The 72,089-nt window shown below is 35.8% G+C and overlaps 1 protein-coding gene and 2 long non-coding RNA genes across 3 annotated transcripts; all 3 read left to right on the forward strand.

Annotated features, from left to right (window-relative positions):
- Positions 1–32,270: 32,270 nt before the first annotated feature.
- LOC113355335 lies at positions 32,271–35,101 on the forward strand. Its single transcript, XR_003362362.1, has 2 exons — positions 32,271–33,628; positions 34,870–35,101. It is a non-coding gene; the product is annotated as an uncharacterized LOC113355335 (long non-coding RNA).
- Positions 35,102–41,051: 5,950 nt separating this feature from the next.
- On the forward strand, positions 41,052–41,980 carry LOC113355336 (pathogenesis-related protein STH-2-like). The gene is made up of 2 exons (XM_026598169.1): positions 41,052–41,352; positions 41,435–41,980. The coding sequence occupies exons 1-2, from the start codon at positions 41,172–41,174 to the stop codon at positions 41,731–41,733; spliced, it is 480 nt and encodes a 159-aa protein (XP_026453954.1). The 5' UTR covers positions 41,052–41,171; the 3' UTR covers positions 41,734–41,980.
- A 15,244-nt stretch (positions 41,981–57,224) lies between these two features.
- Positions 57,225–57,849, forward strand: LOC113360940. The gene is made up of 2 exons (XR_003364875.1): positions 57,225–57,396; positions 57,607–57,849. It is a non-coding gene; the product is annotated as an uncharacterized LOC113360940 (long non-coding RNA).
- Positions 57,850–72,089: the final 14,240 nt, after the last annotated feature.

Raw genomic sequence — 72,089 nt, forward strand, 5'->3', positions numbered from 1 at the left:
GTTTCTACTAGTCCAAATAGACCATAAAATAGCCACAAAAAGACATTGATCATCCTCAAGGAGTTTAGATTGAGGTTCAATTAACCAGAAAAGAAGCCAATCCACAAAAGACTTATTTTGTAAAAATTGAGTGTTTATGTTGAAATCAGAGATGAACCAGACTCTGCTAGCAAAGGGACAAGTGACCAGAGCATGCATAATAGTTTCCTGAGGATCAGAACACCTAGGAAAATCCACACTATGCATAGGCATTCTAGTGTGAAGGATTGTTCTAGGGGTAAATCATTTCTAGCTTCTCTCCATAAAAAGACCTGAATTCTGTAAGGAACTATAACTTTCCAAATACGCTTCCAAAGGTTTTTACAAGGGAAAGGCCTAAGGCCTCTGAGACCCAAGTAGGAAGATTTAGAAGAAAACTCGAGCCCTCCTGTCAGGAGTGCAAAGATGGCTTAAGAGAATAGTGATAATCTTCTGGACAAAAGCATTATCAAAATGGGTGTTAAGTTTAGACTCATCCCAACTTCTAGAATGAGGATCATAAAATAAGACACTTTAATACTAGGATCAGGAGGGACTAGAGGGTTGGGTGTGGCAGAACCCAAAGTAGGTATCCATTTATCACTCCATGGGTCAATAAATTGACCATCCCCAACAATCCAAGAGATGAAAGGCTTTATTAGTTCCTTTATGGCATGAAGACACTTCCAAGTCCAAGAGCACTTACCAGTACACTTGGCATTCAAGAAATCAGTTCTAGGAAAGTATCTAGCCTTAAGAACAGTGGTCAGTAAATGTTAGAGTATTGCTCGGTCGAACTCGCATGCGTTGCTATCTCAAGCATGTTTGTAAATGTTAGTGATCAATACTATAAGTCTTGATTTCTAGTCTACTATAGCTAAGGTCTCGGACTAGGATAGAAAGTGTAGTTGAGCTCAAGAATTCCATGGAAATCATCATACAAGATGAAGGACTACTCAAGGAACCGGTGGATCTTCATCGACTAAAAGGTATGTGGATACTTGAACTTATCTATCACTCAAAAGTCTATTTATCTCCTATATTGAGACAAAAGTCATTTTTCTATATAGACTTAGATTATACACATTTGCTATTTCGAGCCGAGTTTATCTCGCCTATCTATTTCTCGAAATATGTGTTGGTAAGCTTTCGCTTTAACCAAGTTCATCTTTACCTAGTGACGAAAGTCATGACAAGTTTCAATCACTTTGAAAATTGCTTACTTTGACGAAAAATAGTTAATTTGTGAATAACAACTATAGAATATCAACGTCCTCTAAGAATGTTTCAAATGATTGAAATGAGAGTTTAGATTATATAACCATTGGAGGATATAAGCATTGTTGTGGAAACACATATATGTATAAATCCTTATTCCTTGAACCGAAGTTTGCGAACTTTGTTGATCAAGAGAACCGGAACAGTGGCGTGAGCCAAGTCCGCGAACTCAGTCCGCAAACTGGCGGAAGTTCTCGACCCGAGAAATTCTGCTGGAGTTTGTGCAACTTAAATCTGCGAACCCAGTCCGCGAACTTGAGTAGGTTATATCTAAAAACGATGTTTGTGAACTTATTCTTATATACACTAAGGAATGCAAATTTCTAACCGTGGCTATATAGTTCATGAACCGATTCGAGTGAATCTAATCGTTTTTGCTTCAATTGTGTCTCGTGTAGTTACATAAGATTTCCTTGCAATTGAACAACTCTCTAACTAGTTCTTTTGAGTCACTTGAACTAGTTATGGTGAAGAAGAAAATGGTTGATATGAAAGTGATCATATGGCTAACCATTTGGTTGACTATTGTTGAACCAACAAATGTACAGGTTTGGGTACGGTTACACAAGCCTAGAAACGTGCATTTCATTTGTGTGTAACAAGCTAGTTTTCGATCTAACGGTTGAAAGATATTAGCTTGAATCTAATCAGTTTTTCATCTAACGGTGAATATTGAATGCTTTGTTACCAAGCTAACATTGATTGCAAACCCTGATTTGAAAGACTATATAAGGGAGAACTCTAGCAACTGGGAAACCTAATCCCCAAAAATTCTGTGTGATACTAGTTGTGCTAAGCTAGAGTCGATTCTCCTTTAACCTTTGGTTTCTTCTTCTAAACCAGGTTAACGACTTAAAGACTTCATTGGGATTGTGAAGCCAGACCGATACTACTTTCTTGTAGTAGTGTGATCTGATCTTGTTGTTTCTATCGTACTAGTACAATTGTAATAATTGGCTTGAGATTAATATCTCCTATAGGCAAGATATAAAAGAAATCACGAACACTTCGTCTCATCGTTTGTGATTCCGCAATATCTTTTTTCGGTGCGTCGATTAAGATTATTGTGAGGTGATTGATAGAACTAGGTTGTTCTTCGGGAATATAAGTCTGATTTATCAATTGGTTCCTGTTCACCTTGATTTATCAAAATACGGAACAAAACTCGTAGGTATATTCGTGGGAGACGGATTTATCTATTACTGTAGACTTTTCTGTGTGATACAGATTTGTTTATTAAAGTCTTCGACTTTGGATCGTAATAACTCTTAGTTTTGGGTGAGATCATCTAAGGGAATCAAGTAAGTAGCATCCTGCTGGGATCATAGACGCAGGAGCATAACTGTACCTTAGATCAGTATGAGATTTATTGGGGTTCAACTACAGTCCAGACCGAAGTTAATTTGGAGTAGGCTAGTGTCTGTAGCGTCTTAATACAGTGTGTGTTCAATCTGGACTAGGTCCCGGGGTTTTTCTGTATTTGTGGTTTCCTCGTTGTGTCTGTGTTATTTCTTTTCCGCATTATATTTATTATATAATTGAAATATCACAGGTTGTGTGTTGTTCAATCAATTAGAATATCCGACCTTTTGGTTGTTGATTTAAATTGATTGACACTTGGATATTGGTCTTTGGTACCATCCAAGTTATCTCTCTAGTATTTGATAAAGACTCGCAGATTTCTTTTTGCTTGAGTATATATCAAATCGAGAGATTGAGATATAAACTTTTTGATATACTTTTTATCTAGATTGAGTCTGACTGTCTAGTTGATTCTCTAGAAAGTATATTGGAGTTTGTCCATACATATTGCTAAGCGAAATATTGGGTGTAGTTGTTGTACCCCCACTTTTTCAATTGGTATCAGAGCAGGCAAACACTCTAAACCTGATAAGTTTGTGTTTGTTCGTTCCTTAAAAATTGTCCCATGGGAAATTTCTTTGGAAAACTTGCTCTTGGCATCTGTAACGCACGCCAGAAATCCTCAAAGATTGCTCAAGGATTATTATCGTTAAAACCTCCGGGTTCACATGATTATCTCATTTCATCTAAAAAGGAAAATTTAGATGATGAGAACCAATATAAAGGAAAAAAAATAAAAAGAAGGAAAGATTGAGGAAACGTTCGTCACGCTCAAGGATATGGACCCTCACTAGATTAACTAATACTATCGTAATGGATCAATTGATAAAGATTTATTTAGAGCGTTCGAAGGCGTTTTTAAACTCTTAGAAAAAATTAATTCTGTTAAGTCTAAGAATCCTTCCGAAAAAGGTTCTGTACATGTTAAACCGTCGAATAATATTGTACAACATATGATTCAGAAGAATTTTCCTTCTAGCCAGATCAAACGAAGGACAGAAATCTCTGACTGCCCTGATTATCATCATTACGTTGATTATATCACGGGGACTGTTTACACATATCAACCAGAAATGTTGCATGAGAATTCCTCTGCACATTATTCCTCTTGGTAACAAGCCTGGCACTACCCCATTTGTATATATCTTGGAATAGGGCAAGAAATGTTTGAGTTGTGTACAATTTTGTTATTCTCTTATAGAATACCAAATAAAGCTTTCTACTACATCCATCGTCTCTCACAAAAGTGTGTTGTCACGGGATGCATAACCTTTGATGTGCAAACGGCTAATAAAATCCCACTTTCCTTATGTGGGTCGCTGTTCACAAACGTGTCCAAGCCCATTTTTGGTCTTATAAAGAAGAAGTTCGCGCACCCTCTTCTTCATCACCCGTCCGCGTACGGAAACCTCAAGGGTTTTGTGTGTTTCCTTCATTGAAGCCTTCTTGGAGAAATTGAAAGAAAGGGTGTTCAATATTCACTCCAAGTAAGTAAATTCCTCTTGTTCCTTTCAATTTCTTAGATCTCATGATGAATTCTAAGGGATCAAAAAGAAGCTCCAAAAGCTCAAATACCTCTAGCATGGATTCTCCTTATGACCAAAGTTCTCTTAGGATTAGGTTTGTGGATGATTCTTGTGCTAGAATTTTTGAAAAGATTTCATCTAAAGGTTTTATCCTAGAAAAGAAATTGGATCTCTCAAGTGGGCATGAAGAGGATTTAGCTTGCTTAAAAAAATTCAAGCTTGGAAATATCTTTGATGGTCATGGTCAAGGATTTGATTCTCTGATAAGAATTTTCTATGCCAACATTCATGATGTTGATCTTAATAAGATGGAATTCAAATACATGATAAATAGAAAAAGATTTCTTGTTGATAGAGAATTAATTTCAAAGATTACCAACATTCCGTTAGGAAACATGCGTCTTCCTAGACCAACTGATGAACGTCCATCATGTGATGAAATATCTATTGGGCTTTGTGGCAAGAAGGTAGCTTGGAATCAAGGAAAGTTTCCTAGTCATGATCTTAGTATTGCGTTGATGGCATTTGGAAAACTTGGTATCTCGAATCTTTGTCCCTCCACAATTGAGAATTCTTGGTGGAGTCATGAGTTTGCGGAATTGGTCTATTTCCTTGAATCGGGTGTTCAAAGTCTCGATATTTGCGGTTTTATCATCTTTCAAATGATTTCGATGACTTCACCCATCAAGATGTTAGGTTACCCTTGCTTGATTGGTCAAATTTGCTGTGATCGTGGTTTTGATCAAATTGTCAACTCTCTCGGGGTTCCCAAACCAGTTCGTCCCTGTACCTTCAGACGCATAAGGGAGAATGTGTGCAAAAGACAAATAAATGCTTCACTTAACGATTGTGACCCTACCACCTTGAGCCTTATTCAAAAAATTCACAAGGGCGTGTGTAAGGTCGATTCAAGGGTTAAATGCGTACAAGAACAATTGTCATTGGTTGCAACTAAGTTTCCCGAGCTCAAGGAAGAGTTGAAAACAATTCAAGCATCTTGGAGTATTTCCGATGAGGAAGACAATGAGTAAAAGATGATATTTTTTTCCTAGTAAATCTTTTATTTTCTTGTTTTTGTTAGAAGAATAACTAGAGTTTGGAATAGCCATTACTGTGATTACACATAGCTATGTCCAACGTTTTCATCTTCATTTTTTTAGATTTATTGGTTTAAATTCTAAATTTGTTTGGAAGATGATTTTTGCAGTACTAATATTTATGGGTTTATATATTGCAAAATTGTTATGGGATATGTGTGTTTGCGTCCGTGAACTATGACTGTCCCATACCTTGTCAAAATTAAAGTCTTTCGTATGTTGATATGCATGTATTCATAAAAGAATGAATAAGCTTTTGACAAATACAAAAGTTAATCCTATTATGTCAATTATTGATGAGAGATTGGTTAAAATCTTTTGTTTTCAAGGATTATGTCTATTGTATGTCGCTATGCGAATAGTGATGGAAAATAGAATGAATTCTTGTGTATTCCGCAGTATTGATCTTCCCTGATCCATATTTTATGTATTATCCTGAGGCTCCATAAAGTGTCTTATGTTGAGCACTTAACGACCAAGTTGATTATTTTTATGATTAGCTTAGTTGTTGTTCCGCGAGATACTTTATGTCGAGCATATTCAACTAAATTAATCATCTTGTTTGGTTATTTAGTTGTTGCTCCGTAAGTTCTCTTATGTCGAGCATGACCAATTAAATTGATTACTTTTGTGATTAGTTTGGTTGTGTATTTTGATTAGATTAATTATGGGTTCTCTTGTGATTAATCTAATTGTATATTTTTGAGTCTCCATAAGTTCACTTATGTTGAGCATTTTCGATTAAATTAATCATGGGTTTTCTTGTGGTTAACTGATAGGTGTCTAAAACACTGTGATTTTATATCTATGTTTATGCTTTCTTTGCTATTTTTCTTGTAAAATATGTATCTTATGTTTACTCTTGAGTGTTTAGGCAGTTTGGAGCCATTTGGAACAAAAGAAGAAGAAAAGTTGTCTAAAAGAGCAAAAATGCTAATTCTCATGTGCAACTGCTATTGGAAGCGGAGTCGAATCAAGTCATCAATAGGAGACAACCACTGCAGCTTAGTCTACAGAAGCAAAGGACAAACAACCATGGTAGTCTGTATTAATTTGCTGGGTGCCTATAACAATTCTTATCATTACCTATCGCTGAGAACAAGAAGAAATGTATTTTCTCTTCTCATTACCATTTTCCTGAAATTCAGAGAGGAAAGAGTTGCGGCTGCTGACAGAGAAGAAATTCGATGAGGTTTGAGATTGAGTGATAGAAGATATCAAGAAGATGATGAGGAGAAAATCACAGGAAAGATATAGGGTTCGATGTTATTTGATTGACAGGGAGATTGTTTCTGTGGTTGTTTGATATCGATTTGATTTCAAGGGTTTGAAGTGTTTCTGCCATGGATTAATGGGTTCTGGTGAAGATATTAAACATAGGTTTTGAGTAAGAGATCAACTGCATCCATTAGAGAAGAAATCAGATGGAAAGGAAGTTAGGGTTTGAGTGGTGTTGGTGTTGGTGTTCTTGAAGAACAGATTTAGGGGTTTTGTTCTCAGATGTCGAATTTGAGACAAGGAAGAAGCAATTGTTGACGCCATGGGGTTTGTGGGTCAGCTGATGAATATCTGAAGAAATTAGGGATTCGGAAAATGCAAGTTAGGGTTCGTTTCAGGAAAGGGTTTGATGGAAATGGTGATTCGAAGATGAGAAGAAGTTGCAGTCAAGGGTGTTGGTTGAAACTGTGACTGAAATGGTGAATGGATGTGAAAGACCTGCGTATTGAGATGATTGCAGGGAAAGTGCAGATGGTGGATTTGTTGGTGCTGTTATTGCAATGTCTCTGCAATGGAGTAGTGGACTGACTGAGATGGTACATGAGTTACAAAGAGGGAATTTGAAGCTGCAATGTATTTTTGCAGCTGAGTTGAAGGCATATAACAGGTGCAGGGAACTGAAACTGGGAATGATTTAAGCGAATATTTAGGTTACATGGTTATTATGACTCAGGTTGTGGTGAATGAGTTATAACTCAGTGGAGCAGATGGATTTATTGTTGGCTGCAGAAGATGGTTTTGTTGGTGGAATCAGATGATCATGTGATTTGCAGGAGATGGATCTTGATCAACTGGTATTGGTGGTTATGCTCTTGGCTTGAGGTCCAGGTGTATGTTGTTGCTGTTACAAATGGGAAGATGAGAAAATGACAGTGGCTAGGGATGTGAAGTGAACTGCATATGAGGGCGCGGGGTTAGTGATAAGCAGTTGGTTTGAGGTGAATTGAGAGATGCAAACTGGTGAGATTGTAACAAGAGCCGAAGACTAAGTGATGTACACAGATGTATGCAAATGGGTTTGAAGCCGAGATTGCAAAGAAATGATGTAGATGTTGTGAAGATTGCAGTGGTGGAATTGAGATGATGTTGTATGAGACTATGTTCTCTGTGGTTGAATTCTTGAGAATGAGGAAATGCAGGTGCAGTGAGGCTGTTGTTGGTAATTGGCCAGATGGCTATGAAAGGGTTCAGAAGGAGCTTAAATGAGTTTGCAATCTGGAGAGTGTGGTTGATTGAGTCTGGTTTGTCTCTGCCATTGTGGAGATTGGAATGAATGAGAATTCATGGCCTGAGCTGTGAAATAGAAATAGAATGTCGCAACCAGCTGCAGAAACTGTGCTTAAAGTGAGCAAGAATGGCGAGCCGGTGGAACTATTTCCGGTTGTCGGATTTCGGAAGTTAAAGTGTGAATCATAATGTTTCAGTCAATCATAAAGGTAGAACGTGTTGGATGCGAGAATCGTCCGTGGGACATATGAGCTACGAGTCACGCTTTTGGGCACGTTTTCGCAAGAAATGAGGAATTGAGTCAGATGATTCTAGTGAATGTTTGAACTGCAGAGAGGTAGAGTTGAGCTGCTGGGAGTATGCACTTGCTGCTGACAGTTTCCGATGGTTCAGTGGCCGGATATAGTTTTCTGGTGACCGGTTTCTGACAACGGTGACCGGATTCCGGTGATGACGTTAGCAATCCGGCGACCAGTTTTGGACCCAGAATTTCCATAAGAGATGTTTTAACACGGGCTTGGTGGACCAATGGGAGATGGGTTTTGAGAAGACCTAATATTGGAAAGAGTATCCTTTTGGAATGGGAGAAGCATATAAATAGAAAAGTCTTTCTCTAAACCTAGATATCTCCATAGGGAGATTTCTACTTGCGTTCTAGGGTTTCACATGATACTTCTGCTTTGCCTTCTATGATGATTTCCAAAAACACAAGTAATTGATTTTGTTATTGGTTGAAGATGTAGTTGGATTTTGCAACCAAGTTATGATTTTTATGAATTAGTTTCTCTCAATATTATCGTTTGATTACTACTCCGTATAATAATTGCATGATTGATGTATTGCAATATGATTGAATGTTTGTTTAGTTAAGTCTAGAATTGATTGAACTTACATCCATATCTATAGCTAATTTAGGGTTCATCATCGAGCGATAACCTTGAATATGAGTAGCATGATATGATTACGGTTTGTAGTGATACACTCTTGTAATCATATGTAGAAATTGACCATTGTTCGAATTGTCATGCGCAATGTATGACAATTGCATTGATTAGCCTATTTCTTAAACTTAAAGCTCCTAGGAATTGAACTTAATTAGCGCAAGGCGTTAGGTTATTCTTTAGGTAGAATTCACACTCGCATCTCTAATGTGTTTGTTGATGAATTTAGGAAATTGATGGAGTATTCTTGCAATAAGGTATTCTAAGGCTTTTGATGATAACGAGATTAAATACGAATTCTAATCATACATTAAATACTTGTTTGCTAATGAAGATGAAAACTTTATCCAATATTTTCACATCCTTGCTTTGCGTGATTTATTTCTTTGCTTTTATTTTATTTTAGTTTATAAAAATATGAAAAACCCCCTTGTTACTTATAAGATACCGAAACATATTGACAACCTAGTCCTCTATGTGGGAACGATCCTTTCTTTCCCTTGCTTCATTATATATTTTGAGTAGTAAGAAAGTGTAATTATTTTTGACGCCTACGACAACGATCAAATTTTGGCGCTGCTGCCGGGGGCGCAGCGGTTGTCACTTGTTTTTGGTTTCTTATTTTTTTATTTTTTTTTTAGTTTTTCTTATTCTTTGGTTCTTAACCGTGTTTTGAGAATCTTGTTTCAGGTACCAATTTCTATGGACGGACCATTTTGGATCAATCAATATGGCTTTCAACCTCAACAACATGACAATTATCACCCTTATGGGGAGTACAATCAAAACCAATCCTTTGGTTATGGTAAACACTTTAGTTGTTCTCATACATTCCAACCTTCTTACTGTGGGTATGTAAGTGAGCAACCACAAAGAGGCGATGATACTTGTGCTCCTATTAATATTTCTTCTAGTTTGGTAGATGAAATGCAACAATTTATGGACAACATGGAGTCAGTTTGTAGACAACCAAGCATGGAGTCAGTTTCATCGACCGAATGTGCTCATAGTACGTTTGGCCCAATTTCTGATCGTAGTTATGATCATTCACCCATTCAAAGGGAAGATAATTGGCCTAACAATACTAAAGTAAGTGATTCTACTTTTTCCTTGTCGAACGAGCTTTACAAAAAAATGGAACATTATATCCAGAATTTGGATGGATCACTCCAAGAGCTTCAAAAAGGTGTTTCCGACTTAAGAAAAGGCATTGATGAATACAAAGAGGAAATGGACAGTTGTGTTGAAAAAGACCAACCTTTGGAGATATTTTATGACATTAGTGTAGTTGACTCAACTCTTGATCTTTCTAATGATCAAACACCTATTCAAAAGGTACATGAGTATGATGAAACTAGTGTTCTAAAGAATCTCCATTCTGCAACAAGGTTTGAGTCTAATAAAGAGGAGTGTGTTGAGAATGAGACCGCTATGACCAATATTGTGGAAGACCCAATTGAGCTTGCATATGATTGTAATGATGCATTAGATGCTGAGATTTTGGTTAAGGCACAAACAGATGAAGAATGGTTGCAAGGTTTGATAGAGGACCATGATATACAAGAGGTGAATAATTCACTTGAGTTTTTCAAGGATGAAGAGGATTCCGTGATACAAGATATTGTGATAGGTTTGTCTAACCCTTTGAATATTGTTTCTTCTCCTTTACCTCTTATTGGTTTGAATGTATGTGCTTCGAGAATATTGTTGAATGACTTTGTTTCTCGATATCCACCATTAGAAACATTTGATTCTCATACTATGAATGTTTGCAAAGAAGAAACCATAGAAGTTCCTGATTTCTATGTTCTTTACACACTTCCAAGTGTAGACAAGAATAAGTGTGGGGGAAACTTTCATCGGTTAATAGCTTCATTTCTGTTTTATATTACTAATATTTGTATGAAGCTAGTGTTTGCAAAACAAGTTCTATGGAAGGATCCTCAACTTTTCAGATTATTGGTGTATGGGGAATTCAACTTGCAAGTCGGGCTGACGACTTTAAACCAAGCGCTAAATGGGAGGCAACCCATAGGATGAGTATTTCTTGTCTTATTTTTATATTCTTTTTTTGTTTTTAGCTTTTTCTTGTCTTGCATTTATTTTATTTTTTTGATTTCTTGTCACAATATCATTATAAGATTTTCCACCTTGACTTTCTTTGGACGATTCAATTTACATTGAGGACAATGTAAAGTTTAAGTGTGGGGGAGTGGTTAAGCAATTCCATTGTAAATTTTTCATAAATTTTTCAACTTTTCTGTAAAGTAGTGCATGAATAACTCCAACTTGTAGTTAGTTTAGAGTCGCATAGTATACATGTCGCTAAGATTACATCGAGATTCTCATAAGAGTGACTGAACTTAGAGATGACAGAGAACGTGATCGGATTTCTTACTTGTATGAGAGTTAAAGTTGGATTTAACCATGCCAGTGGAAAATGAGGTGCAGAATGAATTCGGTATTAGAGTTGTAGTCCCCTATAGTGGAGACTTCCCATGTTACATCATGAGAGGCACCGACCTTCAATTCTTTGTACGTGTCTAAATATGTGCTTTTAGAGTGTGTGTCACCGTACGTTAATTCCGGGTAGAATGGTGAGCTACCCAACCTCCCACCATAGAATCACTACTTTGATCTCTTGAGTGCAATTTTATCAATCATGATGGTGACATCGAATTGCTAACTTACATACCACTTTTGTATTCTTGTTCGCAGTTAGCACCATCCACTTTATCTCTCTCTACAACAACATGTCCATAGAAACACCATCATCATCAACAAGAGGAGCATCACAAATTCGAAGGAAAGTTGAAGACGTTCAAGGTTTACAAGCAACGATACAAAAATGAGCAGATTTCATATTCAAGTAGAGCAACAAGACAAAGAGCAGAATTTTTACAAGTTGAAGACTATTGTACAAGAGTGAAGATTATCAAGATGAGAATTCAAGAAGTTTATGATATCGAGACATACAAGTTGTGAAGAATCATGCAGTAAAGTACTTACACCATGGATATTTGTACTTATTTAATTTTTTATTTTCAGTTTGTGTTTATTTATCTTGTCTCATGAAAAAAAATTGAAAAAAAAAACAAGACAAGAGAAATCTTTTTCAGGTTCATTATTAATTTTATTATTTTGTGTTTGTTTTCATTTTGTTTTTGTTTTATTTTTCTTGTCTCAACTAGAAAAGGAAAAAAAAATGAAAAAAAAAGAGGGAAAAAAAATGAAAAGAAAAAATAGAAAAAAAAAAAGAAAAAAGAGACAAGAAACAAGAAAAATGTGTTGTATCATATTTTGGTTTGTTTTTAGTTTTGTTCTTTCAATAAAGCCAATGGAAAGAAAGAATATCTATAATGAAGTTTCAAGCAACAAGGAATTAGAGGAAAGAATCACATTGTCAAGATTCTACGAAGTTCAAGATTTCATCATCAAGAGTTGAAGGCCGAAGACGAAGATGAAGACAAGGATTGAAGACCGGAAACGTTTCTATGGATGCTGTGAGAGTGGTGCTAGATGCACGTCGAACGGATAACGAGGTAAGTAAGCATATTCCCACCTTCGTTAAGTGGTTGATTTCCTTTCTTAGAGATCGTCAGAAAAAAGGGTTTTCAAATGAATAAAAGATGTTGGTTTTGAAAACAATTCGGAGGATTTTTGCCTTCCTACCATTCAACGTGTTCGCAGGATTTTGTGTGACCCATAAAAAGCTATTTATTATTGAGAGAAACTTTATAAAACCCTTTCTTGTGAGGCAGAGTCGAGACTTTTGATCACTACGAACCCGAATTTTTTTCGATAAGGGATGGTTATTTCTCTCTCAACTTTTAAGGATGAGATTGTGTTCATTTATGTGTCTAACTTCTTATGACTAGTGTGCAGAATCTCTATGTCTTCTTAGCGCGTTGGATGTTATCATTTCGGAGAACTAGTAAGTTGGAAAAGTAGGTTTTGTGGGTATATCTCTAGTAAGCCCTTACGAGACTATAACTCATCCACTAGGGACACCTAGGGGTTTAAAGGCTTGTTATACATGCTAAGTGTGACCATAGCCTCGACGAAACGGAGTTGTATGTATGTTTTTGAATTGTTTTGTTTGATTTGCTCGAGGACTAGCAAAGTCTAAGTGTGGGGGAATTTGATAGGTGTCTAAAACACCGTGATTTTATATCTATGTTTATGCTTTCTTTGCTATTTTTCTTATGTTTACTCTTGATTGTTTAGGTACTTTGGAGCCATTTGGAACAAAAGAATAAGAAACGTTGTCTAAAAGAGCAAAAACGCTAATTCTCATGTGCAACTACAATTGGAAGCGGAGTCGAATCAAGTCATCGATAGGAGACAACCACTGCATCTTAGTCTAGAGAAGCAAAGGACAAACAACCATGGTGGTCTGTATTAATTTGCAGGGTGCCTATAACAATTCTTATCATTACCTATCCCTGAGAACAAGAAGAAATATATTCTCTCTTATCATTACCATTTGCCTGAAATTCAGAGAGGAAAGAGTTGCGGCTGCTGACAGAGAAGAAATTCGATGAGGTTTGAGATTAAGTGATAGAAGATTTCAAGAAGATGATGAGGAGAAAATCAACGGAAAGATATAGGGTTCGATGTTATTTGATTGACGGGGAGATTGTTTATGTGGTTGTTTGAGATCGATTTGATTTCAAGGGTTTGAAGTGTTGCTGCCATGGAATAATGGGTTATGGTGAAGAGATTACACATGGGTTTTGAGTAAGAGATCAACTGCAGCCATTAGAGAAGAAATCCGATGGAAAGGAAGTTAGGGTTTGAGTGGTGTTGGTATTGGTGTTCTTGAAGAACAGATTTAGGGGTTTTTTTCTCAGATGTAGAATTTGAGACAAGGAAGAAGAAATTGTTGATGCCATGGGGTTTGTGGGTCAGCTGATGAAGTTCTGAAGAAATTAGGGATTCGGAAAATGCAAGTTAGGGTTCGTTTCAGGCAAGGGTTTGATGGAAATGGTGATTCGAAGATGAGAAGAAGTTGCAGTCAAGGGTGTTGGTTGAAACTGTGACTGAAATGGTGAATGGATGTGAAAGACCTGCGTATTGAGATGATTGCAGGGAAAGTGCAGATGGTGGATTTGTTGGTGCTGTTATTGCAGTGTCTCTGCAATGGAGTAGTGGACTGACTGAGATGGTACATGAGTTACAAAGAGGGAATTTGAAGCTGCAATGTATTTTTGCAGCTGAGTTGAAGGCATATAACAGGTGCAGGGAACTGAAACTGGGAATGATTTAAGCGAATGTTTAGGTTACATGGTTATTATGACTCAGGCTGTGGTGAATGAGTTATAACTCAGTGGAGTAGATGGAGTTGTTGTTGGATGCAGAAGATGGTTTTGTTGGTGGAATCAGATGAGCATGTGATTTGCAGGAGATGGATCTTGAGCAACTGGTATTGGTGGTTATGCTCTTGGCTTGAGGTCCAGGTGTATGTTGATGCTGTTACAGATGGGAAGATGAGAAAATGGCAGTGGCTAGGGCTGTGAAGTGAACTGCAGATGAGGTCGCGGGGTTAGTGATAAGTAGTTGGTTTGAGGTGAATTGAGAGATGCAAACCGGTGAGATTGTAACAAGAGTCGAAGACTAAGTGATGTACACAGATGTATGCAAATGGGTCTGAACCCGAGATTGCAAAGCAATGATGTAGATGTTGTGAAGATTTCAGTGGTGAAATTGAGATGCTGCTCTATGAGACTATGTTCTCTGTGCTTGAATTCTTGAGAATGAGGAAATGCAGGTGCAGTGAGGTTGTTGTTGGTAATTGGCCAGATGGCTATGAAAGGGTTAAGAAGGAGCTGAAATGAGTTTGCAATCTGGTGAGTGTGGTTTGATTGAGTCTGGTTTGTCGCTGCCATTGTGGAGATTGGAATGAATTAGAATTTATGTCCTGAGCTGTGAAATAGAAATAGAATGTCGCAACCAGCTGCAGAAACTGTGCTTAAAGTGATCAAGAATGGCGAGCCGGTGGAACTAGTTCCGGTTGTCGGGTTTCGGAAGTTAAAGTGTGAATCATAATGTTTCAGTCAATCATAAAGGTAGAACGTGTTGGATGCGAGAATCGGCCGTGGGACATATGAGCTACGAGTCACGCTTTTGGGCACGTTTTCGCAAGAAATGAGGAATTGAGTTAGATGATTCTAGTGAATGTTTGAACAATAGAGAGGTAGAGTTGAACAGCTGGGAGTATGCACTTGCCGCTGACAGTTTCCGATGGTTCAGTGGCCGGAGATAGTTTTCTGGTGACCGGTTTCTGACAACGGTGACCGGATTCCGGTGCTGACATTAGCAATCCGGCGACCAGTTTTGGACCCAGAATTTCCATAAGAGATGTTTTAACACCGGCTTGGTGGACTAATGGGAGATGGGTTTTGAGAAGACCTAATATTGGAAAGAGTATCCTTTTGGAATGGGAGAAGCATATAAATTGAAAAGTCTTTCTCTAAACCTAGATATCTCCATTATGGAGATTTCTACTTGCTTTCTAGGGTTTCACATGATAGTTCTTCTTTGCTTTCTATGATGATTTCCAAAAACACAAGTAATTGATTTTGTTATTGGTTGAAGATGTAGTTGGATTTTGCAACCAAGTTATGATTTTTATGAATTATTTTTCTCTCAATATTATCGTTTGATTTCTACTCCGTATAATAATTGCATGATTGATGTATTGCAATATAATTGAATGTTTGTTTAGTTAAGTCTAGAATTGATTGAACTTACATCCATATCTATAGCTAATTTAGGGTTCATCATCGAGCGATAACCTTGAATATGAGTAGCATGATATGATTACGGTTTGTAGTGATACACTCTTGTAATCATATGTAGAAATTGACCATTGTCCGAATTGTCATGGGCAATGTATGACAATTGCATTGATTAGCCTATTTCTTAAACTTAATGCTCCTAGGAATTGAACTTAATTAGCGCAAGGCGTTAGGTTATTCTTTAGGTAGAATTCACACTCGCAGCTCTAATGTGTTTGTTGATGAATTTAGGAAATTGACGGAGTATTCTTGCAATAAGGTATTCTAGGGCTTTTGATGATAACGAGATTAAATACGAATTTTAATCATACATTAGATACTTGTTTGCTAATGAAGATGAAACCTTTATCCAATATTTTCACATCCTTTCTTTGCGTGATTTATTTCTTTGCTTTTATTTTATTACCATCCAAGTTATCTCTCTAGTATTTGATAAAGACTCGCAGATTTCTTTTTGCTTGAGTATATATCAAATCGAGAAATTGAGATATAAACTCTTTGATATACTTTTTATCTAGATTGAGTCTGATATTCTAGTTGATTCTCTAGAAAGTATATTGGAGTTTTTCCATACAGATTGTTAAGCGAAATATTGGGTGTGGTTGTTGTACCCCCACTTTTTCAGTAAACAATTAGGATTTTCCAGGATTCTCCAGGCATTCCTAGCCAGCATAGCCAGATTATTTAATTCATCCTTCTTAAAACCCAAACCACCTTCAGCTTTAGGGGAGCATAAAATGTCCCAACCAAGCAGATGCATCTTTCTGTCTTTTGGGTCTAAGGTTTTCCCCCACCAGAATTTGCAGAGGTGGGAGTCCATTTGTTTAAAAAGATATTTAGGAATAAGAAAGGCTCCCATTTAAAACAGGGGGATAGCCTGGCCAATGTGATTAATTAGAGTAGTCCTAACAGCTTGGGATAGGAGCTTATGAAGCCAGATAAAATTTTTGGCATCAACAGCTTGGAGAATACCCATGTGAGTCTGGATTTTAGAGGCTTGAAACACAGTAGGAGTGCCAAGATATTTTTCTCCTAAATCCCTGCTGGAAATTTCTAAAATATTGGCCAAAAGTGCTTTCCTATGTTCAGGAATCTTCCTGCTAAACAAAATGCCAGATTTTTCAAAATTTATTTCTTGCCTAGAGGCCAGACAATACTTTTGGAGAATTTCCAATACTATCTCTATCAGTTAGAATAGTATTCAAGGAGTTCTTAATCCAACTAATGGAATTTCTTTTTCTCCTAAAGAGAGTTACTCTATGGAAATAGGGCGAATTTCTGTCACCTTCCATGAGACAGACCTCCCTAGATTTATCTTTCTAATATAACTCTTCTAAATTATAAAGGTACTCAAATCTATATTTGAGTCTAGCAATATTATTGGTATCAGTTGGGTTAGAGAGTTGGAGATCAGCTAAGTCTTTTCTAATGGTAGATATATTGGTTTGAATATTACCAAAAGAAGACTTATTCCAATCTCTTAGACCTTTCTTAGTACTTAACAGTTTATTTTTAAGCTTGTAGGCATGGGAACCTACCACATTAACAGACCAAGAGTTAGCAATAATGTCTCTGCAGGTAGGATCCTCAATCCACATAGCCATAAAGTGAAAGGGTCTAGGCATACAAATATCCTCATAATTAAAACCTATATGCATTGGGCAATGATCATAAGAGTCCCTGGGGAGATTGTTGACACAAATTTTAGGACAAAGATCTTCAGCAGTTTGGTTTATTAGACATCTATCTAGTCTTTCAAGAATTAAATCTAGACCTTGCTGCATATTGGACCAAGTAAATCTAGGTCAAGAGAAACCAGGATCATGCAAATTAAAAACTAAACAGAAATTTCTAAGGTTTTCAAAATCAGGATCATCAACTTCTAGACCGCCATTTTTATCTTCAGTTCCTAAGAGGGCATTAAAGTCTCATATGAAGAAAACAGGTTCATCTAAGGGAGCATTAGGTTGCTGACATTGTTGTTCCCAAAAGGCTTTTCTAAGACTACTATTAGGTTCACCATACATGAAATGAATGTGACAGGTGTTAGAATGAATGATGTCAGTAGATGTAACATAAATACCCCTCATACTGGATGAAACAATGTTGAGATAAATTTCTTTTTTCCAAGCAAGAGAAAGACCACCACTTCTACCAACACTAGGGATGTTGAAGGTACATGGGAAACCCATATTTTTTAGTTTCCTGGCTGCCATATCTTTGTTCATTTTTGTTTCAGAGAGAAAAAATAATGTCTGGGTTGACATTCCTACATAGTAGACTAAGTTCCTTATTAGTAGATTTCTTTCCAAAGCCTCTAATGTTCAAAGAAATCAGGTTGATGTTATTATCAGGGAAAGGGTTTATATTATTATTTGCAGTATCAATTGAAGGGGTTGGTTGAGGTTAATTTACCTGAGTGGTAGAGTCAGATCCACCACCAAGAGAATCACTGGTATCATCACCACTTTGAGAAGCATTTTGGGAGGAATCGAGGCTAGAAGTAGCAGCATTGAGAAGAGAATTATTGCGGACACCATTGTTGTTTGGGGAACTGTCAGCAGGTACATTGTAGCTTCCAAAAAACTGGTTGGATATTCAGAGAACAGGTAGAAAGGTCAATGGCTGGTAAATCCCCCAATTTGGTAATTGGAGGACACAATTGAGCATAATCAGGTTCTGTAGTATCATGTTCTTCAGGGATAACCACTATGCTAGACAAACTAGAATTAGACCTTGTACATTTCCTCAAATCATCCCTTGGGTTGATCTTTCTTTTGAGATTTGCTAGAGCATCATGTTCAGTTGAGTGAAGTGTTCTTCTAGTGATGATTGGGTTGGTATTTGGGACAACAGCAGTTTTGAATCTTCTTGATGAGTTGGTAGTACGACGACCACTAGAGGCTAGCTCGGAACCAGAAATAGAAGCTTCAACAGTAACATTTTGAGTAGTAACTTGCTTGAGAATGATTGGTAAGCCATTCTCCAGTAGAGTCGAATGTTGCTCAACAGGACCAACATCAAAGATCCCCAGAGTAGTGGAACTGTTTACAAAGGGACCCATATGAAAAGTGTTTGACAAGCCCTTCTGAGTTGTATTTTTCATTCGCTGGTCAATATTCTTTGGTTTTTCTTTATTGCACATTTCAAGTACAGAAGAATCAATTTGAGTTTCTGGTACCATTTCAGTTTGTTGCATGATGGTATCTTTAATGGCAGCAGAGGGAAAATCTACTTGGTTGATTACCGTTGGAGAAGGCATCATTAGCCTGGAGACGGTTGGGAGAACATACTTGCTGCTAGAAGCATCAAGTTCTTTGATTTTTTTATGCTTTAATTTCCAAGCAGGACAATTTTGATCTTTATGATCAATAACACGACATGAAGTGCAGAAATACCTTGGCACCTTGATGTATCTATATTCAATCAGAAATGGTTGAGTTCTACAACTGGTAAATAGGGGAATGCCCACTGGCAAAGCTATCTGTACTGGAATTATGAGACACACTTTGGCGTTCTTCTTTAGGGGATGTTTGACAAAAGGAGCTTGAACATCAATGAGTTCACCCATTTTGAGAGTGAGTTTTTGGAGATCTTCAAACTCAGTACACTCGTTTGGAATATTGCATAAATTGAACCACATTATTTCTTTATCGAAATAGAGTTGATGATATGCTGGCTACCCTTCAGTTGGAACCACTTTCAATACCATTTGATAACCACAAACGAATCAAGGTCTCTGAGAATTAATTCTGTTGAAATCATCTTCAGCTAAGAAATGAATAAGAACTTTGTTGCGCAAGCCATTGAATGTGGTGACAGTAGGGGGTTGGGCTAAAGGCCCGTTATTGCATATGTAGAAACGGATAGAAGAAGTAGGGACAAACGTTTCTATAAAGACCCTCAAGCTCGTCAACGCTATTAGACTAGTCAATAGACGTATTAGCCAATAATATCTCGATTAGTTTAAAACCAACGTTAATTAATAAAAATTAATCTAACAACGATCTAGATATGAAACTAGTACCTTCGAATAGATCTCGAAAAGTCACGCATAATGGACTACTCGAACGTGTCAATCGGATACTGGACGAAGAAAATATCATCAGATTAGTGTGTAGAGAAAATTAGTGATTTTGTGGTTTAGCCGCCTTGGCATCCCTTATCCAGAACGTGGGTGCCTTTGTAAAATTTGGTTGGCCTTATCCCCATACCGTGAAGATAACTCTCATATTTTCCTTATCTTTCATTCTTATTCTTCTTTCTTTCTTCTTCTTCTTCTTCTTCTTCTTTTCATTCTTCTTCTCTGTTCATCACCTGGTTGAGATTTGAGAGAACAAATCGGTGTTTCTACGATCGGAAAAAGGTGGGAAATATCATAGCGTGTCTGTTGGTGGTGATGTTGATTTGTTGTGAGGAGAAGAAGAATTAGTATCTAAAGTGAATCAGGGGAACCAAGTTAGGGTTTGTGGATTGATCTTTGGATTCGTGTGGAATTATTATGTTGACTGAGTTGTTGGTAGATGAAGATTAAGAGGGTTGTTGTTTAATTGCTGAGATGAAGTAGTTTTGAAGATGAATCAAGAATTAGGGTTTCATAAGAAGAATCGGAGAAGGATTGGAAGATGAAATTAAAGTGAAGGGGATTGAATTAATGATGGGTTTATTCTTGATTGAAGTATATTTGGATGTTTTGGGGATGTGTTGGAGGTGAATCGAATTAGGGTTTGTTTCTGTTTGAAGAAAGATAATTAGGTATTGGCTGTGATAAACACATGGTTTAGGGAGGAGATGATGTTGAATGAATTGAGTTAGTGGATTGTTGTAGTTTTAAGAAGAATTGAAGAATCGATCCAAACAAGAAGATTAGTTGATATCATTTTGCTGGAATGGAATCATTTAAGGTAATTGTTCTTTCTCAGTAACTAGGTAAGGTTATTCAAGTTCATTATTGAGTTAATAGGTTTGTTGATGAATTAAGAATTCTGAAAGATATCTGGTTATGCAAGGAAGTTGTACAGATACTTATGATGAATTACATGGAACTAGTATAAATGAAGATGAGTACATGGTTTGAGTTTTTAGTACTGTATGAATGTGAACTACATGGAATAGGAAGAGATGTTGTTTCTACTGAGTCGTGAACACTAAAAGTTAGAAGAATGTCAAGTGGAGTACATATGGTAGTTTTTGAGGAGAGTGTGTTTAAAGGTGAATATGAATTGATGCAGGTGAAGATTTTGGAGTGAACTGCTAGTCTTCAGTGTATAAAAATCGAGATGGTTTGGTATTGGGATGAATGGTGTTTGTAATAGAAAAACTTAATTGTTGTTGTTGAAGTTGATTGAGGTAAACTGAGTGCAGGTTGTTTGAGTCTGAGATTTGGTGGGTATGAAAATGGTGGATCTAAAGTGACTAAGTTGAGTTATGGTGATTACACTGTGATGAATGAAATTGCCAGTTTGGTAGTGTTGGTGCTGGTATTTTGTTTGCAAGGCAATTAGAAGTGAAGTGTATTCAAATGGGAGTTGTAGTTGAGGTTTGAGTGTTATTTGAGTTGTGGAGCTTAATGAGAGATTAATTGGAGGCTTGCTTAGGAATGTAATTGCAGGTAAGCTGCATTGCCTCTGTAAATCATTTTAGAGTTACAAATTGAAATGAATGATTTGATATAGTGAAATAGATTGGAGTTGAATTGATGTTAGAATTACTGATGTGTAAGAACCTTTGGCTTGTCTGACTGAACTTAGTCAGTCTGACTCGTTTTCGTTTAACTGACTTCGTTATTTGACTGAGTTGAGTTGACCTTGTTAACCTGAGTTGGGTCGGTTTGACTCAGTGACCATACCAATAGACCGTGGACTTTGACCTAGATTTAGACGTTGACTGTTAGATGACATGTGATCGCCAGTTTGACCATTAGCGACCGTTAGTTGACTCAGATGGACTGGACCTTAGTTAATGGGCTTGTTTAGCGGACTTGGGCTTAGACCTATTATTCCTATTTTGATGTATGGACCTCTTGTGGTCCGAATTAACCTTGGACTTCTTCTAGAAAGATGTGGATATTTATAAGACTTAGATAATAGACTATAGAATCAACCTAATTGAGTTAGTAAACCTTAGCTATACATAATGAAAAGGTGTAAAGTGATAAAATGAACTTAGAACCATTAGATTGATTTGTATGATTCTTGTGTGAGCCATTTTGGCTAGATTCTTAGAGTTCTTGTGTGATTAACAATTAGTCTATATTAACAACGAACGATTCAAAGGATGAAACAGTGGATCGTGGATCTCGAGGAAGGCGTGGCTTGTCATCAAAAGAGATGGGAATACATTGAACTTTTTTATAACCATTGTTATTTCTTTTACAAAAGTCTTTGTTTAACAAACTCATGCATTGTCTGATTGTACATTCCATGCTTTGTTTAGTTTGCATTACGATTGTTCTGTTGATTCTTTGAATCTTTCCACGATTTGGAAAGGACTTGTAATGTTTTGTTGGTCATTATGAATTGTTATGGGAAATGAGAATTTCCACTTTTGGTATATAGGATACGCTCCTTCAAATTTATATCTACATGAATTCAGCTTTTACGTACATGGCTAGGGTGATACACCACAATATTATTATTCGGTGTGGAACAAAACGACATCAATATTATACATTGTTTGAAGAAGGAGTTTGTCCATATACATGTTTGTTTATTTGAGTGACTTGGTCACTTTTTATTGTTTGGGAAAATATGTATTGTTTTCCAACTCTTGCTTATGATTACTGTAAAGTTAAATGTTATTCCTACTGGGCACCCCTTTTAGGGATGATGTGCTCACCCATTCCCACTTTCAGTTTCAGAGACAGATCAGAGTTGCGCAGCGAAAGCTTCGAAGAGTTGAGTCTGTTAGTTGGTTAACTTCTGATATGTTTATTATGCTGTATATTCTATTTGTAAACCAAATAACTATTGTATATGTATCATTTGTGAGAAGTTATTGTATATAAATATTTCTGAGCGGGGCTAGTTTTGGGTTAAGTTATGTAGTAGATTTCTTATTTGAACGTTTAAGTAAATGATTTCTTAGTACCTCTTTATTTAGCTAATCTCTTGGATTAGTCAGCTGCTAGCTTTGGGGGCGCTACAGTGTTGGTATCAAAGCTCACTATTAGATCTTACATGGGAAAAGATAGAAATAGCCAGTGCCAGTTAGTGAAATAAATTAGTTTAGAACTGAGTTGGGTTAGAGAGATAAATCTTAATCACTAAAATCTATTAATAATTAAAAGATTTTTTTGATTGATTAATTTGTTTGTTTGATTGTTTGTGTATGTAATGAAGTAAAAATTGTAGGGTACACCAATAACTTTAGCTATTAAAGGTTAGGGAATAATCAGTCTAAAAAGTATGAACACGTATACAATCAAATACTAGAAAAATAGTGAGATCAAAAACAATTGATAAATCTTGAAAGTCATATAAAAAGTTATTGAGCACTTTGTAGAATCAACGGATTATAAATACATAAACATTAATAATATTTATGGGACTCAATAATATTTGTAAGAGTAGTTAGAATAATAGTTCAACCATCAATGTTAATAATAAATATATTATAATAGCAATTATAGATGACAATAAAAGTAATAACAATTTTGATAAAGTAATGTTAGCATTTATCAATTAGTATTATATTAAACTTAATTTAAATAAAATGTCAATAAGGATATATAACGATAAAAATAATAATTATAATTAAATAATTAGGGAAAATTGATAACGCTTATTTACAATTAAGTTTTGTGAATTAAACTAATTACAAATTAGAGATATATGTTTTTGCGTCTAAACTAGATAGTTTTTTTTTTTGATGTAAAAGACGGATATATTAATCAACAAATAAAGTACAAGATGTTTGTGAGCTCATTTTTATCGAAAACATTGGAAATAACACTAGATTTTAAAACCTTGTGCTGAATATGAGCAGACCTGTGTTGAAATTGCTTTACTCTAGCTTCTTTTGCAATATGGTCCTCCATGGAGTTATATTTCCTGTCTATATACTTTACCTGTGCTTGTGGAAGTTTTTCCAATGTTGAGTTCACTTCTTGTATGGTGTTGTCTGCACTCCAATGAGAATCTTTATATGATTTGTTGATCGTCTCCTCCAGCATTTTGCATTCCGTAACTAAAGAGACCGTCGATAGAATATTTTTACTTAACCAACTAGAAGCCTTTAATAGTGCTTTTGATTCTGCATGAAAAGCTGAGGCAGCCTACTCCGAACTAGCTTCAATATACATAAAGTTTCGTTGTCCACAGAATAAAGAAGAAAAGCGTACCCCATGGTCGAATCTTCTTTTTTGAAAGCCGCATCAATAAATATTATCCAATCCGAATATAAGTTAGACCATTTCTCTTTGGGGGCTTTACTTCTTTGAATCTTCGTTTTTTTTTGGTTCCTTTTCTTAGAATTCTGATTTTGAAAATTTTTAATCTGTTCCATGAGTTGGAGCGGACTCGGGTTAATTTTCTCAAAAACTACGGAACATCTGTGCTTCCAAATGAACCAGGATATAATAGATATTTTATCTGATAGTTGAATGTAATCTTGGTCCGTGATCCGCTTTTTTATCCAATGTTCGATGGAATCCGAATTACTCCTAGTGTTTACCGCTTTTAAAGAAAGACCAAACCATATAGCTCTCGCGAAAGGACACAATCGAAAGAGATGTAGTTCTGATTCTGGCTCTTGAGAATTACACATTGGACACTCTGTATTTATGTCAGCATTATGCATTCCAAGTCTTGAATTGGTTGGAAGAGCTTTTTGGGCTAGTTTCCAGACGAACAATTTGATTCTTGGGATTGCTTGTATTTTCCATATTTTTTGCCAGGGAAAAGAAGTTACAGTATTGCTGTCTAGAACTTGGTTTGAGAGAAAGTTATAAACATTTTTTGCCGTGAAGGTTCCTGAAGGATGATATTGCCATCTGATCTTGTCTTGTTCTTGACTTTTTGGGGTTATTGCTAGGATTTTTCTTTTTATTTCTGGGTGAAAATAAGTATTAATTTTTTCTTGATCCCAGGTATTTTCGGGGGTGATCAGCTCGTTGACCCTATGTGGAACCGAATCTTGGATATTGATGGGCTTTTGTATAATATTTGTGTTAGGAACCCATTTGTCTTCTCAAATTTTTGCGGAGGCTCCATTTTTAACTTGCCATATAAAATTACCTTTAATGAGATCCAATCTTTTTTTATGCTTGCCATATCCAGGATAATTTGGACGATCGAGAGAATTCCAATGGATGAGAGTTTGGGAAATATTTCGCTTTGAGGAGTTTGGCCCAAAGTTGATCTTGATCTGAGATGAGACGGCTAGCTAGTTTTGCAAGGAGAGCTATGTTAAACTGGTGCGGGTCCTTGATTCCGAGACCTCCTTGGGAGATACGCTTGCAGATACTGGCCCAAGCCCTTATATATCCGCCTCTGCTTTTAGGCTTATCCTTATTCCACCAAAAATCTCTTTGGATTCTGTCCATTTGATCTAACGTTTCTTTAGGCAGAGCTAGCACTTGCATTTGGTAAGTAGGATAACCTTGAAGAATAGATTTTATTAGGACTGTTCTGCCTGCTTGCGAAAGAAATTTCGATTTCCATCCTTGTAGAGTGGCATAATATTTTTGTAGCAGAGGTTCAAAGTTTTCTTTCTATTTTTATCAAAGAAGAGCGGAGTTCCCAGGTATCTATCATTTTTTGTCAGTAAGGGAACTTTTAGAATTCTCGCAATGTTTTTCCCTTATTTTGGATGAATTATAGGGATGAAGTAGATACTGTATTTGTGGAGGTTTACCATCTGTCCTGTAATCTCCCCAAATCTTGAAAGGATGTCTAACAGATTTTTAGCCTCCCCTAAATCCGCTTTAGCGAACAAAAAGCAGTCATTTGCGAAGAACAAATGAGATATGTTCGGTGCATCTTTATTTATTTTGAGCCCTGATATCTTCTTTTCCAAAATAGCTTTTTCTAAAAGTCTCGAAAGGATCTCCATGCAAATTAAGAACAAGTATGGTGAAAGCGGGTCACCCTGTCTTAATCCTCTGGAAGTGTTAAATTTCGGACCCGGGGAACCATATAGAAGGATAGAAAAAGAGGTGGTTGAGATGCATTGCATTATTAAATTTATCCACGCATCACCAAAGCCTAGGGATGATAGAGCCGAATTGATGAAATTCCACTCTACTCTGTCAAAAGATTTGGATAGATTTAACTTTAAAGCAAAGGAACCTTTCGTGGCTTTTGAGTTTTTCACTAAATGAATAAGCTCGTGCGCGATTATTATATTTTCCGTAAGTTGTCTCCCTGGAAGGAATGCGTATTGATTTGGGGTGATTATCTTGTTTAGGATTGGTTTTAGTCGGTTTGATAGAATTTTGGAAATGGTCTTGTATATTGTATTGCTAAGGCTGATGGGTCTGAAATCTGATGGGGTTTGGGGAGTATATATCTTTGGGATCAGTGTTATGAATGTAAAGTTTAGATCTGGGTTTAGATTTCCGGTTTTAAAGAAATCTTGAACTATTCTAATTATATTTGGACCCATTATATCCCAATTCGCTTAAAAAAAACCGCTTGAAACCCATCTGGTCCTGACGCTCCCCACTGGTTCATCTTGGTAATAGTATTCCAAATTTCTTCTTTTGAAGGGATAATTGTTAATGAGTAATTTTCCTCTTCAGAAATGCTAAATCTTCCACTAAATTGTTGTTGAGTGAGGTGCCTATTTGAGTGAAGTGGTTTATTAAGAGGGTATTAATTTGGTCTTTGTCTGAAATCCATAAACCCGATGGTTCTCTAAGGGAGTTGATAGCATTGATTCTTTTTCTATTTGAAGTTGAGGCATAGAAGTACTCCGTATTTTGGTCGTATTCTTTAAAGAATTTATCCCTTGAAATTTGGTGGTAGTAATCATTTTTAATTTTATACCATTTCCCCAATTCAGCTTGGAGATTTTTTATTTTATTCAGATTTTCGGAATATTTCCCGGTTCTGTGTAGATTTTCAATCCTATTATTCAGGGATTTTATGTTCTTATGAATATTTCCAAATACATCTGAGTTCTATTGGGATAGATCCGAGGATAATAATTGAAGCTTCGAATAGATGTTTGTATCTAGAGTGATATTGGAGTGGAAATTCCAAGAGTTGGCAACCAATGAGGATATAGTTGGATGGGATAGCCAAGATCTGATACATCTAAATGGTTTTTGGATTTTTTGCTTTTCCGGGTTTGAATCAAGAAGGAGTGGTGTATGATCAGAACCAACTCTAGGAAGATGACTCACCTTTGTGTCGGGAAAATTTTGTGACCACTGAAATGAGGTCAAGGCTCTGTCTATTCTTTCGCATATGTTAGCATCGCCCTCTCTATTAGTTGACCATGTGAATGGTGCTCCTTCATAACCCACATCTTGAAGGCCCAGAGAATCAATTGTTCTAACTATGAAGGATTTGCTGCTTGAGCTTGTTTTATTTCCGCCCTATTTCTCCTCTGGGTCTAGTATAACATTTAGATCTCCTATTAGTAACCAGGATTTGTTGACCTGCTGAGCAATGTTAGTAATATACGACCATTGTTTAAATTTAGCTTCCGGCTCCACTGCACTATAAACACAAGTGATTAGCACCTCAACTAGACCTATTTCTGATTCGAAAAGACACACATTTAGGTTTGAAGAAATAAGGTTCATTTTTATGTTGTTATGCCACGCAATTGCTAACCATTTTGCAATTCCCACCGAAGGAACTATAAACCAGTCGTCAAAATGAGATTTTTTTAAAAAAGTTTCCATACGAGACAGTGGAGCTTTTGTCTCGGCAACCAAAATTATGTCCAAAATTATGTCCGGCTTGTAAAAGAGGGTGAGGTGGTTAAGATGGTCCTGGGTAATTGGAGTGAGGTGGTTAAGATGGTCCTGGGTAATTGGAGTGAGGTGGTTAAGATGGTCCTGGGTAATTGGAGTACCAATACCTTGCACGTTCAAAGAAAGTAATTTCATAATATCACAGGGGAAAGAGTGGGATGGCTTTGACAAATCGACAATGAAAACAAAAAGGTAAAAAACAAACAATAAAGAGACACTGTAAAAAATACACTACTGAATAGCCAAACAGATTAATAATAAGTAGAATTGACAGAAAGAAGTACACAGACAAGATGAATTTATGATAACAATTACAGGGAATTCCACTAAGGGAGTACACAACATCAGCCAAAAGGAGTATGATTGCTAATAAAAACTCAGAGAGTAAAAGGAAGATATGTTGTAAACAAGTAGTGAAAGACCAAGCCAGACAGATAAAGGTTAAGTAAGAAAGGGAAACTATGTTGATAGACTATATTACAAGTAAATATAGACAGGGAAATTATAGACACAAAGACAAGTAATTACAGAAAGAGAACTGAAAGTAAACTAGTTACACTAAGCAAAGCAGAAAGTAAAAAACAGAAAGCAACACAATAGCAAAAAAAAAAACAGAAAACCCAAAATGTAAGAAAGCACATAGGCTCTGATGGTTAGAGCATCTTTGAAGCACTAGAGGATTTCTGTATATAATAGGGTCATGATGATTAGTTATTATCATCTGCAATGCCCTTGCCTTTTGAGTTGTCTTTCAATATTGCAGGCATTGAGGTCGAGGCTTCACCCTTAAACCACTCATGGGGGTGAACTAGGTTGCTCTCAAGTGGTTCAGATCTGTAAACTTCTCTAGAAATTGTCACAACTTGGTCCGAGTGGGGGATGCTCTCATCTATCTCAGTAATTCTAGTTCTTTTAGGTGTAGGCAAAGCTGAATCCCCTTGAAAATAATTCTGCAAAAGATTCCAGTTGCTAAGGTAAGCTGAGTGGGATTCCATAGCTTGCTGTGATGAGGTTGCACCCTCTCATTGACCCGAAACCACATTAAACATCAGACTAGTCCTAGTCCTTTTCTGGATCACTTTCCACATATAAGAGTCCTTTTGCACACCATCAATTTTGTAGAAAGTTTCAACTGACCCATTATGATTACTAGAAGATGATGCCACATTGTTGTTCTGAGAAGCTGTATTTATGCTACCTTGCTTGTTGTTTTCTTCATTAAGATATTGTAGGTAATCAGAACATGTTACCTCAGACTGAGATTGCCCAGCAGCTGCACTGGACAAACTATCCTCGTGTTATGCTGCATCATAGCTGGAGCTTGCTGAGGTTCTTCTTGCTGAATATTTGGTTCTACCTGATTGAACTGGTTCATTGCTTCCATGATGTTGTCTGCTTCAGCTTGTTGTTCCTCTGCATGTTGTTGAGCAATGACAAATTCTGCACAATTTTGAAGCTTGTGACCAATGAGGTTGCAGAACCCACAGAAGTTGTTGGGGCAGTTATGAAGTTCGAAGTTGATAGTATTGTAGAAACCCATTTCATTTTCAGCCCTCACGCTGAACCTTAGCCTTTGTTTGTATCTGATAAAAGCTCTTACAGTAATATAGTATGTTCCATTAGCTTTGGGTACAGGGTACGAAAAAGAAGTGATCTCACCCATACAAGCTAAATATCTTCTTAAATTTTCACTGTCTACTTGAGCTGGTGTTAGATTGTGAATGGTGATAAAGAACATTTCAGTATCTGGACTCCAAGTGACCAAGTTTTCAGTTCTCTCCCATTTCCTTGTATAGAACAAGTCACCAAATATCTTTCTAGTTGCAACAGCTAATACTCTACACATTTCATAATCCCTTTCAAATCTCACCATGAAGACCGAATCACTGCATTTGCGCACTGATAATCCACCTTGAATCTTCCATTGGAAAAGCAGGGCATTCCTAACATCCCAGCTGTTTCTATCAACTGGTTCTGCAAATCTGCCCAACGACAAATTGTCCACAGTTTTTCATTGTTTCGAAATCTTGAAGGTATCACTTCATTGAGGTTAAAGGGTCCACCATTACTCAGATTCAAGGCTAACTGGAGTTGGTTGGTTAAATTAAGAGACATCACCATGCCAAACATAAGACATGGTGATACACAGGCACAGCTAAAGCTACTAATACAGAGGTAATGAAAGAAATTGAGGGTTTGAGGTGAACACAAGATGGGTTTTGTGTTTTCTGAAGGGTATGAAATGAATAACTCAGGGAAAGTTTCATCATCTTACAAGGTATTTATAGTATGAAATTAGGGTTTTGAAGGGGAGAAATAAAAAACCAGATTAAAGAATCAAATAGCAGAAATTTTAAATTCACAGCCAAATTAGATAGAAGAATAGATTAATTAACTGGGAACAATTAGAATGGAAACAAGTGTAAGAATTCTGAGATTTTTCTTACAGATGGCAAAGGGTTTTAAGAAATCTGTGAGTGTTCTTCAAGAAATAGGATTCAGCAAGATCTTAATTAAATAGAGAACCACGCTCAAGAAAAGAATTATAATGATTACCTGACAATGTTGGGGAAGCAATGGATTAACCGTGTAGTATTGGGTTTCTGCAGAAGAACTCATGACCTAAACCTAGACCCCCACTACCAATCTTCAGTTAAAAAAAACACCTCGACCAAATCGATTAGGACCCACAGAATAAGAATCATAGTGCTTCATTAGATTGTAAACCATCAGAGCCTATGACCGGCCGATTAGCCGTTCATGGCAAGGAAAACCAGAAGAAGAAGATGGACGAAAAAACTAGAACTTCGTGGGAAAGCAAAAGGGTTTTTTTCAACAATGTGGAGTTTCTAACTAGATGGTTAATATAATACGTATTAGGCGTTAGATATAAGAAGATAATGATATAACGTATAAAATAAAAAGACTCAACTTGTGAGAAATTTTGTGCCGAAATTATATTTAGGCTAACAAATGATCCAGTAAATCTTTTAAAATGAAACAAATATAAATGAAGTAGTAATAAAAGTATTCAGATGCTTAGTGTGATATTAGAATTAAAAGAAAATAAATTTGTATACTAATAGGATGTTTTGCATTAATAGCAAAATCTAAAAACTATTAGGATATATTATGATTTTAAGTAGACTCAAACTTAAATCATATAAATTACCAACGTCAATATTTAACGAAATATAATATACAGATTCCACTTAAACAAATAAAATCTATTATATCAATCGTTACGTGAATGTAAAATTATATTTAGAAGGTTAAACCTTAGTGTACCAACCGGACTATTAACTTGAGAATAATGAAAATAATAATATAATTAAGACAATAATTTTTGATAAGATAAGCAAATAATTACTATAAATTTAGAGTTATGATAAATATCATTTGGATAATAATTATAGGATAGTAATAACAAAATGTAATTTCTATTAACAGAACAACTTAAGGATTACTTAGCAGTAATATAAAATTTAAGAATATAAAGTTAGATCAAATGAAATCTAGTATTAATAATAAAAATTAATTTTGCATTAATTAAATACAATTAACTTTTATCAATTTAAGAAATAAGAAATAAATGTACTACCAATAATAAAATATTAACACCAATCAATTATGAAAAATTGTTAGCGGTTATTTACTTATATCAAGTCACATATGAAATAAACAAATAGATACATTGAAAATAATATGTAAAATAAAATAATAACAGTAATATTTGGATAATGGTTATAACACTAATATATTTTAAACAGTACATGAATTTAAAAATTATTTAGTTATAATAATATAGTTTCATTTACATAAATAATTAGTAATAATGATAAATCAAATAAAATAAATTTTGATGATTAATTTTTAAAATGATGTAAACTATTTATATAAGTTATGAAGTAAAATTTTCAGCTAAATCAATTACAACAGAATTTAGAGATTAATTAGTCGTAATAAGTTAGCATTTAATTAATCCAGCACTGGGGAATAGTGAAGATTGTGTTTGCTCTGTTCGTAGGAAGGCATTGTTGGGACTGCCCAACCTTGACAGGGCAACTACATTCAGAGATGACCGATCATAGAAGTTTGATATAATTCGTTAGGAAACCAATAATTATAAATTTACTAGAAAGATACATAGGAATATCCCTTGTAATTAAAGACAATCATCTTATAGATAGAAGTTAGTGTAGAGAACTTAAAGACTATAATTTATAGTTATCCATTATAGAGATTATTGTAAGAAACTTAAACTTCCCTATTTCGTAGAACTTAAATCGGCATAGTTGAGCCTAGAGCCACATGTCGTAGTTGTAGAGCTATATAGGTTGTGCTTTGTTTTATGTTCTTTGCGCTTAGACAAGAGATGTGATTATTCAATAAGGTGGGAAGTTTTTGAAGACCAGAAGGATGGTTTGATTTTCGAGGACGAAAATGAATAAGGTGGGGAGAATGTAAAGACCCTCAAGCTCGTCAACGCTATTAGACTAGTCAAGAGACATATTAGCCAATACTATCTCGATTAGTTTAAAACGAATGTTAATTAATAAAAATTAATCTAACAACGATCTAGATAGGAAACTAGTACCTTCAAATAGATCTCGAAAAGTTACGCATAATGGACTACTCGAACGTGTCAATCGGATACCGGACGAAGAAAATATCATCAGATTAGTTTATAGGGAAAATTATTCATTTTGTGGTTTAGCCGCCTTGGCAGCCCATATCCAGAACGTGGATGCCTTTGTAAAATTTGGTCGGCCTTATCCCCAGACCGTGAAGATAACTCTCATATTTTCCTTCTCTTTCATTCTTATTCTTCTTTCTTTCTCTTTCTTCTTCTTCTTCTTTTCATTCTTCTCATCTTTTCATCACCTGGTTGAGATTTGAGAGAACAAATCGATGTTTCTACGATCGGAAAAAGGTGGGAAATATCATAGCGTGTCTGTTGGTGGTGATATTGATTTGTTGTGAGGAGAAGAAGAATTTGTATCTAAAGTGAATCAGGGGAACCAAGTTAGGGTTTGTGGATTGATCTTTGGATTCGTGTGGAATTATTATGTTGACTGAGTTGTTGGTAGATGAAGATTAAGAGGGTTGTTGTTTAATTGCTGAGATGAAGTAGTTTTGAAGATGAATCAAGAATTAGGGTTTCATAAGATGAATCGGAGAAGCATTGGAAGAGGAAATTAAAGTGAAGGGGATTGAATTAATGATGGGTTTATTCTTGATTGAAGTATATTTGGATGTTTTGGGGCTGTGTTGGTGGTGAATCGAATTAGGGTTTGTTTCTATTTGAAGGAAGATTATTAGGTATTGGCTGTGATAAACGCATGGTTTAGGGAGGAGATGATGTTGAATGAATTGAGTTAGTGGGTTGCTGTAGTTTTAAGAAGAATTGAAGAATCGATTCAAACAAGAAGATTAGTTGATCTCATTTTGCCGGAATGGAATTTAAGGTAATTGTTCTTTCTCAGTAACTAGGTAAGGTGATTCAAGTTCATTATTGAGTTAATAGGTTTGTTGATGAATTAAGAATTATGAAAGATATCTGGGTATGCAAGGAAGTTGTACAGATACTTATGATGAATTACAGGGAATTAGTATAAATGAAGATGAGTACATGGTTTGAGTTTTTAGTACTGTATGAATGTGAACTACAGGGAAGAGGAAGAGATGTTGTTTCTACTGAGTCTTGAACACTCAGAGTTAGAAGAATGTCAAGTTGAGTACATATGGTAGTTTTTGAGAAGAGTGTGTTTAAAGGTGAATATGAATTGATGCAGGTGAAGATTTTGGAGTGAACTGCTAGTGTTCAGTGTATAAAAATGGAGATGGTTTGGTATTGGGATGAATGGTGTTTGTAATAGAAAAACTGAGTTGTTGTTGTTGAAGTTGATTGAGGTTAACTGAGTGCAGGTTGTTTGAGTCTGAGATTTGGTTGGTATGAAGATGGTGGATCTAAAGTGACTAAGTTGAGTTATGGTGATTACACTGTGATGAATAAAATTTCCAGTTTGGTAGTGTTGGTGCTAGTATTATGTTTGCAAGGCAATTAGAAGTGAAGTGTATTCAAATGGGAGTTGTAGTTGAGGTTTGAGTGTTATTTGAGTTGTGGAGCTTAATGAGAGATTAAGTGGAGGCTTGCTTAGGACTGCAATTGCAGGTAAGTTGTATTGCCTCTGTAAATCAATTTAGAGTTACAAATTGAAATGAATGATTTGATATAGTGAAATAGATTGGAGTTGAACTGATGTTAGAATTGCAGATGTGTAAGAACCTTTGGCTTGTCTGACTGAACTTAGTCAGCCTGACTCGTTTTCGTTTAGCTGACTTAGTTATCTGACTGTCGAGTTGACCCTGTTAACCTGAGTTAGATCCGTTTGACTCAGTGACCAGACCAGTAGACCGTTAACTTTGACCTGGATTTAGACGTTGACTGTTAGATAACATGTGACCGTCAGTTTGACCGTTAGCGACCGTTAGTTGACTCGGATGGACTGGACCTTAGTTAATGGGCTTGTTTAGCGGACTTGGGATTAGACCTAGTATTCCTATTTTGATGTATGGACCTCTTATGGTCCGAATTAACCTTGGGATTCTTCTACAAAGATGTGGATATTTAGAAGACTTAGATAATAGACTATAGAATCAACCTAATTGAGTTAGTAAACCTTAGATATACATAATGAAAAGGTGTAAAGTGATAAAATGAACTTAGAACCATTAGATTGATTTGTATGATTCTTGTGTGAGCCATTTTGGCTAGATTCTTAGAGTTCTTGTGTGATTAACAATTAATCTATATTAACAACGAACGATTCAAAGGATGAACCAGTGGATCGTGGATCTCGAGGTAGGCGTGGCTTGTCATCAAAAGAGATGGGAATACATTGAACTTTTTTATAACCATTGTTGTTTCTTTTACAAAAGTCTTTGTTTAACAAACTCATGCATTGTCTGATTGTACATTCCATGCTTTGTTTAGTTTGCATTACGATTGTTCTGTTGATTCTTTGAATCTTTCCACGATTTGGAAAGGACTTGTAATGTTTTGTTTGTCATTATGAATTGTTATGGTAAATGAGAATTTCCACTTTTGGTATATAGGATACGCTCCTTCAAATTTATATCTACATGAATTCAACTTTTATGCACATGGCTAGGGCGATACACCACAATATTTATTATTCGGTGTGGAACAAAACGACATCAATATTATACATTGTTTGAAGAAGGAGTTTGTCCATATATATGTTTTTTTATTTGAGTGACTTGGTCACTTTTTATTGTTTGGGAAAATATGTATTGTTTTCCAACTCTTGCTTATGATTACTGTAAAGTTAAATGTTATTTCTACTGGGCACCCCTTTTAGGGATGATGTGCTCACCCATTCCCACTTTCAGTTTCAGAGACAGATTAGAGTTGCGCTGCGAAAGCTTCGAGGAGTTGAGTCCGTTAGTTGGTTAACTTCTGATATGTTTATTATGCTGTATATTCTATTTGTAAACCAAATAACTATTGTATATGTATCATTTGTGAGAAGTTATTGTATATAAACATTTCTGAGCGGGGCTAGTTTTGGGTTAAGTTATGTAGTAGATTTCTTATTTGAATGTTTAAGTAAATGATTTCTTAGTACCTCTTTATTTAGATAATCTCTTGGATTAGTCAGCTGCTAGCTTCGGGGGCGTTACAGTTTCAAAGCATAAGTATCCCACCATACACCATTTCCAGTTACTATCAGATTCAGCTAGAACAACTTTCTTGTCTATGAAAACTGGTTCAGCAAGAGATGATGGTAAGGTTAGTTTCTCAGCCATTTGAGTAGAAAGGGTTTGAATATCAGTATTCAAATTTCAATTGTTTTCTGTAGAATTTGGGAGTTCCATCAGGTAAGAGAATTGGGTATATATGAATTTATTTTGATTGAGATCAGTATTATAGGTAATTAATATAAAATACAATTGTAGAAAAAGGAATCTCTTGGTGGTACTGTACTGATATTGATCACAAACAATATGGATAGAGAGAAGGCAAGAGGGGGTTGTTTGTTTATATGTTTGAACCTTAAAAAGGGAATGAGAAAATTGTTGACTATTAACAGGAAAGATTTCAGGAGAAATTTGGTGTAATGTAGCTGTAGTTGTACTGCAAAGACTGTGTTGTGGGAGGGGTTTATCATACGAAGTGTCACTTTCGTATCCATACTTTATGGGTACCTTTAGATTTGAGATATTCACGTGAGTTTGATGATAAAAGAACCATATAGGGACAAACGCAATAATACATTGTTGGTTTTCCTGGAATAGAAGATGGTGGTATGTAAGCCTGATGTAATTTGGGGTTGGTACATATTTAATGTGTTTGTCTTTTTTTTTTATAGACATAGGTATAGTAGAGCAAACTTCCAAGAGTAATAATGGTAGCATAGATATAGGATGGATAGTACAGATGGGTATGGGGTAAAAAGATCTGATGTAGGTGATGGGTTGGGGGGGGGGGGGGTTGTTGGGGTTCGATTGGTGACATGGGTTTGGTTTTAGATCTAGTAATCCATCTGGAGGACATGCCCCAGACCGCAATGGTGCCTCTCGAATGATGCTGCATTCTTCTAGTCTAAAAAACCCACAATTTTCATTAGACCCCAAATTGCTTTGTGGAAGTTAGATGACCTACCAATGCACCACTTGAAGGCAGTTCCAAAGGAAATTATGGCTAATGAAGAGGTTAGGTGTTGAAAATAGGGTTTTGTAGGGTAATTATGATGAGGAAGTTGGATGGAGTACGCATGGCTTTGAAGGGGCGTGAGTAACCAAGCGACGAGACTGATAACCAAAGGTCATAAATGGCAGTTAATGAGAGCATTTTTCCTTTTAAAAGGCTGGTTTCGGATGAGATTATCATAACCATTAGTAATTTGACCAGAAGAAGAAAGAATTAGATATATGATCTCTAAACATGGCAAGTTACAGTAACCCCATTCCGACCGGTGCTGCAACCTCTGATCAGTACCAAATAGCCAAAACTCAAGCTTTTTCACTTCTGATGGATGAACTAATTAGGCTAAGGGATGAAGTTCAATCTGAGATAAACAGGCGTGTGAATGAAGAGGCACATCGATAGAGAGAAGAGTAAGACAGGAAGAGAAGAGAAGAAGAAGAAACTGAGTCGCTTTATAGTGCATGGTTACTACACCATCTTGCACGAGTTGATCGGAAGGAAGAGGAGCGATCTGAAAAGTATCAGAAAGGTCTGAAATATGGCAGTGCGACTGAAAGTGACTCTGAGGGAGGATCTGATGCAGGATTTGAGTACCCATTGTAAGAAGTAAATAGCAGTGAGGATGATTACGTTGTTGTGTAAGACAAGAGAAAGATGGGGAAATATCTTGATTGGAAGTTACGAAGGCGTTTTGAGTTTGAGAGAGCCAGTCCCAAGATATTTGCGAGAACCATGCATGAAGGAGAGCCCAGAGTTGAGAAGAAGAATCATGTGATAATTTACCCTCGAGTTGCATGTTCCAGTGATTATGATGAAGATTTCCTTGACGCATCCAGTGATGAATTCAACGGTTGAAACCATTCATAAGCAATTGAAATCTCTTAGAAAATATTATAAGCATTTTGACAGGAAATATATAATGTTGCAAAATGCTATCACAACTTTCTAACAAGTATTACAACTAGTTGATAGTTACACCAATGTTTTCATTGATCTGCTTTTGCCATCGGGATTTTGAATGCCAACTTTGCTCTCATGTTTCCCATCTTTTATGATATCCCCTCTTCAGAAACTTCATTTTCCCTTGAACAGGCTCTTCATGCAATAGCTGAAATGAACTCCAAAATTTCACCTGAAATTACAAACAAATATTTCAAGCACCCGAAAAAGAAATTGATTCACAAATTACAAACACACATAGTTGATTTTAGCATTTCAAAATCAACATAATTGGATTTTAACTTATCCTTTTTGCTCACAACATGTATAGCTTTTAGAATTTGTACGTTTCTGGTTGATTAATTGTGTCATCGATCTCTTAAACGTGGTCAAACCGAATCTGGAAATGGTGAAACCAAATCTGGTTACATCACATAAACTTTAAGTAAAAAAATCAACATAAATTGATTCCAAGCATATATAAACCATAATTAAAAATGATGAAACCAAATTTGATTGCATCAAAGAAACCAATTAGTAAAAACATCAACAAATTTGGTTCCAACTATAAGTAAACCATAAATGAAAATGATGAAACCATAATTGGTTCCATCAAAGACACTGAAATAAATAAATAACGCCAACAGATTTAGTTCCAACCATAAGTGAAAACGATGAAACCAAATTTATTTACATCAAACAACCATTAAGTAAACACACCATCAGAATTGGTTTCAAGCATATGTAAACCATAAACAGAAGCGGTGAAACCAAATCCGGTTACATCAAACAAGCATTAAGTAAACACACCAATAAAAAATTGGTTTCAAGCATATGTAAACTAGGGGTGTCAACGGGTCCGGGTCCTCCCGGGTATCACTAGACCCGGACCCTACTTATAATGATCGGGTCCGGTTCCTAACGGTTCCGAGTCCGGTTTCTAAACTTGTGGACCCAGAACCGGATCCGTTTAAATACCCGGGTACCCGTCGGTTCCGGGTACCCATTGGGTCTCAATAAAACTATTTAAAAAACCTCAAAAACTTAATATATTTCTCTTTTTGGCTTGAATTTAAGTAATTTTTATAAAAATTTATTATTATTTCTTATTATAGTACTAAATAAAAGTTAAATGTAAGAGAAAAAATTTAAATGAGTAAAATATCAAAGCTAAAACTAGCAAAAATACTTGTAATTTTGCTAAAAACATGAATAAAAGAATGAATAAACGGGTACCCGATACCCGCGGATACCCAACGGGTATTACCCGTTTGGACCCGTTTAAATTCGGGTCCAATCGGGTAATTACCCGCCGGGTCCTAAGTAGCTAATGGGTCCAATTTTAGGACCCGGAACCGGACCCAAATATACCGGGTCCGGTTCCGGATCCGGGTAATGGGTACCCATTGACAGCCCTAATGTAAACCATAAACAGAAATGGTAAAACCAAATCTGGTTACATTAAACAAAAGTTAAGTAAACACACCAACAAAAAATTGGTTTCAAGTATATGTAAATCAAGGTAGAAATGGTGAAACAAAATATGGTTTCATCATACAAACATCAAATAAATACACCAATAGAAATTTTAAAATTGAACCGTGAATAATAAAATGAAAACAAATGAAACCTAAACCTAATTAATAGCTACAAACACAAGAAAACATATAAAAATTCACTGATGAAACCAAACCTAAACCTAATTGCAAAAATTATTGATGAAACCAAACCTAAACCTAATTATCAAAATCACTGATGAAACCAAACCAAAAATCATTGATTCATGTTGATTTCACCAAAAAAAAGAATAACACCATCAACACAGTTTTGAATTGACAAATGAGAAATACGACGAAATTTACTTCACAAAAAAATAGTGCATACAAAATTAGTTGATATGGTTCTTACCTTTTGGAATATTTTCTTCGATTTACAGTTTGGAATTTGTTCCACTGCTTTGTTTAATTTTTCATCTTTCTTTTTCTTCTGTTGAGTTTGTTTCTTCACCATCTTGTGTTTTGAGACGATTTAGGTCAGAAATTAGGTTTAGAAATGATTCGATTCATAATTATGTTTCACTAGTTGAAGTAAGTAAGAATTGAAAAAAAGAGAATCAAAAATCGGTGATGATTTTCACAGATCTGAGAGTTTTTGGATTTTTAGGGAAGGGAGTTTAATGGTTTTTTTTTGTTGGTCGTTTTCGGGTTTACGAATGAAGATACAGTGGGTGGTTTATTCTTTAGTTATTTTGGGCTGAATTAGGGGAAGGGCAGTTTGGACTGTTTAGATTATTTGGGGTTTTTGTATTACTTTTATTTGGATGGGTTTTATGTGGATGGAGAGTGACACCTTTGGGGTTATAACTCGCGGACCGTTAAACTTTTTTAATAAAATAGAGGATATAATTCATACATTTGTTTACTAAAAATATAATTCCATTTCTGCACAAAAATAAATATGAAACCCTAAATACGTTCCATTGATTCTGGCAGAGTTGGCAACCATGACTTCCTCATCAATTTCCTCTGCTAAACTACCAATCATCACTATGGTTGTTCTTATTCTTGCATCGTGTTTCATCTCTACTTCATTCTCTGCAAGGATGGCCTCTGATCATAAGCCCAACACGAGGCCACTTGGTTTTACGGCGCGTTTAATCCATCGTGATTCACCGCAGTCGCCATTCTATGACCCTAAACTTACAAGCACTGACAGATTGAGAAACTCAATACAGCGGTCTTTCGACCGGTATAACCACTACGCAGGCAATACCGTGGCACCTAATGGTTTGGCAACGCCTGTCAGTTATCGCACCTCCGAGTATGTCATAAGTCATCGCATAGGTACACCGGCTGTCGACACCTATTCCATGTTAGAGACCGGTAGCGATTTAACATGGCTCCAGTGCAGACCTTGCGACAATTGCTACGATCAGGAAATAGACATATTCGATCCACGCGAATCTAATCTACTAGTTATGTTAAACTTGGATGCGAAGATAAATGGTGCAAGGAAGAATATAGCAGCACATGCGATAGAGACGGTTCATTTTGCCGCTACAAATTGGATTATGCGGACAGTACGTATACCGAAGGGATCAGTGTTTACAAGACCAGACTCAATATCCCGAACGGAACCTTCGACATTTCAGAAGAGGGTGACGGAGGGGTTGTTATTGATACTGGTGCGGCGCACACGCATCTTGTTCTAGCGGCGTATATACCATTGGTCGAAGAAATGAAGAAACAGGTTGAACTGGAAAGGAAGCTTGATTCGAAAAATGTTTTTGCCCATTGTTACCAGACTAATACGACAGCAGACATGATTGGTATGCCTGAAATAACCCTCCATTTAAGTGGTCTGGATTTTGTTTTAACAAGATGGAATATTTGGTTAGATCGTGGCGATGGCATTGTATGCCTAGCTTTGTTAATAGCAAGTGATGATCTGACTGTTATAGGGGCTCAACATCTACAAAATGTTAATGTCGGGTATGATTTGCGAAACAAAGTGATTTCTCTCCGGAACACAGGGATTGCATGGCAAACTAATTAATTAATTTTTTTCACAAAATCTAGTTTCAAATTACTGTATTTATTATTATTTCAGTAAATCTACTTGATTTCTGAATTGGTGACGTGATGTTTCCCCTGAGTTCCTGACCAAGACCTAGTCAGTCTTTCTAGAATGTGATCCCACACAAAAATGCAGCCAAAAACAATATTATAGTCAGAGTTCACCATTATTGAATGACCTGAATTTCTTCTTCCTCTACATATCCATGGACCGAGCGACAATTTTTCGTCAAATAATATTACTTTAGCACGCAACTAATCTCTATATTTTATTAGGAAACAAAGACTTTTGAATTCCATTTCCCGGATTCTAATAAAAAAAATCCTCAAAATGACACTATAAATACCCCCATATATATCTATCATCTTCACAAGCACATCAAACTAAAACCAAAGAAGAAGAAAGAAAAAACACACTACTAGATTTTCTATAATTTTTTTCGAGTTCCAAAACTTCTTTTTCTGCAAGTATGGGTATTGTCACCTTCACTGAAGAGCTCCACTGCCCAGTTTCAGCTAAAAGGATGTTCCACGCCTTGTTCCGTGATGACCACAATTTGATCCCTAAGATCATGCCCAACGTAAAAAGCGTTGATTTCATCTCTGGTGATGGAAGTCCCGGAAGTGTCAACCAAGTTAACTTCGTCGATGGTAAGCAAATATTACAGTGCATTAATTCTTGCATCTTTCGTTGATATATATGATTAAACAATTCATTATGAAAAATATGCAGGACACCCAGTGAAATTTGTGAAGCATAGGTTGGACCACTGCGACGCTGAAAACTACTCGTGCAACTACACCGTGATCGAATCCGACACGTTCGGTGACAAGGTCGAATGTGTTGCTAACGAGGTTAAATTCGAGGATGCAGCTGATGGAGGATGTATTTGTAAGATTAAGAGCTGCGTTCACCCAAAGGGAGATGCTGTTCTTGATGAAGAACATTTGAAGGCTGGTCATGGAGGATACATGGCTAAGTACAAAGCTGTTACCGATTACCTCGTCGCAAACCCTGACGCTTACGCTTAATTGAGTTCAGATGTGTCTGGAGTTCTTTTCTAGTAAATCATGTCTCTTTTAATCAAAACTGAGCGTGGGTTTGGTGAATAAGTGTAATTTGTGTGTGTGTGTTTTTGAGTTTGAGTTTGTTCATCCTAGCTATGTATCCTGTTACATGTATGTATGTGCGGTTAGGCAGCAACTATATATGTGCCTTCCGGCGAACAATAATAAAAAAGGACACTATATTATAAATTTGTCACCTTTCCTCCAGAAATCTTTCCCGGGCCAGTGGCCTCAGTTTCTCAGAAATCTTCAATATGTAAAATCCAGTAGTAAACGGAAAAATTAGTCGGTGGATGAAGCGACTTTTTTTTTTGTGTGTTTTTTGATAGGTGAGGACAAGTAAGTTAGTAGTAAGTTACCAATAAGAAGCAAAAGATGATGCAACTATTAACAACTTTGTAGTACCACTCGAGGGGATACGCCCTTCTTTGTGCAATATTGACTTGAGAGGTTAAAGTTTTCTCACTTTAGTCCGTGTGTGTTTCAGACAGTAGCTTTCATTACTATATCGTTTTTTGCTTACATCTGAGCAGGTAGGATCAGATATGGATTATTACAGACAAAGAAGTCGACTGACCGTTGTCTTTCTTTTAGATCCACTGTTTCTTCTCTTTGTTACTTTGTAGGCAAAGAAAAAGTATGAACATCAAATATGTTGGATTCAGGACCTTAAGTACAAATGGGCTTGGAAATTCAAGTTATTTAAAAAATATTATTGGGCTTGGGAGCCAACATGCTTCAAGCCGGATCACTCCCTGACTCTAGGTAGGAGTGGGAAAAAACATCCAAATCCGCGGATTTTGCCCAAACCAATCCATATTTTGGCGGGTGGACACCCAATCCACTTCTCGACGGATTGGACACGGGTGATTGAAACCGTTACGGGTTGGACGTGGGCGGAATATCACCATTCATTGAACACCCGATCCTAAAGATGATGGTAGTATTGTACATATATGAAAATGATTATCAAAAATTCGTAGAGCACTGCTCGGTGGAACTCGCAAGCGTTGCTATCCCAAACTTGTTTGTCAAGTTTATTTGATCAAAACTATACACTTGATTTCTAGTCTACTTATACCTATGTCTCGGATTAGTATAGAAGTGTGTAGTTGAGATTTAGACTTCACGGCGTTCACCAATTGAAGAAGAATATCTACTAAAGATCTTGAAGGAACTTCGTCGACAAAAGATATGTGGAGACTAAAACTTATCTCTCACTCAGAAGTCTATTAAATTCTATCTTCTAATGAGAGGTTAAGTCGTATAGCTATATAGATTTTGTGTTATACACATTTGTAATTTGGAGCCGAATTTATCTCGTTTATATATTTATCGAAATACAAGTTTAAATCTTAGAAAGCTTCATCATCTACTTGACAAGTTTAGTGGTAACAATTTGTTTGTTGAAAACTACATATTAAGCCAAGATGATCATGTGAAAATTACCTTGAACATCTTACATGATTTGTGTGAAATAATCATTTGATGTTAACTTGGGAAGTTTCGTATTGATCAATTAATCACATAAAAATAACTTGAAGCTAGTGGTATGTGTAAGATTACCATTGTTGTCTTCCAAGGATGTTTCAATGATTGAATGAGAGTTTTAGAACTACTACCAATGTCTGGATACAACACAGTATGCGTACCTAGTATGCGAACTGTGAAGTACTAGTTCAGGTCCCAGAACTCTTGTTTGCGAACGGGTTTACCTGTGATAGGTCCAGAACTGTGGTTCGCGAACAGTGTTTTCGAACAGCAAGATTAGGCAAGTCCGGAAATGTGGTTAGCGTACTCAGTTTGCGAATACAGTGGTTAGGTTCTAAAATCGGTAAGTATGACAACTCATACTCATGAACTCATGTTCGTTTGCGAACTAAAGTCCCTGGAACACTAATGAATTAAGGTATGCGAACTTGCTTTGCAAACCGTGGCATTATGTTCATGAATTGGTTCTTGTATAAGTACCTTGTACAATTACAAACCAAACCGAATATACTTCAAATTGTTCATGGATATTTCTATGAGATAATGAACATTTAAACAACTCTCTTAAAGCACGTTTAGATTCATTATCTATCATGATTGATTGATTATCATATTGGATCTAGGAGTGTTAGATGAATATGGATAAGCTAAAAGTGTTCATATGGATAACTTTGGTTAACTGTTATTGATCCAACTTGTTATACATGTTTAACTACAGTTCTCCCATATCTAAATATAGGTATATTTCATTTGAGTGTATCAAGCTAATACCATCTAACAATGGAGATTGATTTCTTATTTTCTAAGCAGACTTAGCTTGAATCGTAAATCAGGAGTTTATCTAACGGTGAATATTAATTGCTTTGTTATTAAGCTATCTTAGCTTTGATTGTAAGAAACCCTGATTTGAAAGACTAAATAAGGGAGAACTCTAGCATCTGGGAAACCTAATCCCGACACTCACGTGTGTCCTAGTTGAAAACTAGAGTCGATTCTCCATTGACCTAGGTTTACAGTTCTTCTAAAAACCATTATTAGGGTTAACGACTTGAAGCCTTCATTTGGGATTCGTGAATCCAGGTCCAGCTATTTTCTCTGTAGATGGTATCCTGATCATACTTTTTCTATCGTATTGAGTTTAATCTTCTATAAGATTTTCTCGAGATTTATCTCCGAGAGGTAAGATATAAAAAGTAATCACAACAATTTTTTCGTCTCAGACTCTTGTGACTCCGCAATAACTTCTTATGTTAATCAGTTAGGTTATTGTGAGGTGACTAATATTTCTAGGTTGCTCTTCGGGAGTATAAGACCGGATTATTAGTTGTGTTTCCTGTTCACCTTGATATTTATCTTAAGATGGATACAACAAATAGAATATACTTATCTGTGGGAGACAGATTTGTTTATAAGTCTTCGACTTCGGGTCGTAGCAACTTCTAGGCTATAAAGGACGTCAGCTAGGGGAATCAAGTGCGCAGAGTCTTGCGAGATTCAAGAGGCTCAAGGAACGCGACTGTACCTTAATTGGTATGATATTTGGTTAGGGATCAACTACGTTCCAGTCCGAAGTTAACTTGTAGTAGGCTAGAGTCTGTAGTGACTTAATACAGCGTGGTGTTCAAGTCTGGACTAGGTCCCGAGGTTTTCTGCATTTGCGGTCTCCTCGTTAACAAAATTTCTGGTGTTTTTGTTATTTCTTTTCCGCATTATATTTTCATTATATAATTGAAATATCACAGTTTTGCATAGTTCAATCACAATTGTTAAATTCGTCCTTCTTTGTTGGATAGGACTTGATTGACACTCGGTCGTTGGTCTTTGGTACCATCCGAGTTATTCTCATAACAATGAGGTTATCGAATTTCTATCTGTTTGATTACTGATTGTGTTGAGAAAAAAATAAAGCTCTTTAATATATATCCTGATTGAGACTCAATAACTTGGTGCTTTCAGAACTATATTGGAGTTTAGTCCATACAGATTTCCGAACGAAATAGTTGGGTGCGGTTGTTGTACCCTCGCGTAAATACATATAGTTTTCTATTTAGAAGCATTGAAGATCCTCCATAATACTCCAAAAATATCATAATTGGATTGATTGGAGGCTTTCATATCAATAAATATTATAATTTTGGTTGTTGGAAAGACATAGTCTTACTATTGTTATGTTACTTACTTATATTTTAGTAATTTAAGTTTTGAAACTAAGTTATATAACTCATGATCAACATTCATCCGTTTAAGTTTATAATTTTTTAAAATCTGCAAACACATCCTCATCCAATCCGCTCATCCTCTTATCCGCAAGTGTCACATCCGACGGGTAATAGATTAGATGTAGGTGAAAATCTCAGATCCGCCATTTAAATGGGTTGGACATAGGTGATACCAAACCGGACCTACCCATACGATGCTCACCCCTAACTGTAGGAGTGAGCATGGGCTAGTTTTCACCTCATCCATAACCACTCCAATCAATTTCGGTTTTCAAATTTGGCATCCGCATCCAATCCAACGAATTTGCGTCCAATTGATGTATGGATGAACAAATTGGATACAGATAATTCAAAGTATTTGTTTTAGTTAAAAATACAACATAAATGACTTCTTATAAAACCTACGAATTTTATATCATTATATAAATATAAAAGTACCATGGACAACACCCGAAGCAAACACCTTAACAATTCCTAAACTATCGACATATTTTTTAAAAAATATGTAAATGCCCTTAAGATAATGGGTATGGATGTCCAACGAATTATTATTAAGGTTGCATACAGGTCTTCGCATCCATCCCATTAGCGAACGGTCTGACCACCCATCCGCAAAAATACGGTTGGTTCGGGTAAAATCTGCGGATTACGAGCCAAATGCTCACCTCTAGTCAACTCACCCAGTTGCTCAATAGTTGGATAATTTATTTAGGATTTTGGACTCCCATTTAAACTAAATTCATCTTCAATAGCAGATTTGATAGGCGCATTTACGTGTCTATTTTGATCTCGATTTTCTGACAAACCCACTGGAGGGAAGATCCACACTCAGGCCAGCACACGTTCTTATTTTTGGATGGGTTAGTGGAAAACACGCATGTGTTGACCTTACTGGGGTTTCTCCGTTTGTAAGCATTGGACATGGCACTTTTACAGTTGGCCAAGCAGGGATGAGGGTTGCCTCAGGTAAGATAGCGAAGCATGTATCGATAGTGGACACGCTTTTATCCCCTTTGCTTTTGATACTTTTGGTTTCTTGGCTCCAGAGGCGGTTGGACTCCTCAAGAGAGTCCATAAAGTGATGCACAGTAACGTCATGACCCCAGGTTCGAGAGAGTTTGTTTTTAAAAGGATAGGCTTAGCAATTCAAAAAGGGCTTGCGGTGCAGCTTGTTGCTCGCTTGCCTGCTATGTAAGAACTTATTAACTGCTTTATCAGTAAAAAAAAGGATATATTAATTAAATACCCTTAGTTTTGACACCCAATAAATATACCCTTATACAACAATAAAAATACCCCTATCATTTAAAAACCTTATCCATTAAAATATAGATTACCTTAATACCCTCACTTATAATATTATTTTACATTTAAAAACCTTATCCCGTAACAAATTTCTTTTCTACTACTTCACATCAACCACCACCACCATTTCACCACCATCAGCAGCACCGCCACCACCACCACCAGCACCGTCGCTGTCGCCGCCACCACCACTAATATTCCACCGCCGCCATTAATATTCCGCCGCCACCACCATCATTGTTGATGTTGTCACTACTGCTGCTGCCGCCGCCACCACCACTGCCGTCAAAATTAGGTGTCAACAACTGACGTTGATCCAAAAAATCAAAAGTTCAAAAATAACTTTACTAACTAATATTCAGTTGTTGTTTTTTTGCGTCAACAATCAAAGTTGATCCCAGTGAATGGAATCAACAACCGAAGTTGATACAAAAGGTAGAACTCAGGAACAATATTTCCAGATTATAGTGTCAACAACCAAAGTTGATCCCTTTAAGTTGGATCAACAATTGAAGTTGATACCATTAAGTGGGATCAACAATGAAAGTTGATCAAAAAAAAAATGGGATCAACAGTTAAAGTTGACAGCATTTATACGAGTCTGTCTACTGTAGAAACCAATAAACCTGAAAACTGCAAACTGACATATCCTTAAGAAACACAAGAGTAACAAAAATTTCTGCAACAACCATCTATGATATAAAAAAACGAAATGATATATAGGAGTGAGTGAACTTGGCGTGAGTCAAACATGCATCATCTGACGTCGAGTCAATCATGCTACCATTGCACCACAAATTCAACATTAGAAGAACTTTACATCTATAAAATCCAAAGACACAACCAGTACAATCAGTCAAACAATAATACACAAACGCAAACCAACAAGAAATCAAGCTATTTTTTTTAACAAACATGATTTAACTATAAACATGACTATACAATTCCAAAAGAAAATATTGTCAATAATAGGAGTCAGTAGTTGATTCCATAGAAAATGTTGTCAACAACAAGAGTTGATCCAATAATGGAATCAACAACAATAGTTGATCCATAAAAAATAGCATCAACAACAATAGTTGATCCCGTTTATGGGGATCAACAACAGTAATTGATCCCATAAAAACTGAAATCCAGAGATTTTTCCACCATGGAAGTTAATACTGAAGAACCATACCTGTAATAACCAACAACCTCCAAGCTTAACTCATCCGAAAATCAACCAACACCAAGCAAACACCACTCCCTTCTCTTTCAGATGTCAACAATAATACCTCCTTCTTCCAAAACTACCAACTCCTTCAGTCAAACTCAGAACAACTTCAGAACCATGGTAACATCACATCCATCACCCACCATGAGTTCACAGATCAACCTCCAACACCATAACCTCAAATTCAGCTCACCTGCAATACCAATAGTAATATCAATTTCTTTGATTTGTAACTGCAATCAGAAAATTCAAGTGTAACCCTAATAATCAATTCCACTAACAAGCAAAATCATTATCAAAACCAAATCAAAGATTTTCAGAATATAATAAAATCACTAACAAGCAAAATAATTATCAAAACCAAATCAAACAAACCAACTGAAATCAATTACCGGTGAAGATTTGAAAAAATTCAAATAGATATTATCGAAGATTAGATTGAGACTGGTTGAATCGATATCAAAATCATAACCATATCTGAAACTAGAATGATTCTTCAGGTAGATTTTTTATATTGATATCATACTGAAACAGTGGTGGTGATGGATGAAATATATTTTCCAGATATGAAATCAATTTTTTTGTTATTGATTTTCCACTGTATTCTTCATCCGTAGTGGTGGTAGGTGGTAATGATGGTGATGGCGGTGGCGGTGGCACTGGTGTTGGTTGTGATGACGACGGAGATGGTGGTGGTAGCGATGGAGACGGTGGTGTAGGACTTCGATCTTTTTTTTTCTCTGAATAAAGACGGTGATGGAGAAGTTGATGGATATGGAATCGAAGATTAAAGGAGGAAGGATAAATGTGGAAAGAAAAAAATACTGATGGACCCCTGATGGGCCTATAATTAGAGAGGGGTACTTTTATTGTCCCATAAGGGTATTTGTACAACCCGTCAGAGTTGAGGGTATTTATATAATTCCCACTAAAAAAATAAAAAAAATAAAATATTGTTAGTACCTATTTTTGTACTTAATTTGGTATTTATGTCTTTGTAGGTATTTTTGGAGAAATAAACTCTTGCGGAAAAAAGTTTCTCGAAAACTGACGTTTGGACTTCTGGAAGAAAATTACTAAAGGCACCCAGAAGAAGTGTTAAAGGCACCCCAGAAGTATGTTAGAGAATCCCCCAGAAAAGTGTTATTTGCACCCCTGAAAAGTTATATTTACACCCCATGAGTTTTGCTATTTACACCCACAAATTACTAAGGACACCCCAGTTGCTATTGGCACCCCCGTTTTGGTTAAGGGGCATTCTCTTCTTCACGTTCAAAAGTAGAAAAAGACGGGTAAGAAGAATTGTTTCTCCGAGTTTAACTGGTTCGGACTTGGAAGTGATTTAATTGGAGTTTTGCACGGGAATAAGATGAGATTGCTTGCTTACACACAAACAGGGTTGGTAGTTCACTTGGAATCGGAAAAAAAAAGGCTGTCACGTGGAGTTTTGATCTTAGTAGCCAGGAGCGGGAATGGGGTCGGGAACGGAAACGTGGACGGAAACGAAAATCGTAAATTTTTGAAAAAATGAAATTCGCGGAACGAGTCAGGAACGCAAGTTACTTTTTAGTGGAAAATTTTTTATAGATATATTTCACTTAAGCGGAGTAGTTATTTTGTTAGTTTTCATGTTGGTACATAAATTAGTAGCCGAAGTTTTTACTGGACGGGCTATATGTATAGTTTAAGATAAGCTCAGTTGGGCCTAATATATGCTAAGTTAGGCCCATAACTAACTCTTTTTTTTTGCTTGTGCTAAACCCTAGTTTTATACGAAATCTTCCTTCAGTCTTTTTCATATTCCGCCTCCCCTCCCACAACTTCTGCCTTTGATCTCTCAAAAGAATGACGTTTTATTTCTTCTTTTTTCTCTTTAATCTATATCTTAATTATTTTTTTCCTTTCTTCTTCTTCCCTGACTTTAGTTTCCTCTGTTTTCTACTCACAACTAATACTAACACAGAAAAAACTTGGAGAAATTGACGGGTATTAAGTGACACGATTCACCTTTGTTTGGAACGCGTTTCTCTCGTGTTTGGAGCGCGCTCCCATAACGATTTTCAGTGAGGAACGCAAATTCGCGGTTCTCACTGAGATTCGTGATGAGTTTACACGTTCCTGGCTACTAAGGTTTTGATGAAACAGGGGAAGAAGACATTCTTGATTATTCTCTGTGATATTTTTGGTAGATTGGCGCGTGGATAGCAGAGTTTTCCTCTAACCAAGACGTGAAATCAATACGGCAAGAGTGTGTCGACGACATCAGACGCGTGAGAATCGGTTGCAGAAGAAGAAAAAGAAAGAAAATCTCTATGACCGGCTGGAAAAGGAAAGAGAATCAACTCGACTTATGAGGAGATATTTTGGTTGTTGTGGTGAATAAAAAGGCTTGGCGGGTAGTCAGGGAAGAGGTGTCGAGTGTTAGGGGTTAGTTTAGAGCGTAACAAAGAGAAGGAATCAAAGTTACAGGAAACTTCCCTGTTGCTGGTGAAGAAGAAGTTGAAGAACGAAAGCTTGTAGAAGACAGTTGCAGGAACTATCATACTTCAACAGTAACTATTTTGTTTGCAAAATACCTTCTGCGACTGCAGTATTCCTTCAGCGACCAACATCATATTCCTTTCAAAAGACTTTCTGCAACCACAATTTATTCTTTTTATTGTTTTGTTCTTTGTAAACACCTTTTGAGCAATGAAAATAATATTTTGAGTGTGTTTCCAACTTGATGAGATAAACCCCATCACTGGGATGACGGAGGAAGCCAATATTCATCATTGTGGTAATTTTATTTAATTATTTTTATGACTTTTGCATTAACTTAATTAGAATTATGATTTTAAATTAATTAGTTGTGATTTAGTTTGATGGGTTATGCTTAGCTTAAGTGTTTTGATAGCCTATGCTTCCCACTTACAATTGATGTTTTATAAAATCTACCTTGATAAAGATTTGGAGTCAATGATTATTATTTTTGGATCTATAATTGTTTAAGAATTAATATTTGAGCCATAGAATATGAGTTTGGTGGAATCCTGATTCCCAGTAATCTCTCAATATTGTCATTATCTTTTATTTTATTTGCGAGTTTTGATATTTTCTTTCATCAAGTTGAAAATCAACAACTTCACAAGACCGAGAATCAAACCCCTTTCTTACCACTGTAAAAACTAAATCAGTTTTTGGCGCTGCCGACGCGGACTTTCCTTTAGGTTAGGTTTTAAATTTTTATTTTTATTACTCATTATTTTTTAGGTTTTCCTTAGTTATTGAATTTTATTTTATTTCAATCTTTAATTTCACTTTGGGTATAGTCTTGTCTTTGTTGAGCATGTTATATATTTCGCATTTATTGTGGATTTTCCTACCAAAAAGGTAAGTAGCGTACTCAAGATTTTATTTTTATAAATAAGGTAGTGTTTTTTTAAGATTTTATTTATGAGGAAGGATCCCTTCACACTTTTATTATCACACTATCTCACACGTCGGGTGTCATTTTTGCGAATTAAAACCAAACCGTAATGGATTTGAATCTAATATTTTGAGGATATGTACCTCTTGCCAATTTCTACATGCCTACCAAAAATGAGCACATTACGAAATATAAAACCTCACAATCTACCGGTGTTAATTTCGACGACCAAAAATCCATAGATTTTCAACGGCTCATTTTCAAAGTAGTAGATGATGATGTTATACGTCTCAGAATACGCTCATTTTTGGTAGGAATGTAGAACTTGGTAAGAGGAACATATCCTCAAAATATTAGCTTCAAATCCGTTACAGTTTGGTTTTAATTCGCAAAAATGACACCCAACGTGTAAGATAGTGTGACAATAAAAGTGTGAGTGGATCCCTCCTCTTTATTTATTTGTACATAATTATTTTATTTCTTTATTTGTAAATACTTTTGTTATTTCATTTTAATTTTTTTATTAGAAAAAAAAACGCACACACCAACTGCATTTTTGTCTGGCATCGAATACTAGGAAAAGTACCGCTGAACCCATTGGGCGTTATCAGTCGAAATTCCACAACCTCAGCCTTGTACCTGTGACTAGTCTTTGACTGAAGGTATATTTTGTTGTAGGTAACCCAAACTTACTTATATTAATGAACCCCAGCATTTGCATGTGCACAATTTCTTGTTAAATACTAGTATTCTTTCTTGCGTATGCGATGTTGGAAACGGGTAGGAGATAGACTTGGAGATAACGACCTTTTTGATTTGAGTCCGACCCGTTACACAGATCTAGGTAATACTTCTATTTTTTTTCGAAATGGTTAATGACGGTGATCTACCCACAAACAAAACCCTTAGGGATCGTTTGAACCTGTCTATAGTAGTGCGTGACCCAGGTGTAATTCTACCAGCTTCTTCGGTCCAATTTGATATTAAACCTGAGACAATTGGCATGTTTTGTACCTTTAGGTGGTTAGAAAATGCGAACCCATATAGCCACGTAAGATACTTTGAAATGATTTGTGACACAATGAACTATCTGAATGTCTCCAAAATGAAATCCAAATCAAAACCTATAATTACTAAAGATAAAACTAATAAAGAAAGAAAAGAAAATGGATGATCAAGAACAAGGTTGATCTGCTCCAAGATAGAAAAATATAAGTGGATGAGTTTTAGGATTCTAGGATTTCATTAAACGGAGGAGAAGAGGAGAGAGATACCTAAGAATATGCTAAAACTTATATATCTTCCCTATTTCACTTTTGTCACTTGATATTGCGTAGACGTTCTTTAAAGTATTTTTTGTTTAAAAATTAGGTGTGTTGTTCTTCTGAAGTTGTTTTTCTGAATTTACAACTTTATATAAATCTTAATTTTTAAACAATTGATATAATCTTTCTGAATAAATTCGCGAGTATAATATGTTATTGAATTATTGCACACATTCGTTTGATGGTGGTTTTTAGTCCAGGGCTAAAACCGTAAAACTCTAAATTTACGTTCTCTTGTTCTGCAAAGAAATAAGAGTTATTTAAAGCTGACGAGCGCTTACGCCACTCTGCTTACAATATGCACTGAGCAATTCAGTATATTTATATACAAAATTTAATTAGAATGGTGTTGATTGCAAAATCCCACAATATTCTGTAGATTTTTGTTGAGCTCCTGCTTGCATTATTCATTAATGCAGGATTTGCCGAGCGTTTATCTTATGTTATGTTCTCCGCTGAACTCTTAAGTACTGATGTTAAATTTGTGTTCTTTCGTAGGAGAGCGTTTATCTTATGCTATGTTCTCCCTTAATGTTCAGATTAAGATTTTCACAACAGACACCGCAAGTCATGCCACTGAAAAACGTGCTACTAGAAAGAGTAGCAAAAAAAATTAACAATTTTATGCCAACGTGCAAAATTCACTAAAGTTGATTAAATTTTGTGTCAGCTCGCAAAAAATCAATTTTTGGCCTAATTTTATGCTAGTTTACAAAAATTAAGTTTTCGCCCTAAAACGGAGCCTACACAATATCTTGATTCCTATTGGTCGAGACCAAACCTAGGCAAATCAGGAAACTAAGCTACCATGGAGCTAGTAGGAATCAAATCTATCAAAAAGCGAAATAAATAAGAAAAAGGAATCCGCGACTAAGTTGGAAAGTAGCAGAATGAGGCACGACCGGGCAACTTGGCCGGTCGGTTTCCCCTAGCTGGCGCCCCTCCTTGTCGGTCGGCATGCCCCATGCTGCTGACCGGCGATCGCTTCAAAGTTGTAACCATCGGTTTTAATTAAAAGTGGAAGCATGTTACTCGACGTGCTTACAATACTTAAGAAATTAGATCTTGGTCGTCCAAAACAGTCGGAAATTGATCATGACCACACAACTTAGTAAGATATGTTAGATAACCCTAGGTCTGTCAAACACGACCGAACAAGTCCCATGGTAACCACTATATTACAACCAACCAGAACTCTCATAGTCTGCCAGCATCAATCATAACCGCTAGCCAAAATAGGTCAGTCGCGCGGTTAATAAAGGGTTTTAATCAAATTAAGACCGCATATGGCAGTCTTAAATCAATCGTGGCCGTCCAACTTTTCTAGACGAATTGGTCGACCTGGATACGATTTTAAGCGACCAGCAAGGCGCGGACATGCTCACCGACGGCTCAGGTATAACTCCGACCAATCACATTGCTTCAAACCTATCAGCAATGACGTAAACCGATTATCCAAAGTATGTCGGTCACACGGCTGCAAAAGTCTCGAATTTGACCAATGGCAGTACGTAACTGCCGCAAAGCGATCTCGGCCATCCAAATTGGACAGTCAAATCGACCGGCCTATATTTGATTTCAAGGAGCCAATGAGATGTTATCGTGATCACCGGCAGTCCCTCTTCCATGAGGACCGACCGGCCTGTCCTCAGCCTACTTATACGACTCCTGACGGCTACCCAAAGTTGTTTGACCACGCTACTCATAAGAGTCTTAAATAAATTAACGCTAATCAACAAATACCGCAAAATCATCTCAACCATCCAACTTTTTTAGATGATTTGACCGGCTTAGATCCAATCTTGGCGACCAATGGGACGCCATGATTGCTGTCAGCTGCTCCCCTTATTTATAAGTCGGTCATGCTTTCTTCAGTCGATTTACTTGGCTTCCAACCGCTCAACCAAAGAAAGTTGATTGCACTACTAACAGAGGCACCTCTTATATATAGATTTAATTTGAGTTGCTTGCTTAAAAGCGATGCTTTACGTGCATTGACTATAAACGATATTTCATAAATATCGATTTAATAAATAACTTAATTATTTATTTAACCTAAAAGTACCATATGATATTTTTGAGTGCTAACTCGCGGCAAGTCTCATTTACACAACTTGACTTATCACATATGACCACCTATCGCCTAGCCTGCGCGTGATTGGTCGAAATTATCAGGTCTTGCCAGCAAGATCCACTCAGCAACTACCATGAAGGACTTGTTCCACTCTTCATGTAACTTGCTCCATATTTCCTACGAGAATACTCGAGACATCAAACATTTCACAAACTGGGGGATACTCATCAGGGTATTGGTCTGCGGTTTACAGCGTGCGGCGTGCAACACGTCCATTACGAGAAAGTGTCAGGAAAGGCGGACGGTTGATAGCGGTAAAGGAGTAGTGGGTGTAAAGTTGACTGTTCTTCCTTTCATGACAGGGACATGGTTCTTGTCATTTTACACGATCCCCACTCCTCCACTACTCAACTACCTCCACTTCATATGTGATCAGTGTGTTCAACTATGACTTGTATAAATAGGTTTTCAATATATTTCAACCAACAAGAGCCTTTTTGTTACCAACACAAGTACTCAGAAATCATCCGGAACTTACAACTTACATTCTGCAAGCAGGTTCTACATTCTGATACAAGTCATAAACAACCACACATGACAGTGATTATCACTCTGATCTCAACATCTTCTCTGCTTCCTTCCGTAGGATCAACCCTTCTCCTTCCCGTGTGACCGAATTGAATCTGGAACGACCATTTCTTGGTTTATTGATCTCTCGAATCTAAAGTACTCATGTGCAGTACATTTTATTTAGGGTTTAGACTCGTTTCTCGGCCGAACACCCAATTACCATTTTCAACGGAATCAGTTTTTACCCTACAATACCTCCATAACACAATGAAGCCTTAACACTATGATCGAAATTCGTGGATTGTACTCTCTTGATTCGACTAAGAACATACAACTTAGAGTTTCTCATGATATTTTACATTAGAGAGAAAACATAATTGAATGGGAATCAATCACCATTACATACATAGAATTCACATCACATCCATTAAATGGATATGGTTGTACATCTCCAATAGGTATTCATGGTGTCTGATGGGAAACAACATGTATGTTCAAAAATAAATGAGAATCTCCTAATTATCTCTTTGAAAATACTAATATCTATTTGAAAATACTAATTATGTTTTCCTGTAACATAGGAACAAAATAACACTTTAGGAATTGGTGTAATGTTTATCGATTTTGGAAGCAAAATCAATCGGAAAGAAGCAAACTTTAGATGTAAAAGGAGCCACAATAGCTTTTGACTGGGCAACAAAACTACAACATTACTAATGGAAGATGTTAGATTATATGAAAGGGTGCCAAAATTTTATTACCGTCACCAATACAACGGTGTTCCTATTAGAAGCCATGCAAAACTAGATAGAAGATTTTAGAGTTTAGAAGTAACTCGTGAAAATCAACTCAACTGCAATTAACTGGAATCTATTCTTAAGCTGCATGAGAAACGTTTACTTCTCGCATCAACCACATCACCAAAAAATAAGCTGACATTACACATCTTGAAGGGGCTGTTTGGTAACCATTATTTTAATGGATTATCAGCCCATAATCTATTATGCAGATTATAATGGATTCTATATGTATTTGGTAACCATTATAGTAATTGATTATTTTAATCATAATAGAAAAAAATCATTATTTTCATAAACAGAAAAAAGTTTTTTTTGAAAATTTATTATAATCGATTATTCTTTCTAACAAACTCAAATTGAATGTTTTCTTCTTATTTTCTCTAAACTATCAAGAGAGACAAAAAAAACAACATAGGACTAAAAAAAATCATAAATCATTGTTCTTTCCTCTCCCTTTTGAGATCATCATTCTAAGATAATCAATTATTTGAAAACAATGTTTGCTAAAATTTATTTTAAAAATAATTACATCAAATTCATTTATCAATTTATGATTATCTATAATTATAAATTTTACCAAACAAGGTCGAAGTCTAATCATTTTATCTTTTGGAATTTACAATTGTACGACTGATAATGATTTCCCTCGAATATAGTCGGTAACACGACGCATTGTGTTCACGAGTAACTTCCGATAGCGCACCCGGAACCAAATGACGCATTGTCATTGTACCCATACACATTCATGCTGATGATAACTACTAGCCCAGTTGCTCCACTGTTCTTAATGTTAGCTATCAATTGCTCAGTCTTTCTGGAATGTGATCCCACAAAAATGATGCCAAAAACAATATTCATGGTAAAAGAGACGACCTTTCTCAAATAATGTTACTTTTGTTTTCCTTTTTACCAAAGAGATAATGTTATTTTATTACACAACGTATCTATACATTTTTTTTTTTAGGAAACAAAGACCAACAAAGACTTTGGATATCCATTTCCCAGATTATAATAACTCAAAAATGAAGCTATAAATACCCTATCTATGATCTTCACAAACTCATCAACTGAACCAAGAACAACAACAATACTTGCTAGATTTCTATTTTCAAATTTCTTATCGTGTGAGTATGGGTATCCTCGCTTTCACTGAAGAAATCCATTGCCCCGTTTCAGCTATAAGGATGTTCCGCGGCGATGGCGATGAACATTTGGCCGTTGGTAAGCAAGTTGTACCTTTTTTTTCTTTTTCTTTTTTTACGATGGTACTTTTTTTTTTTGTTTTAAGTTCGAGAATACACGTACGCTTTTCGATCTAAATTATTTCACTAGAATATAAATGAAGAGAAGACATTAATTTTTGCACCTCTCGTGGATATCTATCCGTAATACGTATGTATGACTAATCGGTTCATTTTGAAACTTATGCAGTAAGTTTACCGAAACGCTGAAGTTTACGATCAACTGAGTCAAGATCTGGCTGGTTTATTTAAGTAAATCAATCTCGCTTGACCAAAATTAAGTGTTGATTTGGTGACTTAATATGAATATTTGTGTGTGTTCTTAAGTATTTTCGTCCTATGTATTATCCACTTACATGTATGTGGTGGGTGGGTACGTAGTGTTGTACCTTTCCTCATCATGCAATAAATAAAGGAGATATTATTACTACTATTCCTTTTTTTTTTGTTTTTTTATTCACTTTTACATGATGATAACTATTCTGTCATGTACGTCTTTGTTCAAAAATTGGGCTATGAAGATTTTTGGATTTTTTATTTTTATATGAAAAATCATATTTCAATTCATTCAAACCAAAATAGTGATTACATGATTGTTTGCAACAAAAGATTATCAAAAGCAAGAAAATACAAGATAATCAAAATCCAAATACAAATGACGACACCGATTACAAGTTCATTGTAAAGAAAAAGAGGCATGAACCGCAAAGACATCCAATTATTCTTACTGATCGATAAACTCCATCTTTGTATTTTCATAGATCCAGTGGTAATGAATGATGGTGTGAACCGGAATCAATTCCAACCATTTAAAACGTTACCTTCTTCGATAAGAGATGCTCCAAATAAAATATTTTCCCAAAATCTTGTAAATCTCAAATGACTCTGGATGCCCTAAATCCCTCTTGGTGAAGATGAATGTAAACCGCTGCCGAGCAGAATCATAGATGTTCTTGCTGATTCGAAAATAGCAAACCAAGAAATTAATACCACAAAGATTTGAAAGAGTCGCTATTAGAGCGAAGAAAAAATCAAAGAAAATATCGACCAAAAAGCGAAGAAAAGTGTCCACAGATACCAAAAATAAAACCTAAAGTAAATTATTTTTATTCATAAAAAGCTAAAAATTCTTGCTCAGATCTAGTCCAGAAGGACTTATCTGAATAAGATGATGAAGGAAGCTCTAGGACTTTTTTTTTCTTTTAGGTGAGAGGAAGGGGGAGGGAAGAGAGAGAAGAGTAATAAATTAATCAATGAATTAATTAAAGACATTAATCAATGAATTATTTTGTACTTTTGATTGACGAACTACATACTTGAACCTTGATATCACCTAGTTTGTTTATTAGCGATCCTACTTTTCTGATATAAGGTCACTCGAACTAGAATAAAGATCGACGATTTCAGATATGATCTTTTGATTCAAGATCTAAAGATAGGACTTGTGATAATTCATTATTAACTGACTCCGTTCGGTGCATGGTCGATCACAAGGGAGTCAAGTTGTTTGTGCAGGTACCTTGAAGATTTAAGATTTGAAGACTAGAAGATTTTCTTATTGGTATTTATTTGTGATTATACTTACTGCATACTTGATTGACTAGGATCCGACAAGCTCGTTTATCTTGACAGGAACCATATAGCTTGTTGTATAAATCGGTAATCTATTTATTGGTATTTCTCTATGAGATCTACAATTAATAGGTTACTAACTAAGATTGATCATCTTTGATAGTCTTTATATCTCAGTTTATCTAATTGATACAAAGGAGTTTATATTGATTAAACGAAATAACCTTCGTAACTCAGCTTATCTCGATTAACTTGTTGATCTGGGAGATTGATACCGAAAATAGGTTAGTCGTTTACTATTTTGGAATACAATCCAAAGGAATTGGGTGCTAGAAGTCTTCATAGCAGGTGAAGCGACTTAAGATAATGGACTTTATCTTAGGATTCACGTGCGTATACCAGATTGGTGGTAGGCTTAGGATACTGAAACAACTGTATAACTTGGAGTAAGTAGTTTACATGGTTAAACTATTCGAAGTTGGTAGTTGAAAATGCAGGGGGTATAACAACCACACCCAACAATTTATTTGGAAATCTGAGAGGACTTACTCCAATATACTTTCTAGAGAATCAACTAGACAGTCAGACTCAATCTAGAGAAAAGCATATACAAAAATTTATATCTCTATTTCTCAACTCAATCTGCAATCAGCAAATAGAAATTTGCGAGACCGATTGAATATATTAGAAATAACTTGAACGGTACCAAAGACCAATGTTCAAGGATCAATCAATTTCAATCAACAACCAAAGGTTGGATTTCCTAATTGATCGATACAACGCACAACCTTTGATATTTCAATTATATAAAGAAATATAATGCGGAAAAGAAATAACACAGACACCGGAATTTTGTTAAAGAGGAAACCCGCAAATGCATAAAAACCTCGGGACCTAGTCCATCTTTTAACACCACGTTGTATTAAGCCGCTACAGACACTATCCTACTATACTTGAACTTCGGACTGGACTGTATTTGAACCCTAATCAATCTCACACTGATTCAAGGTATAGTTGCGTTCCTTACGTCTCTGATCCCAGCAGGATACTACACACTTGATTCCCTTAGCTGATCTCACACACAACCAAGAGTTGATACGACCCAAAGTCGAAGACTTGATATACAAATCTGTCTCGCACATAAAAGTCTATTGGAATAGATAAATCTGTCTCCCACAGAAATACCTATGAGTTTTATTCCGTCTTTTGATAAATCAAGGTGAACAAGAACCAATTGATAAACCAGTCTTATATTCCTGAAGAACAACCTAGTATTATCAATCACCTCACAATTATCTTAATCGATTAACGAAACAATATATTCTGGAATCAATAACGATGAGACGAAGGTGTTTGTGATTACTTTTATATCTTGCATATCGGAGATATAAATCTCAAGCCAATCTTACGACTGCACTCAGTCACGATAGAAACAGCAAGATCAGATCACGCAACTGCAGAGAAAATAGTTGGGTCTGGCTGCACAATCCCAATGAAGTCTTTAAGTCGTTAACCTACGGGGTCTCGTGAGAAACCTAAGGTTAAAGGAGAATCGACTCTATCTATGCAACTAGTAACACACGGAAGTGTGGTTATTAGGTTTCCCAGTTGCTAGAGTTCTCCTTTATATAGTTTTCAAATAAGGGTTTGCAATTTAAGTTACCTTGATAACAAAACATTCAATATTCACCGTTAGATAAAAAACCCGATTCAACCAAACTAATATCTTTCAACTTTTAGATTGAACTTAGCTTGTTACACACAAATGAAATGTACCCTCATTTAGGTTTATGTAACCGTACCTAAACGTGTAAACCATGTTGGCTCGACAATAGTTAACCGAAGTTAGCCATATGATCACTCTCATATCAACCTTGTTCATCTTAACCATAACTAGTCCAAATGACTCAAATGAAACTAGTTAAAGAGTTGTTCAATTGTTATATTCTCATAGACGTATACAAGAACACAATTGAAGCAAAATCGGTTTGATTCACTTGAATCAATTCGTGAAAATTATATCCACGGTTTGAAAAGATTGCATTCCTTATTATATAAAGGTTTAAGTTCATGTACACAACCGATTTTAGAACTTTAGCCTTCAAGTATGCAAACGGGTACACATACTTGAAATAACCGGACCAAGATTGGGTTTCGCCAGTACGCAAACGGGTACGCGTACTTCCAATCCCATCATAAATATTCGGGGTACATGAACCTTGCTCTAGTACGCGAACGGGTGTTCATACTTAGGTTTCCAGATTTCTCAAGCCAACAGGTACGCGTACGAGTACACATACTATGGTTCCCGGACATGGATTACATATTTGCAGGAGTGCACAACATGTCATATCCAATAATGGTTAAGTGTTCTAAGCTCTTATGTCAATCATTGAAACTTTCTTAGAGGATGACAATAGCCGTTTTCAAATACTATTAGCATCAAAGCAATTTTCAAGTTATTGGAATAATCATAACGAAACATTCCAAGTCTATACCAAATAATTGTATCACACAAACCATGTAAGATGTTACTCGGAAAGTTTCACATGATCATCTTTTGACTGGCATTAAGAATATAAGATGAACTTGGTCTAAACAAAAGCTTGCCAACACATATTCCGAGATATATATAAGCGAGTTAAACTCAGCTCGAAATCTCCAATGTGTATAATAGAAAACTATATCGTAACACGACTTATGTCTCAATATAGGAGGTAGAGTGGAAATAGACTTTCCAAGTGATAGATGAGTTTTAGTCTCCACATATCTTTTGTTGATGAAGTTCCACAAGCTCTCCTTAGTAGTTCTTCGTCTTCAGTTGATGAATGCCGTGAAGTCTAAGGCTCAATAACACAATCTATGTCCTAGTCCGAGACATCTATAAGTAGAATAAAAATCAAGACTTATAGTTTTGATCACTAGCATTGACAAACATGCTTGAGATAGCAACGCATGCGAGTTCGACCGAGCAGTGCTCTAACAATTTCCCCCTTTGTCAATTTTAGTGACAAAACTACCAATACATATGGATTACCAAATAAATAAAACTTTGTAGCTTCTCATCCAAATGCTTGATCTCCTTGGCATCTTCAACACGACTCGAAATATTCGTCACTTCCAAGTACTCATGATTCTAAACGTGTTCAACTCAACATCATAGTTGTTGTAGATCCGTAGAGATAACAATGAGAAAACAAATGCTCTCAATCACTGTTATACGGTATCATAGTATCATTACACAACATCAAAGTTCAATTGTATCACAACTTTGACAACAATACTACGGTGATATGTATCACTCCCCTTTAGTCAATACTTCATCTCGACATGAAAACCACTCCCCCTTACATAATGATCCATAAACCATATGTATTTTTAGTATGAAACTACACATTAATTCTCCCCCTTTTTGTCAATATGAATTGGAAAAGGTACGAAAACTAGTGGGATCCTCATGAAATTTTCATAGAGATACTTCATGAACAAAAGAGAATAACATACAAACTTGTTTAGATGCAATCATATAGTCTAACCTAAATGCATTTATCAAGGAGTTTATAAAGATACAAGATAACCCCTACAATATTCCACAGTCGCACTCCCCACAAAGATTTGGCAATTAAGCACAACTTCAGAAAGAACTCACCCCCCATAAAATTTCATTCCCGAAAGAACAACAAGAGCGATCTTATTTTTACGAGAAAAGAAGGATTTCTTTGGACATAATCAAATCATATGAGAACATGAATTTGTATCCAAAAATCTCAATTGAATTAGCCATAAAAATTATCAATTCAATTGGTCATGCTCAACATAAGAGAACTTATGGAGCAACACAGTATATGCACAAAGATATGGATCAGGTAAAGACCAATACTGCGGAATAAACAGAGATTCATTTTGTTTTTATCACTATTTGCACAACGACATATAATAGACTTAATCTTTGTAAACAAAAATTCATCCTTTCTTCCATCAATATTTGCATAATGACATAAAAGGCTTAACTTTTGTATTCAAAAGTTCATTATATCTTTTATCAATACTTTCATACCGACATATAATAGAGCTAACTTTTGAACAAGTATGGGACAGTCAAGGTTCACGGACGTAAACAACATATCCCATAAAATTTTTGCAATATATGAAACCATAAAGATTAATACTGCAAAAATCATCTTCCAAAAAAAATCTTTAGAATTTAAACAAATAAATCTAAAAACATTGAAGATGAAAACGTTGGACATAGCTATGTGTACTCACAATAATGGCTATTCCAAACCCTAGTTATCCTTCTTAAAAAAAACTCAAGAATAAAATTCTAGACAAAATCAAAAGCAACTCAAAAAAAAAAAAAAAAAAAAACAATCGATAAAGCACAAAAAGTTAGTCATCATCTTCATCATTGGAGACCATAAGAGTGCCTTGAATCATATCCATGTCAACCTTGATTTCTGGAAACTTTGTAGCAATCACAAGTAATTGTTCTTGCACACACTTTACCTTTGCACTAATCTTATCAACATCTTTGAGAATTTGATGAAGAAAATTCATGGAGGTGGAATCACATGTGCCATCAAGTGTGTCGCTTCTTTGTCTCTTGCAAGCGTTTTCCTTCATACGTTTGAAAGTACAAGGGCGGACTAGATTGGGAGTTCCAATAGAGTTCCCAATCGGATCTATAGAGAAAGTGCGACAAATTCGCTCAATCAAGCAAGGATATCCTAGCTTCTTGTTGGTAGACATTATCGACATCATTTGATATATGATGAACCCACGAATGTCGAGACCTTGAGTTCCCAAAACAAGAAAATAGACCATTTCCGCAAACGCACAACTCCAACGAGAATTCTCAATCGTGGAGGGACAAAGATTTGATATACCAAGTTTACCAAAGGACCTCAAGACAAGATTAAGATTATTAGTAGGAAACTTTCCTTCATTCCATACAACACTCTTACCACAGAGACCAAGAGAGATGGTTTCATAAGAAGGTCTTTAACGACTAGATCTTGGAAGGCGAAAAGGAAATATTAGTAATTCTTGAAATCAACTCTCTATTTATATGAATCCTTTGTCTATTAACCATGGTCTTGAATTCCATGTCATCATGATTAACATCATAGATGTTAGCATAAAAGATTCTTGTAAGAGTGTCAAAACCTTCACCAAGACCATCAAAGATGTTTCCAATGTTGAATTTTTGAAAACAAATTCAATCCTCTTTATATCCACTAGAAAAATCCAATTTCTTTTCTAGAATAAATCCATTAGATGAGATCCTTTCAAAAACTCTAGCACAAGAATCATTGAAAAATCTAATCCTAAGAGAATTTTGATCTATAGGAAAATTCATGCTAGATGATGAAGTATCCAAATTTTTTGAAATTCTTTTTGAAACCTTGAAATTCACCATGATATATAGAAATTGGAAAGAAAAAAGGAGGAAAACAGTTACTTGGAATGAAACTTAAACACCCTTTTTCTTATTTTTATCCAAAGATGATTTAATGGAGGAAATTCATGAACCCTAGAATGTTCACGAACGCGGACAAGATGGGAGCAGGAAGAAGGTACGCGTACTGCTTCTTTATATACTCTCCAATGGGCTTGGACCCGTTTCTGAACCGCGACCCACAAAGGAATACATGATTTTCTTTGATGTTCAAACACCAAGGTTGTGCATCTCGTGAAAACACACATTCATTAGAAAAGACGGTGCCGTAGAAAGCTTATTCAAATATCATAAGAAGGACAAAATTAACCCAAAAATACACAAATCAAAACATTTCTTGCCCCATATCAAGATATATACCAATGGGGTAGTGCCAAGCAAGTTACCAAGTGGCAAGATGTGCAAAGAGATCCTCATGCACCATTTATGGTTGATATTTGTGATCAGGACCAGTGATATAATCATAGTAATGATGATAATCAGGGTTAACAGAGCTTTCTATCTTTGTTTTCATATGGCCAGAAAGTAGATTTTTCCAATATCTTAAGCCAGTATTAATACCACAAGAACTCGTTTCATTGGACCTACTTGTGTTGATAATATGTTTAGTTCGCACATCATGATTGCATGATTTGACATGTACCAAACTTTTATCGGATCGATTCTTTTTCTTAACTGAATTAAGCTTTTCTAAGAATCTAAAAACGTTTTCAAATGCTCCAAATAGATCTTTGTCAATTGACCCATCACGATAGTACTCCTCAAAAATATTAAGAGTTATTCTAGTGAGATTCCATATTTTTGAGCGTAAAGAACGTTTTCTCAACTTTCCTTTCTTTTTAATTTTTTCTTTAGATTGTTTCACATCATCTAAGTTTTCCAAAGTCTTAGATGTAATGGTATTATCATGAGAAACCATAGGTTTGATCCATAATAATCTTTGAACAATCTCCAAGAGGTTTTGGCGTGCGTTACAGATGCCGAGAGCAAGTTTCCCAAAGAAATTTACCATAAGGCAAAACTTTTAAGGATCAGTCAAACACAAACTTATTAGGTTTATAGTATTTGCTTGCTCTGATACCAATTGAAAATGCGGGGGTATAACAACTACACCCAACAATTCGTTTGACAACTGAGAGGACTTGCTCCAATAAACTTTCTAGAGAATCAACTAGACAGTCATACTCAATCTAGAGAAAAGCATATACAAGAGTTTATATCTCTATTTCTCAATTCAATCTACAATCAACAAATAGAAATTTGCGAGCTTGATTGAATATAAGAGAAGTAACTTGAACGGTACTAAAGACCAATGTTCAAGGATCAATCAATTTCAATCAACAACCAAAGGTTGGATTTCTTAATTGATCGATACAATGCAAACCTATGATATTTCAATTATATAAAAAAAATATAATGCGGAAAAGAAATAACACAGACACCAGAATTTTGTTAATGAGGAAAACCGCAAATGCAGAAACACCCCGGGACCTAGTCCAACTTTGAAAACCACATTGTATTAAGCCGCTACAGACACTATCTTAATACCAATGAACTTTTGACTGAACTGTAGTTGAAACCTAATCAATCTTACACGGATTCAAGGTATAGTTGCGTTGCTTACGTCTCTGATCCCAGCAGGATACTACGCACTTGATTCCCTTAGCTGATCTCACCCACAACTAAGAGTTTCTACGACACAAATTCGAAGACTTGATTAACAAATCCTTCTCACAAAGAAAAGTCTATTGGAATAGATAAATTTGTCTCCCACAGAAATACCTACAGTTTTGTTCCGTCTTTTGATAAATCAAAGTCAACAGGAACCAATTGATAAACCGGTCTTATATTCCCGAAGAACAACCTAGTATTATCAATCACCTCACAATAATCTTAATTGATTAGCGAAACAAGATATTTCGGAATCACAAATGATGAGACGAAGGTGTTTGTGATTATTTTTCTATCTTGTCTACCAGAGATATAAATCTCAAACCAATCTTACGATTGCACTCAGTCATGATAGAAACAGCAAGATCAGATCACGCAACTACATAGAAAATAGACTGGTCTGGCTTCACAATCCCAATAAAGTCTTTAAGTCATTAACATACGGGGTCTCGTGAGAAACCTAAGGTTAAAGGAGAATTGACTCTAGCTATGCAACTAGGAACACACAAAAGTGTGGGGATTAGGTTTCCCAGTTGCAATAGTTATCCTTCATATAGTTTTCAAATCAAGGTTTGCAATCTAAGTGACCTTGGTAACAAAGAATTCAATATTCAACATTAGATGAAAAACCTGATTCAACCAAGCTAATATTGTTCAACCGTTAGATCGAACTTAGCTTGTTACACACAAATGAAATGTACCCTCATTTAGGTTTATGTAACCGTAACTAAACATGTACACCATGTTGGCTAAATAATAGTTAGTCGAAGTTAGCCATATGATCACTCTCATATCAACCTTGTTCATCTTAACCACAACTAGTCCAAATGACTCAAATGAAACTAGTTAAAGAGTTGTTCAATTGTTATATTCGCATGGACGTATACAAGAACACAATTGAAGAAAATCGGTTTGATTCACTTGAATCAAATCATGAACAATTATATCCACGGTTTGCAAAGATTGCATTCCTTATTATATAAATGTTTAAGTTCATGTACACAACCGATTCTAGAATTTTAACCTTCAAGTATGCAAACGGGTGCGGATACTTGAAATACCCGGACCAAGATTGGGTTTCTCCAGTACGCAAACGAGTACGCGTACTTCCAATCCCAGAAGGAATATTCAGACATGAACCTTGCGTCAGTACGCAAATGGGTTTGCATACTTAGGTTCCCGGATTTCTCAAGCCAACAGATACGCGTACGGGTACGCATACTATGGTTCCCGGACATGGATTACATATTTGCAAGAGTACACAACATGTCATATCCAATAATGGTTAAGTGTTCTAAACTCTTATTTCAATCGTTGAAACTTTCTTAGAGGATGACAATAGATGTTTTCACACACTATTAGCATCAAAGCAATTTTCAAGTTATTGGAATAATCATAACGAAACATTCCAAGTCTACACCCGATGATTGTATCAACAAACCATGTAAGATGTTACTCGACAATTTTCACATGATCATCTTTTGACTTGCGTCAAGAATATAAGATGAACTTGGTCGAAGCGAAAGCTTGCCAACACATATTACGAGAAATATGTAAGCGAGTTAAACTCAGCTCGAAATCTCAAATGTGTATAATAGAAAACTATATCGTAACACGACTTATATCTCAATATAGGAGATAAAGTAGAAATAGACTTTCCAATCGATAGATGAGTTTTAGTCTCCACATACCTTTTGTTGATGAAGTTGCACAAGCTCTCCTTAGTAGTTCTTCGTCTTCAAATGATGAACGCCGTGAAGTCTAAGGCTCAACTACACAATCTATGTCCTAGTCCGTGACATCTATAAGTAGATTAGAAATCAAGACTTATTGTTTTGATCACTAACATTGAAAAACATGCTTGAGATAGCAACGCATGCGAGTTCGACCGAGCAGTGCTCTAACAGTAGTAATCTTTGTATAACGGCTTAATTTTGAGAGTATTCAAAACTGAACTAGGTCTCATATTATTTCTGCATTTGCGGTTTCCTCGTTAACAAAATATTTTGTGTCGGGTATCTACTTTATTTCTGTATTATGTAGATTTGTCTTTATAATTGAAGTAAATACACTAGTACGTTAATCAAACAGTTGGTTTGGTCTCATAGTTCGCTTAGTTTCGAACTTTGACTATATACCAAGTGTACATCTTTTGGTTGTTATCTTCTTCACAGTTTCTATCTATATTAGGCCACACAAAGTGTGTTTTGAATAGGTTGATATCGAGAAAATTATGGTGTATTAGGTACCCTCATCATTTCAGCAACCACTCTACCGCCATCCACCATCTTCGTCACCACGGCAACTGCTATGTAACCACCACCAAAACCTTCGTATTCTTCTACAAAAATATGTAACTTATATCAACAACAGTGGAGTTCGACTCTATAATTGATGCATAAAGAAGATGTCAAATGTCAGTTAGCCTGGTACATAAATAAATTGTCTTATCACTTCTGCAAATAATTGATCCACTATTTGTCTTATTACTTTCAGTTAGTCTTGTACATAAATAATAACGAAGATTTGGTTTACTACTTTTAGTTAGTGTTGTGCATGAATAATAATGAAAGAAGAAGAATCAATTTTTTTTTCTTTTCTTTTTTTGAGAAACTAGACACTAAAAATCCATCATTTGTACAGGATGATTTTATTATCCAATCTTAATTATTTTTTTTGGCATTAAATTATTTGTTTATCTGGAAGTTCTTTTGTTTGTTGTTTGATTGATCAATTTTGAGACTAATGCTGCTAACAATAAAGATTTATCTACTTCTACAATAAAAGTTAGGTTTATATTATGTCACTTAATTTTGATTAATTTGTTTATAATTTTTAACGAACATGTATGCCATTAAATTTAGGTTTCATTTTTTTTTTTATTTTTTTGGACAATCAGCATATTTCAATTTATTCAAATCAAAACATACATTACATGCTCGCTTACAAAAATAACAAAAACATCAAAATACAAGATAATCAATACCCTAATACAAATAAGGATATCAATTACAAGTAGATCGCGAAGAAAAAGAGCAATAAACCGTAAATATATCCAATTTCTTTTTATGTATAAAGGAGAGATGATGGTAGATCCGGAAATGATTTCCGACCATTTAATCAGATTGTAGTCTTCTTGGATAAGAGATGCTCCTAAAACAAAGGAGTAATTTTCCCATGAATATGTCGGTCGACACAAATACGGATGTTGATTGAAAACGATGTAGTGATGAACCGTTGATGTTTTTAAATCGAGAAAAGCAAGCCACGAACCAGCCATTAAAACTTGAAGAACTCGCCCCACAACGACGAAGAAAAATCGCTCCAAAATGGTGAAGAAATATGTGTCAAACGACACCGGAAACGATGTAAAAACATCTTATTCATCACCTTCTACCAAAAACTTTAAAAGAAAAAGCATTCTTGCTCAGATTTGGTCATTTTGGACCAGATCTGAGCAAGGCAGCTCAAAGTTTTTTTTACTTTTGAGAAAGGGAGGAGAAAGAGAGAGGAGAAGAGAATTAAATTTAGGTTTAAAATTTGAAAATTTTTATATATAATTTTTTATTTATTTGTTGAACTAAATTTGTTTATTTTTTTTTTCTTTTTCCCTAAGATTTTAGGAAAAAATCTAAAATCGGATAAAACATCAAAACCGACCAAACCGAACCAGAAATTGAGCAATTTTATTATGGTTTTGAATTCTTAAACCATACTATACTATCTGTGGTTGGGTCTACAACTTTACTTGAAAACCGAACCGGCCGACCTTTACGTAGCCCCAATGGTCCTCTCTTTTTTCAAATCCAGAAGAGAAACTCATAAATTATAACCAGCCAATCCGACTAGCCTTTTGCTCGATCAAAATTTTAGGTATCAATTTCTTAGTATTTCTAGAACGTGATCCCACAAAAATGATGCCAAAAATATTCATGATAAAAGAGATGACTTTTCTTTACATAATGTTCTTTTCTTTTTTTACCAAAGAGATAACGTTATGTATCTTTACTATACATTTATTACTAGGAGCAAAGACCAACAAAGACTTTGGATTTCCTTTTCCCTGAAACTATAAAACCTACCTATGATCTTCATAAACTCATCAACAAATAACCAAGAACAAGAAAAATATAGTACTAAAGTTCTGTAGCTTTTGCGAGACTTTTAAATTTCTTATTCTGCAAGTATGGCTATAGTCCCTGTTTCGTCTAGAAGGATGTTCAAGTAAGAAGATAGTACCTTTTTGTTATACTCCTTCCGTCCCTAATTAGATGACTTATACCATAAATAAGTGGAGTGATAGATTAATATTATTATAAGAAATATGTAAAATTTGATAGTCATATTTATATTCATTAGATATGTGTTTTAAAATGCTTTCCGATGATACGAAGATGACGAAAATCCGTTGTATAGTTTGAGAAATAAATTATTTTTAAATTTACTAGTAAATTTTAACTAGGTCATCGAATTAGGATCGGAGGTAGTACATTTGATCACATAACGTATGTTCTATTTGACTTTCATTTCATCAGTGTATAAATGTGATGAGAAGTGTATTAATTCTATCCATATGACTAACTAACTATTCGTTTTTGAGCTTATTGCAGTCTTTCCAGAAAAGCCCTGATGATTAAGCTCAATTGAGTCCACATCTGGCTGGTTTAAATTAATGAATCTCGGTTGGCCAGAATTAAGTGTTGATTTGGTGAATTAATATGAATATTTGTGTGTGCGCTTAAGTTGGTTCGTCCTATGTATCCTCGTACATGCATGTGGTTGTTCGGCATGTAGTATTGTAACTTTCCTCATCGTGCAATAAATAAAGGGGATATTACTATTTCTCATGTTTCAATATTCTCTTTCACTCTCACCTCACAGTAAAATTCATAATAATTGAATGAGAATCGATCACCGGGACTGTAGGGAACACCAACAGATATTTAAATTACGATTTAAAGCAAACAAATATGTACTGTTTCGGAAGCACCACCCAACGAATCCCACTGTTCAAGGGCGGAGCTAGCGTAACCCAATAGTGTCAAATTCCTACTTTGCACTCCTTAAAATAGGTGAGGATAATTTTTGCACCATCTCTCGAAAACTTGGCTCTGCTCGTTGCCTCGTAGCAGCAAAGAAAACGCGAAAGCAATTTTCTTTCCTAAGTGTGATTATTATTAGTAATGATGATATCTCAGAGAATCTAATACTAAGTAGTGATGATATCTCAGTTGAATTGATATTGTTTAGTTATAAATGGTGTTAAAAAAAAAAGAATAATGATAACGATCAACACAAATATAATGTAATTGCTTCTAAGTTATTAAGAGACATAAAGGATTTCGTGGTTCGACTTTCGTCTACATCCAAGGGGTAACGTGTGATTGTTTTGTATTAAGTGGTGGTTGTTAAAATGATCTTAAATGCTTCCCAAAGTAATAAAGAGAACTCAAGTAGAAGTAAATACTTAAGTTATAAACATTAAAGAGGTATAAGCTTAAGGCTAGATCTTTATTTGTGTATTGAATGCCCTTTTTTGTTGGTGAGGTTGGGTAATTATAGCCTCTTCAATACCAGGAACATCTTCGTTGTCTTTAGGCTCATCGGGTTCTGACTTATCTTCCGTATATTTGGTACCTTTGTCAGCCGCACGCTTTCTCCAGTCGAACTCTGCCACCTCAGCTTTCTCATGTGCCCTCGAGAACTTCCCAAACTTAGTACAGGGTGTACCTTCGTTCGCCGTGAGCCTTCGCCAGTCAAACGATGCGAACTTGTTTTCTTCCACGTGTTTTGACCACCCGTGTGGATAAAGACTCACAGTATTAAATGTTGATTAGATATGCCAGCTATCTTTGTCCCCTCGACAACTGCCACCTCCCTATCCTAGGATCTACTTTTTCATCCAAACAGTCGAGGTATCCTTCCTCGAGAGGAGATAAAGCAGATTGAGAAGGCATCTGCTGCTTCTCGGG

This window comes from Papaver somniferum, chromosome 3 (assembly GCF_003573695.1).
Source record: "Papaver somniferum cultivar HN1 chromosome 3, ASM357369v1, whole genome shotgun sequence".
In the NCBI taxonomy this organism is placed as follows: domain Eukaryota; kingdom Viridiplantae; phylum Streptophyta; class Magnoliopsida; order Ranunculales; family Papaveraceae; genus Papaver; species Papaver somniferum.

What these genes read in the sequence shown, in the direction of transcription:
- LOC113355336 (XM_026598169.1), top strand. Translation starts at nt 41,172, where the DNA reads ATGGGTATTGTCACCTTCACTGAAGAGCTCCACTGCCCAGTTTCAGCT. An exon ending in CCAAGTTAACTTCGTCGATG is followed by an intron (nt 41,353 to 41,434) that starts GTAAGCAAATAT and finishes AAAAATATGCAG; the next exon opens with GACACCCAGTGAAATTTGTG.